This window comes from Xyrauchen texanus, chromosome 7 (assembly GCF_025860055.1).
Source record: "Xyrauchen texanus isolate HMW12.3.18 chromosome 7, RBS_HiC_50CHRs, whole genome shotgun sequence".
NCBI classification, from domain to species: domain Eukaryota; kingdom Metazoa; phylum Chordata; class Actinopteri; order Cypriniformes; family Catostomidae; genus Xyrauchen; species Xyrauchen texanus.
The window spans coordinates 17694495-17766583 of NC_068282.1; the positions used below are offsets into that span (position 1 = coordinate 17694495).

Consider the following 72089-nt stretch of genomic DNA (forward strand, 5'->3'; position numbering starts at 1 on the left):
GAAAAGAATCAATTGTTATTTTATGAGTTAGTGGTATTGCAGCAACTGTAAGGATACATTTGTTAAGACTGTTTTATAGAGTTCATATGAACAGCTCATTCCTAGATCAGAGACTATTTGCATTTGAGGCTTGCGATATGTAATACTGTTCCCTCTCTCTCTCCAATAATTTCCTGTCCCTTCATTACTGTGTCTGCTTAATGAAGAGGTAAAAGCCCTAAAATAAAAGACATGTGTTTAACTAACATCATGCTAGCACCAGTTTGTCCACTGGAGTGTCAAATCCTTAAGTCATGGGAAACCATTTGAAGCTCTGCTTTAGAAACAGTGAGATTTACAGAATGTAAAGCATTTTTTTAGCGCTAACACGGTCCATGTTATGATACTTTATCTTAAATGTTTGGAACGCAACTCCGGGAAAATACTGATGCTTCACTCAAGTGGGTCTTGAGAATGTGGCTTATCACAAGTCCCATCTGGGTTTCTTGTGTACAAAAAGTTATGGTTAAGAGGCCATTTGCACAGTGCAAAGTTTCCGTCCTATTCCAACCAGTGCTCAGCACTCACATGAAGCATAAAAATACATTTTAGAATCTAATGTGAAAATGTGTAAATGTTTTAATCGCAGTTAAGATACGTAACACGTTAAACATTTAAATGAATCGTATGCATTAAAAGTGAACACATTCATTTCGACAGCTCTAATTTGTACATCTGAATATTTTGCAGTAAACTTAAAATATATTGATTCTATACTTATAATCCATCCATCCATCCATCCATCCATCCATCCATCCATCCATCCATCGTCAACCGCTTATCCTGTGTACAGGGTCGCGGGATACTTATAATCAACAACCTAAAATCAATAGTTTTAAATATTTCCATCGATTTTTATTCAATTACGTAATTTGCTATGCTTCATGGGATTGTATTTTGTGCCCTCGTGAAAGACGGTAAATACATTCTTCTACCTTTGTCTTTTTTTCAAATACTTTTTAGATAAAATCAAGGATTGTAATGTTGTGATTTACCTCAGAGCTTATTGGTTTGGTTCATGGCTTAGAACTCTTTTATAAAGGATTTTATGAAAAGCCTATGGAAAAAATAAATGACAAAAATAGTTCCACGATCCTAAAAACATGGGCAAGCACTGTGGCGCTCTATTGAGTAGACAAGTGCAGGTAATTAAACAATGAAACTTGCCTCGATTATATCCAAAATTACCATTAAGTATTGATAGTTAAAAAAAAACTGTAGGGTAACAATAAGGAATTGTAATTTGGCGCTTCTCTCTTTTTTTTATCTTAAAAACTTCAAACAAAGAAACAAACATAGAGACAAAGAAACAAGCAAAAAAAAAAAAAAAACAAACAAATAAAAAAACACGAGAAACACCACATTTAGGATTACACTTAGGATTTCACCATTGTACATTTATACATTAATGCATTTGTGTGATGATTCTTGGTGCATATTAAATCACAGAAATAAATTATTTGTATCAGATTCTTTCTTAAAGTCGATGAAGGGATTCCATACCTTTCAGGTTTTCCTTTAATAATATACGTAAGTTTCTCCATGGCTAAACAATGGGACAGTTCTTGTAACCATTGTTTAAGATTTGGGCCTTCTATATCTTCCCAGTGATGGGTGAAAAATCAACAGTTTCTTGCATGAGCTTGATAATGTACAGGTCAAAGGGAAAATATCAAGTATACACAGTTTTGGGCAGCTAGGGACCCTTTGTTGCACCACTTTTGTCAAAAAGTTCAAGACCTTTACCCCAAAAGAGTTGAATTACAGGACAATCCCATAGACAATGAAATAAGGTTACTTTTTCAGTTACATTTTAAACATTGATCAGGAATTTTGGGATTAAATTTTTGTAACAATTCAGGCGTTATATTGACTCTCATGGTCCATTTGTTCTGTAAAAGTAAAAATTTTTTTGACATGAGATTTACAGAATGTAAAGCATTTTTTTTAGCGCTAACACGGTCCATGTTATGATACTTTATCTTAAATGTTTGGAACGCGACTCCGGGAAAATACTGATGCTTCACTCAAGTGGGTCTTGAGAATGTGACTTATCACAAGTCCCATCTGGGTTTCTTGTGTACAAAAAGTTATGGTACAGTTGGTACACATACCAGGCTAACAACATTCAACGATCGACACCGACTGAACAAACAGACAGGGTTTAAATACACGGACATGGGAAGACAGGAACCAATGAACAAACAGAACTCAAACAAGATAACAAGGGGATAAACAGAAACCAGTGGCAAATTAACGAGGGCAGGAGAAAACAATGAATGAGAACACGAACGCTAACAGGGAGACTGTGGATTTAAACAAGGGACAAAAGTGAAAACTACGGAATACAAAAGTGACAAAAATGACAACCAAAGGGTAACAGTGAGAACAAGACGAGGTAACCCTAACAATTATTATCATATAAGTCTACCACCTTACTGAGGCCCTTTTGTGCCCACATTTTAAAACCAGCATCATGCATTCCTGGTATAAAATGTGTATTTCCCCAAATAGGGGAATATTGTGATAGTTGTGGGCTCTCTCCAAGATGCTTTAAAACTTAATACCATATCAATATTGTGTGTTTAATAAAGGGATTAGAAGTGATCTTTTTCAGTTTGTGCAGTGGTGCTGAGTACAAATATACATTTAATGGTAGCTGTCCAACAGTGTTTGCTTCAATCTGTAACCAAGTGGTAGAGTTTTCATCTGCAAATCAGAACATAGCTGTTCTAAGCTGAGCTGCCCAGTAATACCATATATGATTCAGGCATTGTAGCCCTCCTCTTTCATATGGAAGGTACAGAATGGAAAGCCTTAACCTAGGCCTTCTATTTGCCCAGATAAAGTTGGTGAAGTTTTTCCTCATATTACAAAAAAAATTGTTTGGTGGGGAGGTGGTATAGATAAGTATAAGTATAAGAATTTAGGAAGAACATTTATTTTTAGTATATTAATGCTTCCAATCTGAGAAATCGGTAAAGATATCGTTTGTTAATATTGACTCAGTGATAGATTTAGTCACATAGCTGTAATTACTGGGGATCAAGTCACTCAGGGCTGGCATAATATTAATACCTAAATACTTAAAACCTTGTTGTGCGTTGTTGAATGAAGTCTGGATAGGGGGTGTAAGACGCTCTGATTCTTTAAGAAATAAAATCATAGATTTGGTCTCATTCACTTTATAGCCCGAAAAGGTTCCATACTTATTAATAAGGCTCACCATTGCAGGTACTGATGTTTTCAAGTTGGACAAAAATAATATAACTGAAATACAATTGAAATCCCCAGCAATTATTAAGCTTCCCTGAAGAGAGGCCAAAGTCAGGAAAAAATTATGAAAAATGTTGGCTCATCTGAATTATGTCCATTGTAAGAATATATATGCAGAAGAATTCCACCAACATGTGAAACGAGAAAAAAAACAGCCTTTCAGTTTGGAATGTTTCAACGTCATAATTCACAAGAACCCCCACCCCACACCAGGCTGTTTCTGTGTAAGGTTACAGGGACCATTAGATTTGCATAACTCTAAGACATTTCATCTTAATATAGCCTTGCTAGATAATACTGAAAATCACTTTGAACTGTGGTAAAATTTGTACCTGACAAATTAATGATTATAGACTGATGGAACTCTTTAACATGTGTGTAGCGATGTGCAATCACCTATAACTGATAAATATAATCTTTAATTCTGTATGATTTATCTCATTTTACTAAGAATGGTAACTATAAGGTTTAACTTGATAAAATGCAATGATGTGTAAAACCAATATGATTTTGTAACCAGAGATTTTCATGTTTTATTACCTACACATATAACATCCATAAAAACATGTCATGTTTAGTATGTAAACATTTGTTTGTGTATGAATAAAAATCTGATGACAATGAATATCATGCCTCTTGTACCATTCTCAAGATAGAAAAGCTCATGATTAAATATACACTATTTTTGAGCGGGAAATTCTAACGAGTCTGAAAGAAAGGACCATAACTCAACTGTCAGAAAAGACAGCCCAGTTGACCATGTGACTCTGAAGTCACTTCTGATTGCCGCAGGACACCTTTGGGGGATTCGGCCAATCTGTTCAAATAGTTACAAACAGGAAGAACTCTCTCTTCAGCTGCTCTTGTGCTCTTGCTCTCTCTTGCTCTTCTGCTCTCCTCGCTTGCTCTTCTTCGGCCTGCACATGCTTCGTCTCGTCGCTCCGCTGATGGCCAGGTCCTCCCATGTGAGAGCCAAGGGAACTCGGGACTCCACGTCCCATGAAGGAGTGAGAAGGCCTCGCATCACAGCTAACCTCACCATTCATAGAGACATTAAAGTCGGTCACAATGAGATAAAAATATCGACGGAATGAACTTTCGACCAAGTGCCAAGAACCTTTCCGAACCTTTCAAAGAATGCAAAGAAACACCACAAAGACAAGCAAGTACATCTCCAATATTGTGCTCAAAGTGCTGGTGTATTAATCAAATAATTTGGGTAATCCGATAGCAAATCGATGTAGACTCAAAAAAGGTTGAAATGGTTCTTAAGGTATTGTCAACACACTCCATAAAGTTAATCTTCACTGTACTGATCTGTTATTTCACATTCTGTCACTTTTCACCAACCTGTCTCATGTATATGTGTTAGATTAGATTTATGTTTAGAATAATGTAATAGATATTTTATTTCATTACTTGCAAATGCCAGAAGATAAATCACACAACCACCCAGACTATTTCACAAAGACAGTTTACTTTATTAAACATCATCAGATTAAAAAGTCCAAGCTGCAATACAAATACTGGGATGGAAGCAGCAGAGAGTCTGCGATGCACAGCACACGTTATAAAAACACACAAGTGAACTCAAGTCCTATTCAATTAATTCATGATTTACCCAATTGACCACAACACTATAATCACTGCACACCAATAGGACACAACCTATTGTGCTCAAAGACAACTTGACTGTGGTATATTTTGATAAATAATCTCATCCCTGTTTCTGAAAGATTTCACTTCAAAGCTGTACCTAAATACATGTGATATTATTTTTAATAAGCCATGAGAATAATATTACTCCAATAAGTAAATTAATCATAATTCACTTATTAAAACTAATTCCTTACAGTAGAAATTGTGAGCTGATAGAATTAGACATTGTATATTGTTTTCAATGGTGGAGAATCGATTAAGACAAATAATCTAGTTATTTGTCATTTATCTAATTTATAATGGTTGTCGAACGCGACTAATTTCATTATACATTTCCTTACCTAATAAGGACAGTTTAATTTAGTTCATAGTTCATATTTCGAGACACTAAATTCCCTCCTAAATTAAGCATGCATGCAAATTACTTTACATATTATGATGGTAAAATGCGTGCAAAATAACCATTTTAACTGATTGAGTCCACACCTCTAAATTATATATGTAATACCCTACACCATATATCCTTATCAAATTACAGTGCTCATTAAGCATCTTACCACAAACAATAACATATCTACCCTGAGGGTCACATATAAATTTCAACAGGCGAAATGGAACTGATTTGTGTTTAAGAATAGCTACCCATCTGGAGTGCGAGCCATATGATGCTGCTATAACCTGGCCTGCCCATCTCCTCTAGGGTCTTATAATTTCAGCAGACAGTAGATGTGTTTCTTGTAATAATAACATTTTTGAGTGAAGATAACTGACCCTATTGAACCATTTTTTTCAATTTAATAGGAATAATAAGTCCCTGAACATTCCATGAAGGTAATAGGGTACTGAGGTCAGATGTCATAGAAAGTAGAACAAAATTAAAAAAAAACCTTTGGTGATCCAACTATTAAGGTAACTATTAAAGCAACCCATTGTCGCGCTGTTCTGCACCAATGTTGAAGCTAATTCACAATCACTCTCATACCCTTTAAGTGTGATGTCCATCAAACAGATGCTTAAGTACACTGAGTAACCACAGTACTCCATCAACTGATGTGGAATCCATAAGAAAAGGAAGATAGACCCAGAATTTGTATATTCAAGCAGCTGCTTCTATATTTGGCCATATCTAAATCAGAGGTGAGATCCGATGCTTTTTTTTCTAGTGTGGCCACCCTTCCTTGAAGATTGCTGATTGTCACGAACCCCGCTCCTCTGCCCCATCCCCGCTTCGTCACACACACACTCACTCCCTCGACCTCACTCCCTCGCTCCGCCCCCTCGAGCTTTTCACGCTCTTTTTGCTTGCTCGAGCCCTCACGCCCACTTTTGCTCCTACTCGCTCACATGCTCGTAGGTTATCTCCCTTCCTCGAGTTTCTCACGCGTTTCCAATCCCCCAGAACATTATGACCACCTGCACTCGTGTCATCTGCACTCCTGCACATTAGTTTCACCTGCACTCGTCTCATCACCCATCATTGTTGACACCTGCACCTTCCCCTATAAATACCACAGCACATCCGTTTCACGGGGGTTGGTTATTGTATTTAGTTTCCCGTGTCTTTGCCCCCCGCTAGTCTCGTCTAGTTTTGACCTCCTCTCGTTCACCTCTTAGCTTGCCAGCTCCCCTTGTTCCCCTGTCTTTTGCTCCCACTAGTCTCGTCATTTTCCTCTTGATTCCCCGGCTTTCGACCTCACGCTCCCTTTGACTACTCTTCACTGGATTTGCCCTTTTTCTGTACTTTTGCCTGCCTGCAATAAAATGCAGTTTTTGACTTACATTGTGACTGTCTCTTCTTGTGCGGGTTACACTGATGTCATCCTTGGCTTGTGTACTACTAAGCAACCACCAAATCAATATGTCAATAAATGTTGAAGAATTTTAAGAAGTGATCTTGATTTTTCAAGCTCAATATGAGAGAGAGAGAGAGAGAGAGAGAGAGAGAGCGAGAGAGAGAGAGAGAGAGATCAAAGAGTCCTCTAAGGTCAAAATAAGAAGGCCCAATGAGTTTGGCTGACTTATTTATACAACATTTATAAACGCCTAAAAATAATGAAGAAATGGGTTTTTAAAGAGATTAAAACATTACCATGAACACAGCATGCCACAGAAGTAACCTCATAACAGTTTTCAATGGATAAAAGCATTCTGTGCTTAATAAAGGCTGCATATTGTATTGCATGAAAAGACAGATAGGATTCTTAAGAACAGACAAACTTAGATATTGGTCATGGTTACTCAGAAGAGGCAAATGGTGCCATCCTGAAACATCTCACATACTGCTGCATTATAGATTATACTTTAATAATTCAGGACATCAGTGTGTGGTTTGTGTGCCTCCTTGAATCCAAAACCCAGATTTTCACTTTTCCTTTACCGTTGAAAAAATGCATATTTTTGAACCCAGCAAACACCATTTGGCAATCACAAATAACAAACCAATCACTATCACAAATGCTTGGCAAATACATTCCAGGAGGGAGAGAAATTGATTTTTACTTGTAATTAACAAGAATGCAATAGCAGAAAAATATGGATGTATTTTGATAGACCCATAATGACAAAGCATGTGTATTTTATTTGAAACTCTCAGAGAAATCTATTGCCTTTAATATCTGATACAGACATCTTGGCACACATACAGTCACAGAGATCCAGACGGCCAGATCCATTATGCACATTAGCTGTGCAGTATTGAAAGCAGTTGGGTCTTCAGAATTCCCACTAATGGATTGGACAGCCTTTTGTCTGTTGTCTTGTGCTGTGGTGGCTATTTTAGGGAACATATTGACCTTTTGATTCCTGTAAGATTCCTCTTCCCCCATTTAGAAATATAAATAATTTTGAAAGCATTTAGAAATACAACTACACAAGGGAAATGATACAAAATAATGAAAACATTATTTGAATGGCATTCAACATTTTATACTTTATATAAAATCCAAATAATTCAAGAAAGACTGGAAGGTATTGGAGGCATGAATAAAAATTACTCAAATATATTTATTAAAACAACCCATGAGAGCCCTCATTAATCTCATTAAATCTAATTTAATTTTAGATTGAAATTAGGTGTCTTTGACCTCTGAACAATTAAACGACTGGTCACTCATAACTGAATGTGAAGACAACCAGAGGGCATGTTATCATAGCGACTTTTGTTAATAACAGAGGAAATGGGAAACTCATTAACACCAAAAATAAAAGAGAAAGCTGATAACAGGTCTGAAATTAATGCAAAGAATTGCTATCAGCAAAAATGTAACCAATTAAAAAGAAAACAATGGAACAAGACATAATCGACAACATGAGAGCCTTTTAGAAATGTGTGAACTGATGAGTCAAAACAATAAATTGCAATAATTAAATAATTTGTTACTCAAACAGAAGCCTTACCTGATTGAGAACCCCTCAACATGTTACTGGGAACAAATAAAAAAAGAGCTCAGTGACCATTCTGAAACCAGTTTAAGAGATTTAAATATAAACACAACTTAAATTAAAAGTCCTATTTGTGCATTTACATCATGTCGGAATCACCGTAATCAGGAGATTTCGACTTGTAATTACAAATTGTACACTCTGAATTTTATGAAAGCTCCAATCTGCAAGTCGTACTGGCATGTTAAAAGAACCCAGATAGCACACGTGCGTCATCCAGATGTCTATTTGATTTGTGTGTTAACATCTGGAAAATGAAAGTTTTACCTTGTTTGCTTATCTGCAACACATCTACAAGACTTATGTCAATAAGTATGTCTCAGATGTCAATAAGACATTCTGCAGATGTCTTTGAGAAGTTTATGATTTAGTGTTTGTAAATCTAATCTTTTGAAGAGGTTGAGCAGATGTTAATTAGATTGTGATGCTTTCCAGATGAAAAGATCTAAAACAGACATCTTGGACATGTACATGTGCCATCGGTAAACCAATATAGCCGCTGCCTCAACAGTTAAAGGTAGTTTACATATATTTCTGTTTGAAATGCCATGTTATGCAGTTGTTACCTGGATTGATTTTTTTGCTCTAAAACATTTAACAAGAACACATGTGAATGAATGAATTAATGCAGTGATATATATTTTGCTGGTAACATAGAAACAAATAACTTCCAGAGAACATGGACAGCTTTGAGCAGAATCTCCGTGTTGTCATCTCGTAATTCCGACACAATATAAACAAAGCTTAAATACAATGGCAACAGTCCTAAATACAATGGTGACAGGCTTAAATACAATGGTTTTCAGGTAAACATTTATAAAAGTGTACTAAAATTAATAGTCCTACAAAAATCATTAGAAGTCATTACCCTTATGTAATTGAATTTTTGAGAGTTTTTACATGCAATTTCTTTCATTCAAATTAAGTCTGTTCCATTTGGCCAACATAATTTAATTGGATAAGGTCAAATCAATGTACTAAAATTGTTGCAACTCAACTTTGTTAGTTTTGTCAAACTAAATTTATGAATGTTTAATTTAATTAATTTTCTAATGTTGGTCCAACTTAATTTATTTGTATTAATCATTAGTATATGCCAGTGGGGCAAGTGTAAGGTCAGTGAAACTGTTGCACAGTCAATTTGATAGCAACTGTTTACAGATCTCAGGAGCACTCGAAAAAACATCACTTGAAAGACTCTTGTTTCCACCTGGTATTAAGATGCGTTATGGGTAATCCGATCACATGTGGTCAGCCCTAAATACAGGTCTAAATGGGGTCGATTGTGATCGGACCACAAAAACCACATACAAATTTGGTCAAAAACACATGTGACCACATCACATTTGAGGTGTAAACGCAAATCCGTACTGTATGTCAATCAACAGCTGCACTAAAACATGAGTTTAAACTTTGCCGTTCATAAGCAGCTTTAAAAAGAAATAGAAGAAGAAAAGCGTATACATAATCACGAGAGCTTTATGGATCTTCTTTAGTGTGTCTGATATCAACACAGATGACAAGCTCAAACACTTGAAGCTATTTTAACACAGTTAATCCTCTAAAATAATGGATACTTTTGCTTGACATGTTGCGTTTGAGCTTAGACTACATTTTGAACAAAACAAACAAATGAATGATAAACATCATATAAAGATAGGGCTATTAAACATCAGACCTATTTCTACCAAAGCACTAATTGTAAATGAAATTATTACAAATCATAGTATGGATGCACTCTGTTTGACTGAAACCTGGCTTAAACCGGGTAAATATATTAGTTTAAATGAAGCTACTCCCCCAGGTTATTGTTATAAACACGAGCCTCATCTGAAGGATCGAGGAGGAGGTGTTGCTACAATTTACATTTAAGTTTTTGAACTAATAATGCTTAATGTGACACCGTTAGATATAAATAAAAAACTCTGTCATCTTTTACCCTTTCTACAGTATATAGATCACCGGGCCTCATTCTGATTTCCTTGGTGAATTTGCACATTTATTATAATATTTTGTAGTTAATGTAGATAGAGCTTTAATTGTTGGTGAGTTCAACATTCACATAGGGATTGGGATTAGCATTTATCGATATTCTCAACTCTCTTGGAGTCAGAATGTATCAAGACCAATTCATCACCATAATCATATGCTAGATTTAATTCTGTCTTATGGAGTTAATGTTGATAATACAGAAATTCTGCAGCAGAGCGATGACATCTCGGATCATTACCTCATCTCTTGTATCCTGTGATCAGCTAATGTTACTCAATCTACACCACGCAATCGTTCAGGTAGAACTATTCTTTCGACCCCTAAAGATAGCTTCACTAATAATCTTCCAGATCTATCTCATAATACACTCAGTAAACACCAAATCCTAGAATAACTTGATGAAATAACAAAAAATTTAAATACAGTCATCTCTAGCTCTCTTGATATTGTCACCCCCCTTTGATTAAAGAAAATTAAAGAAATAAGCCCTGCACAATGGTACAGTGATCACACTCATGCTCTCAAGAGAGCAGCTCGAAAAATGGAGCGCAAGTGGAAGAATACAAAATTAGAAGCATTTCATGATGCATGGAAGGATAGTGTCTGTAGCTACAGACAGGCACTAAAAGCTGCCAGATCAGCATATTTTATTAAACTCATAGAAAATAACCACAACAATCCTAGGTGTTTATTCAGTACTGCGGCTTAATTGGTTAGGAATAAAGCCTCAACAGAACCAGATATTACGTCGCAGCAGAAAAATAATGACTTCATGAATTTCTTTACTGATTAATTGGAATTATGCAATCATCTGCCATAACACCTCAGAAAACTGTGTCTCATAATTTTCCTCACGTGCAACTTCAATCCTTTGCTGTCATAGTTCATGAAGAGCTAACAAAATTTAGCGAAACATCAAAAGCCTCAACATGTTTGTTAGATTCAATACCAACTAAGCTCTTAAAAGAGGGATTTCCTGTAATTTCAGAACCTTTTCTTAATATTATTAACTACTCGTTATCTTCAGGACATGTTCCAAGAAAATTAAAAATGGCAGTCATTAAACTACTTATTAAGAAGCCACAACTTGATCTTGGAGAACTGGCTAATTACAGACTGATTTAAAATCTCCTGTTTATGTCGAAAATGCTAAAAAAGGTAGTATAAGTATCCTCCCAAATATTTTCTACAGAGAAATAGTATATATGAACAATTTAAGTCAGGATTTAGGCCTCAACACAGTACAGAGGCTGCACTTATCAGAGTTACAAATGACTTGCTCTTATCATCTGATCGCGGCTGCATTTCAGTTCTAGTGCTTTTAGATCTTAGTGCTGCATTCTACATGACCTGAAAATCTGTGCAGACCAGCTGGCCCCCATCTTCACACAGATCTTTAACAGATCACTGGAGCTGTGTGAAGTTCCCTCTTGCTTCAAATGCTCCACAATCATCCCGGTCCCCAAAAAAACCTCCATCTCTGGAATAAATGACTACAGGCCTGTCGCCCTGACATCTGTAGTCATGAAATCCTTTGAAAGACTGGTTTTGTTCCACCTGAAGGACATTACAGGTCCCTTACTGGACCCCATGCAGTTTGCCTACAGGGCTAACAGGTCAGTAGATGATGCAGTCAACTTGGGACTGCATTACATCCTGCAACACCTCGACGCTCCAGGGATATATGCATTCAGCTCGGCGTTCAACACCATCATCCCAGACATCCTCAGCACCAAACTCACCCAGCTCACTGTGCCAGCCTCCACATGTCAGTGGATCACAAACTTCCTGACTGACAGGAGTCAGCAGGTGAGACTGCGGAACATCACATCCAGCACCTGGACTAGCAGCACTGGCGCCCCCCAGGGGTGTGTGCTCTCCCCACTGCTCTTCTCCCTCTACACCAACGACTGCACCTTAGGAGACCCATCTGGCAAACTCCTGAAGTTTGCTGATGACACAACGTCATCGGCCTCATCGGACGGTGATGAGTCAGCCTTCAGACGGGAGGTTGATCAGCTGGCTCTCTGGTGCAGTCAAAACAACCTGGAGCTTAACATGCTCAAAACTGTGGCGATGACCGTGGACTTCAGGAGGAGCCCCCCCACTCTGCCCCCCATCACCATACTCAACAGCCCTTTGTCTGCTGTGGAATCCTTCAGATTTCTGGGTTCCACTATATCCCAGGACCTGAAGTGGGAGCCCAACACTGACACCATAATCAAGAAGGCCCAGCAGAGGATGTACATCCTGCTCCAGCTTAGGAAGCTCAACCTACCTAAGGAGCTGCTGATCCACTTTTACACAGTCATCATCCAGTCTGTTCTCTGCACCTCCATCACTGTCTGGTTTGGACCTGCCACTAAAAAGGACAGGAGAAAACTACAACGGACAGTCAGGACTGCAGAAAAGATCACTGGTGCCAACCTGCCCTCCATTCAGGACTTATACATTTCCAGAGTCAGGAAACGGGCAGGAAACATCACTGCAGATCCATCTCACCTCGGACACAAACTGTTCCAGCTTCTCCCCTCTGGTAGGCACTACAGAGCAATGACACAGAAACAGTTTCTTCCCACAAACCATCACTCTGATGAACAGCTGATTTCTGACTCACAGTGTCAGGAACAATTCCTGTGCAATAACCCAGTAACTCTGTCTCTAATCAGCCACCTGTTTACTGGTTACTACTTATTATGTATTCACCATTCTCTATTTCAGAGCAGTTCATACTGTTCATATTGTTATATTGTCATATTGTATATACTGTATACCAATCCACCTACCTCAAGTCACAACTCCTGCAAAAAATACTTATACTATTTATTCCAGCATCCTTTGCACTATGCTTCATCACACTGTGTACATGTATGCATGTATGTGTACCTGTATTTCACATCCACCTCCGACATGTACATAATAATGATAATAATAATTTTACTCCTGCATCCTTTGCACTCTGATCACTGCACTATTTGTCAATATGTCTATATTGTTTTTGATCATAGTGTGTATATTTGTGTTGTCTACACTGTAGCCTGTGTCTGATTTTATTTTATTATTGTGTTATTGTATTTTTATACTGTTATGAATGGAGGCAGCAAAGTAGACGAGGAGATGCGGATCCAAAAGCAGTTTAAACTTTATTAGAAAAATAAACAAGGCGGGTACACAAAACACGGGAACAAAGGAAAAACCCTCAATGGGGAAATAAAACATAAAACTAGAAAACACGGACAGGGAACACATACCAGGCTAACAACAACATTCAACGAACGACAAGGAGTGAACAAAAAGCAGGGCTTAAATACACAGTGAGTGATGACAGAATGAGACACAGGTGAAAACAATGAACAAAATGGCAGTGATGATGGCAGGTGGATTCTGGGAAGTGTAGTTCTAAACAATGACAAGTGAGACAGTGGAGCTAAACAAGGGACAAAAGTGAAAACTATGGAATGCAAAGGTGACAAAAATGGCAGACAGAGGGCAACAGTGAAACAAGACAAGGAATTCCTAACATATACGAGTAAGCACACCATGAACAATGTACAATCCTGAGTCAAATTCCTCGTATGAGTACACATACCTGGCAATAAAGCTGATTCTGATTCTGATAGATCACAACATTTTCTTGAATAGGCTAGATAATTATGTTGGCATTTGTGAACTAGAATTGTCATGGTTTAGGTCCTATTTAGCAGACTGCCACCACTTTGTCTATGTAAATGAGGAATTGTCAAACCAAACAAAAGTAAAGTATGGAGTGCCACAGGGATCAGTTTTAGGGCCTCTGCTTTTACCTTGTATATGCTTCCCCTGGGAGATATTATCGGGAATCGTGGGATAAGTTTCCATTGTTATACCGACAATACGCAACTTTATATTTCTTCAAAACCTGATGAGATTTCACAATTCTCCAAATTAGCAAGAAAAGAAATAAAAGATTGGATGGCCAGAAATTTCCTTCTACTCAATTCCGACAAAACAGAGGAACTAATTATTGGAACAAAAAACATCTAAAAAGAAGCTGCTAAAATATATTTTGACTCACAATGGATGTGCTGTTACATCATCTTCAACAGCAAAGAATTAGGTGTTATATTTGATACCAATCTGTCCTTTGAAAATCAAATTACCAATGTTTGTAGAACAGCTTTCTTCCACCTAAGAAATATTGCTAATTTATGGAACATGCACTCTGTTGCTGATGCCGAAAATCAAATTCATGCATTCATGACCTCAAGACTAGATTATTGTAATGCATTACTGGGAGAATGTCCATCAAGATCAATAAATAAACTTCAATTGGTTCAAAATGTAGCAGCCAGAGGGCTGATGAGAACCAAGAAATATGATTATATTAGCCCCATTTTATCATCGTTACATTGGCTACCTGTTAAATAGTCTCCCTAACAATGTTCGAGATGCAGACACAATCCCTCAGTTTAAGTCTAGACTAAAGACTCTTCTATTTAGCAAGGCATACACCTAATTTATACTTCAATTCACAATTAGGCTGCTTTAGTTAGGTTTGCCGGAACCAGAAATAGTGATCCTGATCTATAACTCTGCAATAAATTGAATGGCATCTATGCTAATATTATTTAAATTGTTTCCCTATCTCAACCTCGGGACTCCTATCCTGAGGTCACCAAAACTGGCTGGATACAGCTCAATTCCTGCTTGGTGTGACTCCAGTGCTACGTGTCCCTGTGTGATGATGGATAATAGGAACCGGTGCCAGCCAAACATCACTTCAGTCTATTACAATGGACTTCAGATGATGAACTGATGCCAACTCCAACCATAAGACATGGGATACTTCATATGCCATTGCCTGAACCTTGGACTTAGGATAGACCTCACCGAAATTACCAGCCAGGTTGAACTGCGATGCACCTCACTGATCTCTACCTTCACCTCTGTCTAATGATGGACTACCCTCTTGAAATGTAATACATCGACTATCAATTAATTGCCAACAAAACCCTTCATCAGCCAATTATCAAGGACAATTGCATCTATGTGAACTTCTGCAGTTAATACAGGATGGACTTGGAAGTCATTAATCTTACATTTCATAAAAAATATTTGTTTAAACACTGTCCCTTAACATTTACTTAGTTTAATAATTTTAAACCATGACTTGCACTATACTTGCTCGTCCTCAAGACTCATCGCAACCGGTTGGTCATATACATGGCACAGTTGGGCGGGGGAACTGTGTTCGCGGGGCCCTGGCTGGGAGTGTTCAGTGTCTGGTCGCCGTGACAACGGCGGTCATGAACACCAATTATGTGACCCAAGGAGTCAGAAAACTTGGGGGTGAACAAGGGGCACTCAGGAGCCTTCCATTTACATTTACATTTATGCATTTGGCAGACGCTTTTATCCAAAGCAACATACAGTGCATTTAATACAGGGACAATCCCACCGGAGCAACCTGGAGTTAAGTGCCTTGCTCAAGGACACAATGGTAGTGGCTGTGGGGATCGAGCCAGCAAACTTCTGATTAGCCCACTATGCCACCACCACTCCAGATTCCTTCCGGGTCCTCGTGCCGGCCCGTGAAATGGGGAGCTCTACACTGGATCCGAGAGCTGGGCTTTCGCTGCCACAGGGGGATTCCATCGGCGAGCAGAAGGGGTGCGGGATCTTAAGCCGTGCTGGGGCAAGATGTGCTGGATGGCCTCCGTCTGCTTCTTCACCACCAAGAACTGCTGGGCGAAGTCCTCAATGGCGTCACGGAAAAGTCAAATCTGGGAGATGGGCGTTGTGCCAGGGTGGAGGGCGGGGCCTGGTCGTGATTCTACACACCCGGTCCCTTATCAGGCTAATCAAGCCTCCGAGAAGGATAAAGGCCGACTGCGGAGGATTGTGCAGGAGAGAGAGATAGTTTACGGACATGTCGGTCATGTGTGTGTTTGTGTCTTTTGTTTAAGTTATTCATTAAAATATTATTTATATTGTCAAGCCGGTTCTCGCCTCCTCCTTTCCATTAAATTACGTTAAACTGGTGCCGAAATCCGGAAAGGAGGAGAGATACGCTATAGTAGAGTCCTCGCCACTACCATCCACCCCAACGGAGCAGCTGCGGCCATCTGTCGGGGGACGAGGAGCCCGGCCGCCTGGAAGCGGAGGATGGCTGCTGACCGCGAGGGGAGAAGGGGCTCCTTACCGACTGCCTGGAGTGGTCAGGGCTGCTGCCAGGGACGGAGGAGTCCCCTACCAGCTGCTGAAACACGGCAGGTTTGAGACCGCCGACCGCGTGCAGGAAGGGGCTCACTGCCGTCCGCCTGGAGCAGGAGAACCGCTGCCAGGGGTGGGGGATACCCCTTCTGTTCCCCAAGAATCTGGCGGGGCTTTCCGTCCGCCAGGGGCTGGAGGACTGCCTCTGATCTGCCCAGAGAGGCGTGGCTGTCGTCCGTTAGAGGGTGGAGGAGTGGCCGAGGAACAAGCTACGGCGTATCGGAGAACTGGCGAGTAAGTGTTTTTTTTCATCTCTCTCTCCTCTCTCTCTCACTGCCGCTCCGTGTTGGCCTTTTCCCTCACATTTAAATTTTACAGTGTTTTTTGGGGGGTACTACACTGTTACAGGAAGTACCCCCCATTTTTATTATTTCTGTTTCCGTCCCCTTGTCCCATCCCTCATCCAGGTGGACGGGGATGACCTGACGGCAGATGGGGCTTCGGGCACGGGAGAGAGAGATCGTTTACGGACATGTCCCTCTTGTGTGTTTGTGTCTTTTGTTTAAGTTATTCATAAAAATATTATTTATATTGACAAGCTGGTTCTCGCCTCCTCATTTCCATCTAAATTACGTTAGAGGCGCGTTGAGAAAGCTTGCTTTGTCGGCGTCCCTCATCTCGACTAGATTCAGCCACAGGTGGCGCTCCTGGACCAACATGTTGGACATTGCCTGCCTGAGTGCTCACGCCGTGACCTTTGTCGCCCGGAGGGTGGTCTCATTTCGGAACCGGATAGGAGCAAACGAGCATGCTGGGGAACAGGAGGTCTACGGGGAATTACTTGGCAAGACCACGCCCATTGAACTCCCCAAATCGCCTCCAGCGCCAGCCAGGCTGGCCTCATACCCGTTGGTAGAAGGCGCAGCAAGTGGGGCGGCTAAAGTGGCTTTCCCCGCTTCGGAAGACGGAAAGACGCAACCGCAACTTTACCAGGGTCATATTCTTGCAATGAGAACATGAACCATCCACAAACACTGCCTCAGTGTGATTGCTGCCGAGACATGTGAAGCAGTGTCCGTGGGTGTCGGAGGAGTAGAGATAACGACCGCATCCAGGAATCACACAAAGACGGTAAGGCATTTTTATAAAGATGCAACTTTCAAAAGATGTTCAATGTCAATGTGTGTGTTCTAATAGAGAAAATATACTCTTTAGCAGGAATATACACTCTTTTAGCACTGTCGAATCTCCCATGGGCAAAATCTGCACTCGTCATGCAGAAGGAGAGAAAGCTGCTTGAAATGCACTGTATATCCAACAGCAAATGCTTCTTAAGAGGTGAATGGAACAGCAGTAGTATTCAGCTCGCTGATAGTACAACCGCTCAGCTCCGAAAACAAAAATCTGAATGAGAGTGGGCATTCCTTCTCCTTTTATACACGTATATCCGGGGAAATGGCATGCGAATACCACTCGCCTTTTCTCAAAAGAATAGAGGTGTCCAGGGCTCTCAATAGCGACCCCTAGTGTCACTACATCAATACAACATCAAGTGAGTGACAGAAGGGGAACTTCAGTTTTACAAATTTAATTAGATAGAACACATTTAAATCAAGTTGTGACAAAATGTCTAGAATTGTGTTGCTTTAGTTCATTTTAATTAAGTAAACTGAAAATAATGATAATAATTAAGTGTAAATATAATAATTAAAGTGGAAGAAAACATGCAAGCCAATTCTAATGAGTTTTTTTTTATTTTGCCTGGAAATTTGTACATAATGGAGACAATGTATTTCCATGTTAATATACACCGATCAGCCACAATATTAAAACAACCTGCCTAATATTGTGTATAAAGTGCCAGCCTGTCTGGCACCAACAATCATGCCATAGTCCAAATCGCTGAGATCAAAATTTTTCCCCATTCTGATGGTTGATTTGAATATTAACTGAAGCTCCTGACCGTATCTGCAGGATTTATGCAGTGCACTGCTGCCACACAATTGGCTGATTAGATAATAGCATGGATGATTGTTGGTGCCAGACGGGCTGTTTTGAGTATTTCTGCATCTGCTTATATCCTGGGATTTTCACTCGCAACAGTCACTAGAATTTACTCCAAATGGTGCCAAAAACAAATAACATCCAGTGAGCGGCAGTTCTGTGGACAGAAATGCCTTGTTGATGAGAGAGTTCAACAGTAAATGGCCAGACTGGTTTGAAATGACAAAGTGTTCGGTAAATCAGATAACCACTCTGTACAAGTGTGATGAGAAGTATAGCATCTCAGAATGCTATTCTGAGATGCGGGTTGGCGCTGATTCGGTGGCACTAGGGGGATCTACACAATATTAGGCAGGTGGTTTTAATGTTGTTGCTGACTGGTATAGTTGAATCCAAAATGAGACAGCATTCTCATATACAATATCAATTAGCAATGAGAGATTGGTATCAGTAACAGGTTACATCATAAGAATACAAGTATTTTAACATAAGCAAGAAATTATACACACAACTTTTCCCTTGTCACAATGAATTTGATAAATCAATCGAAATAAACCCTAAATAACACAATTTAGGCGAAACTGGTAACCACCTCATACAACCAATGATTATGGTGCAAAATGTGGATGGGGTGCTAACAATAACTGAAGCACTTTAGTGTACCCCAACCCATTCCCCAATCCAATTATCACAATGACACAAAACACAGTCCATTCTGGTGGATGGACAACACAGCATCAAATAATGATACACTTTAGAAGCACCATTACATGACAAGCACATTGCTGCTCAGTGCAGTTAGCAGACATGTCAAAGAGGCGCAAGCATTTGCAAACATTTCCTATCAAAAACACACAAGCAAAGCCATTACCATCTGTTGATACAAGCTTAATGACAACCTTGGCCGTGAACTGAGTCCAGGAGCTTACTGTAGATGACATAAATAAATGTAAAACTCATAAAACATTCACGAGACCCTGAAGTTTACAATGCCAGCTTGCCACATTGTGGCATTTTTTATTTGGCATCTGGCATTAAAGGGATAGTTCACCAATATGAAGATTCTGTCATTATTTATTCGCACTTATGTTGTTCCAGTTTTCACTTTCTATCTTCCATGAAACACAAAATATGTTTTAGCATTAATCACCATTCACTTTTATTACATCTTTTGTCCATACATTTAAAGTGAATGGTGACTGAGGCAGTTAGCGTCTAACAGAAATGTGTTCTATGGAGGGCTGATACTGCATGAGGGTGAGTAAATGATGACAGAATTTTAATTTCTGTGTGAACTATCCCTATAAGACATTCACTGGTGGATATGATCCAAAATAGGATTTGCTGGTGGCTTTTCATGCAAGCATTACCTGACGGATCTTATTGCATGCACATATACAATAAATTATGAATTAGAGACAAATCAGTGGTTAATCTTAATCAATTAATCAGCTTTGGTCATGTCATGTAGTTCCATTTATATGAAAATGCTCTTTAACATAGGTATTGACAACAGCTTGAAAAAAATGCAGGTTTGTTTTGAATTTGCTGACTCAGTCTTGACTTCAATTCTATTATATCACCCAAAGGAATTATAAACTTTTCTATATAAAAGAAAATCAGATAAAATGCATTTGGCAACATAAATACAATGTCATGAACAGCTGTTTGAGTAGATTTGATAAGAATTCAGGAAACAATCACAGTCACATTCATACAGCACATAGAAAGCACTGAATGGTCACAAGGTAGACCTTTTTTATTAGCTCCATGCATGGACAAGCTGAAAGCAGGCTGGGTTTGTGCTCATGGATACATCAGGACTACTCATTTTGCAATAAAATATTATGCAATCATCCTACTTTCCATTGTTTTGTTCACAGTGTAAGCAGCTACCCAAGTGGACATCAGCAAGTCAAGCATAACAAGGTATCTTACAGTGCAGCCTGAGCTCTATCACACGTTATTTTCATTATTTCTTAATTTTATTGCATGTCTGACTCATTAGGGCCATCTTCATTTTAATTTATCTCAAATTTGCAAACAATATTCTGTTTTCCACATAAAGCCATTTATGTTTGCAATTAACATTTCCTGTGCAATCAGAATTCTCATTCTAGGGTTTTCTCTGATTTTATACTTCCTTTTCGGTGGAAATATAAAACAGGCAAGTTTTTAACCCCTTAAATAAAATGTTCATGTTTGTATTTCCTGCACACACCACCTTTTCACATCTACCAATTTTATAGAGCTTACATTGCCTCTACCTCTTGTCCAAACACTGCTTGTGCATATTCCTTGATTATTTTCTTTTATTTGCCATAAAGTGAAGTTACTTGTAAGAACATTTTCAGTGTCCTGAAAGGGAGTTCAGCAGGTTTCAAAGAGCTGGGTACAGAAAAGATTTTTGGTTTTGTTATATTTTGTTAGGCCAGAGTTTTATAAAAACAATTCTCCCATTCTCAATTTGGAATGCCCAATTCCCAATGCACTCCAAGTCCTTGTGGTGGCGTAGTGACTCCGGGTGGCGGAGGACGAATCTCAGTCTGAGACCTTCAATCCACACATCTTATCACATGGCTTGTTGAGCAGTGTGTGGAGATTTCATGCACAACTTACCATGTGCCCCACCTAGAGTGAGAACCACATTATAGCGACTGTCCCTAGCAACCAGGCCAATTTGGTTGCTTAGGAGACCTGGCTGGAGTCACTCAGCACACCCTGGATTTGAACTCGTGGATCCTAGGGGTGATAGTCAGCATCAATACTCGCTGAGCTACCCAGACCCCCTGAGTTTTATGCATTTTAAATTATACTGATCAAGTAAAAAACAAAAGGTATATCATATTTCATGTAAAACATTTCAGGCCAAATATTCCTTTGAATGCTGGTTTCAAATATGCATTTGGATGAAACATGTTAGATCCCCGTAAATCTACCTTTCTGGTATCATATAGTACACCAACTGAGCACTTTATTAGGAACATCTGGACACCTACTTATTCATGCAATTATCTAAGCAGCCAATCCTGTGGCAGCAGGGCAATACATAAAATCATGCAGATACAGGTCAAGAGCTAAAGTTAATGTTCTCATCAACCATCAGAATGGGGGAAAATTTGATCTCAGTAATTAGGACCATGCCATGATAGTTGGTGCCAGAAGGGCTGGTTTGAGTATTTCTGTAACTGTTGATATCCTGGGATTTACATGCACAACAGTCTCAAGAATGTATTCAGAATGCTGCCAAAAAACAAAAAACATCCAGTGGGTAGCTGTTCTGCTGATGGAAACATCCTGTTGATGACAGAGGTCAACGGAGAATGGCCAAATTGGTTCGAGCTGACAGAAAGACTACGATTTCTCAGATAACCGCTCTGTTTATTATAGTGAGCAGAATAGCATCTCTGAATGCACAACATGTCGCACCTTGTGGCAGGTGGGCTACAACAGCAAAAGACCACATCAGGCACATTATTAAGGCCATAGTGTTCCTAATAAAGTGTATGCTGCTCATTTACTCACTGTTACTCACTGTTAGTACTATAATGTGCTATTTAGCATGTTGATCCAAGGGCCCTCTCATCACAAATAAACAAATGCACAGTGCGACCATATATAATATACTAAGATAATGTTTAGTCACATTTAATAAGATGTATAAATACAGCTGTGCAAATGAAGGGGCCAATTAAATTCACAGCTTCAACTGCAACCTCCTTGGTGATAATTAATGCATGTCCAATTAAAGGTGCTGTAAGAGATTTTTTTAATGGAATGGTATGCAGAAAATTGTACTTCTCCCTGAAAGATTTCCATTAAATAAAAGAGATATCTCACCAGTCTCTGTGACAGTACTACATGGTGTAAACAGTAAAAAATTTGACCATGGGCCACGGACACCTTCTTTGACTAGCCAATCAGAAGACATCGATGTGCTTTCTGTCTGTCAATTTTTTACATTCTTATAGTGTACTAGTTGTAGTGGTTTGATTAGGTTAAATGTCATATTCAGATTCATAACAGTTGTCAACTGAGGGGGCTATATTGCTACTGATGTATTTGACAATTGTGAGAAGGAGAGGGACTCAAGATATCTCTAAAGGGTGGTGTTGTGGAAGAGGAGGCATGTCTAATTCAACGGCTCAGTCTCTGGAAGTTCCAGAACGGCTACAATTGCTTACAGCACCTTTCAGTGAAATTTACCAAACAAAAATTAGACCTTTTACTTCAAGAACAATAATTTTTAGCAGGAGTAATAAGAAACGTCTGCACCAGTAAAAGCACTCATTAAATATTTTTTGCAAAGTAAAACTACCTTAAATATTACATAATTTACCATTAAGAGGATTTTAAATAACAAAATCTTTAATGGCCTCCTGACAACAATGAGACAACAAAGTGTGAAAAAACCAACTTCCATGAATGTCTTATAATCTCAATAAGACAAAATTGCTTTCCATTTGACTTTTAGAGGCCTTGGGTTTATTATTAAAACCCATTATAAATTTTATATTATCAAAAATATTGCAAATACAAAAATGCAGTACCTTGGGGCACTTTATAATTTAAATTTGAATTTTGGTGTGTCAAAGTGTGGCTAGAAATGAGAATTGGCTATTAAAATTGGCATCCTGAAAGGAGCTGTTCCAATGTCAAAAATCCTTTTACCAAAATGTTACATTAGAGCCATTAATTGTTGTATTAACTCAGGAATTCAGCTCCAAAAACTCAAGCAAAGAATTCAAACAATTAAGCATTACAATCAGTCCCTAAAAATGCTTTGCAGACTTGACATTGAGAAGTGCATTAAAAAAAGAAATACATGTTTAGAGTTTAGTCTCTAAAGCGAGCCATGAGCTCTTCAGCTGAATGTACACAGCAGTAGTTTGGAGAAGGGAATTTGAGACCATTCAGCGCTTTACTGCAAGCGCAAAATAAACCACTCTGACATTTAACAGACCACAAATTAAAATCAACGCCCCTTCTTTTTTCTTGTTGTTGGCATGTGATTAACTACATAGGTATTTTCTATATCATGCTGACTTCACCATACATTCATAAATATAACAATTCACAGATTTCCAGATCATCATTTTTCTGACTTTGGATGATTATGCCAACTGAACAACTGAACCCATTTTTTAGGTAGTGTAAATTAGTATCACTGTTCCTCATTTTCTCCATTTAAGTTGCTGTTCTCCACATTCAGGCACTGTTTCTGAACATTGTCATTCTGAATGGCCTTTTTATTTAGGGCACCCATAGGGCAATGAGCTTCCTTCGGCCTCTCCAATGAGCATTTGGATACTGCACTGGCCACTTGGCAGAACTTCCTTAGGAGAATCTCCCTCAGAAGCAGGTAAACCCATGGATCTAGAATCTGATTAAGTGAAGCCAGACGAATGGCTGTGAGAAAGAAGTTGCAGTCCATTGGTATGTCCTGGCTGGATGGGAGAGTTAAACCAGCAGACTTGCAGTAATGTGAGGATGTGTGAGTCGAGATCATTTTCAACATAAAGAACTGTAGAAAGGAAGGAGATACCAAAATTGGCCAAATTATATGGATGACTGATTAATAATACTCACTCATTTCAAAGAGCCATTATTTTTCATTCAAAAATGAAGAGAAAAAGCAGCCTTTAAAACTCCTTGATATCTGTGGCCACATAATTCCAAATTTCTTTTTTTTTTTACACGTCATGAATAGCGTTGTACATGTCACATACTCCTTGTAATTAAATATTTTGGTAAATAAGTTCCATTTCACACATTTTGCCATATTAAAACACATTTTGTAGAATTCTGCAGATTTTCATCTACAATCAGTGCAGAGAAAATATGGGGAAAAAGTTTATAGATTCAGTGTGGGCCTAGTTATGAAAAATGTGGGTCATGAAATTTTTATTTATTTTTTGGCCAGACGTATTGTTATTCAAAAATACTTTAAAAATGCAATTCAAACATAACAATTATTTGAACACACCTCTTCTATAATGATGATTTTAATTATTAAGTTTGAATACATTTTGATATTTTTTTCTGGGTCTTAAAGTAAAAAAATTAATGTGGTGTAAGTGTCTGGAGAGAGTAAAAAAAAAAAAACATTTGTATTCTTGTATATAGTTTTATTATAAAATATTATTAATATTTGAAAATTATGTAGGTTGTAATTTTGTTGTAATGTGACAATAAAAAGCATAAAAAAGGACCCCTTGAGACCCTTATGACTTTGTGTGAGGTAAAAAAACCTTGTAACCTTGAAAAACTTCTTAGTATTCTTGACTAAAACAATCGTGACATTTGTAAAAATCAGTTTGAAACAGTTTTTGAAATTAAATAATTAAGTTGCATACACTCTGATGCATTCAGGGTGCAATACATTTATTTTAACTTAATAACCTTTTACTTCATGGTTACACTACATGACATTTTTAAAGTTGTTAAATCAGTTTTTTGGTAGAAAATGCCATCAATGCTTTTCAAAAATGTATGAAACAAACATGGACACAAATATTACATTTCTATTTTTAAAGGAGATTTCATTTGAAAAATAAGCAGTAAATATTAACTAATTTAGGATTAAATACTAACTAATTTGGGTAACTTCACATGATTTAATTAAGGAGATTTCGTATTAAAAAACAAGGATTGAAAAGTTCTTAAAAATATTACGTGTAATATTGTTACCATACTTTTTTTTAGTAGTTATCACATAATTTTTTTTACAGTGTACGAATTTGACACAGGTGTTTTAAACTATACATTTAAAAGATTAAAAAAAATTATAATCTCTAAAAAACTTATTTTCAATGACCTATTTACTTAAACTGGAAAAAAAATATTTGCGTGTAATGTCAAATCATATCAGCAACACCTAGATTGACAAAAGGTCACATTCTTTTTTCCTTCTATCTCTAAAGACAAATCACCTCTTCTATGACAATGCTTTCAATTATTGAGTTTTAAGTCATTTAGAATTTTTTTTCTTAGTCTTAAAGTAAAACTTGTCAACTGTCCAGAGACTGTGGGCTAAAAAAAAAACATTTTATTCTTCTCTTTTTAAAAAAGAAGTGAAACCGTTTTATTCTAAAATAGTATTACTATTTGAAAAACAATGTCGTTTGTAAAAATGATGCCTGAAATGCGACTGCCTAGCAGATGTAAGGGACAGTCTGGAAATTCCACCAAATACGCTAAAACATAGGAGATGCACATGAAACATGAAATAAATAAATAAAAAATAAAAACAGTAAAATACATTTTAACATTCAGAATGCTGTAGTAACTTCCCAGAGGATAGACAGACATACTACATGTGAGCTTATTATAGTATGATCAATTGTATGAGTACAGTAATCAATGATTTTAGAAAACAATTAACTAAAATTCACCAAAATTATATTTTTTCATTCTAAAGGTTGTAGTAACTTCTCAGAGGATAGATGGATTTACTACATATGAGATTATTACAGATTATCCTCTGGGAAGTTACTACAACATTCTGAATGTGTAAAATGTATAACTTGCACGTCAATTGAATGAATGAGTGGACACCTCCTATGTTTTAGCGTAGTGGGTGGAGTTTTCAGACAGTCCCTTACATCTGCTAGGCAGTCGAAGCGCCTCAGAGCATTTCAGGCATAATTTTGCCGCCGAGCCACACCAAGCGTTGACTGTTCTGGGTCCAATTGTTATGCCATATAGTATAGCTATACTCCCTTTAAACCAATCTTTACATCTTTGTAAAATTGTCGATTGAAGAGTGCGCGGGTAAGAGAAATCGAATATCCAACGAATGTCGAACTTAAAACTAACTTTACCCTGATATGCATGCTTACATGAGATAACTACAGTAAGTGTATCTGGGAAAAGCTGATATAATACGTACCAGTAGAGGTGACCAACATGTCAACAAAACACACATAATGCCCATCAACTGAATAACAGTCTCAGTCGTTAATCTCTCCCATTGCTTGGATGGCTGGGTCGAGCTTGATTTCGTTTTGCAACGTATAACCAATGCACGGATGGTCACAACATTACAGGACAATGTGACAAGCAAAGAAAATATCCCCAACAGAGCAAAAGTCGTGGCAAAAAACGTATTTCCCGTTACGTCCTTGTCCCCAGTACTTATGAAGCACCATGTGCCTGGCCACTGCAAAGTGTATTTCCCAACCCCAGCAACAGGCAATAAGGCAAAGAGCAAAACCAGACACCAGATAATGACCAGAACCTGCTTGGTCACGGTTGTTTTCATGTTATTTGAGTACCAGTGAGGAGCAGTGATGGCTAAGGCCCTCTCAATGGCCATGGCACTGGCTAGAAAGAGAGAACACAACCCAAAAGTGGTCAGGCACACCCCAAAGAAGGCGCAAAGGGTTCCCGAAGAGTCCACACGGTCCCATTTCAGACCTGCTCTGTAGACCGAAATGACTATAGGGCTTGTGAGCAGTTGGCCGAAAAGGTCACCTAACGCCAACGACCCAATGCAAAGTAGAAAGGATTGCTTTCTTTTATTTTCCTTTCTTCTGTACGCATTATAAACGAGCAGCATAGCAAGGGAGTTCCCGACCATTCCGGTGACCATCATAGTGATGGGAAAAAACACGGACACGGATCCACAGCCGCCACTTTTGCCGGTGCTGTCCTGTAAAGATCTGGAGACGTTAGACTCCAGCATCATGGTTCCAGCAGAGAGGTTTCGCAGCAGGATGTCCGAAGACTGACATTTCGATGTCATCCTTTTTCAGGGAGCGTGTTCATGGCCCCAGCAGCCCTTTGAAGCAGGTAAAGTGCCCCATAGTGAAGTCTTCTTCGCTACTGTCTCACTTTCTGCGCTCTGTTGCTGGAGCGCGCGCTGAACGGGTGCGCGTTATAAACACAGAGGCGGGACCCTTCTGAAAATGTAAAAAAATGCCTAGAAAGACAACACATAAAATAACACACATCCACAAAAATATTTGGACAAAAACACAAAGGGAAAAAGATTGTTTTAATTTGAGTCAAAAACATTACACGTATTGTTCTGTTTTGTATGCGCATTCAAAATAGAACGCGTTATTGCGCTAAAAACAAAGAAAAGAAGCGACAAATAGGCTTGAACAAAATGCGTTTTCAAAAGTTAAAGTTCTGACACAATTTGACACGACGACGCTCCTGCACGACACGTTAAAAACAACGAAACGCTGCGCAACAGTCAAAAGATGTCAGTCTAGCGCATGTTTACACAGGGAATCAATTTGTAAACACGCAAACTAAAACGTGTTCGGTGTGAACTGGCATTTAGTGTGCTTTTTGTAGGCTATACCAACAGTTGCTTTCAGGGGCGTTGGACTGGGGGGGTAAAGGGTACCGAGTACCCAGGGCCCGAGGCAGGGGGGGCCCCTTAGAAGTCAGTTTTCTATAGCCTACATACATATTTGGTACGGGGGCCCAGCAAGATGGTTTGTACCCAGGGCCCAAAATTTGGTGCTACGCCCCTGCCTGCTTTACCAGTGTATATTCTCCTCAAATACAGTAGGAATATTACCTTCCAGCGGCACGCTAAGGGAACATGAATTTCTATATAACAGAAGGGATGTTTAATAAGACACGTCAAACCAAATGTTGTAGCAAGAAAACTGCCCCGTTAGTTTTCACGGAGTCTCAGTCATTCTGCTGCAACATAGGCTCACAGCTGATTTGGAACGCAACAAGTGCCACCTAGAGCACGAGAAAGGACTCTCTTGAAATATTCATAATCATGTCAGTCACCGCAGTGCAGGTGTACTTATACCAATTGTAGTGGCTGTGTGGCAATACGGAGCGCTGTTATCGAATTTCAGGCAATTCATGCACGAAAAACTATCCTATCCGGCAGACAGGAGAAACAAAACACTTAACACTTAATAAGGCAGTTCAACGCAAGCAGCAGTCTCCGACAATGTCATTGCATGGTACCATAAATGCAAAAAACTGCCCATTATAGCCTATAAATGCTACGTGTTGCTTGCTGTAGGCCAAATTCTGTGAAATTCTTTGATAGTATCATTTAAAACACACACACACAAAAAAAAAAAAAAAAAAAAAGGTGCATTAGGGCCTATATTGAACCGAACTTTTTTCTTTTTCGCCAATAGGTTCTACATAAAAACAAACTTTTGGGCATTAAAGGGATGGTTCACCCAAAAATCTCATCATTTACAACCCTCGTGCCATCCCAGATGTGTATGACTTTCTTCTGCTCAGCACAAATGAAGATTTATAGAGCTCTGTAGGTCCATTCAATGCAAGTGAATGGTGGCCAGAACTTTGAAGGGCCAAAAAGCATATAAAAAGGCATTTTTTATTTTGCAGAAGAAAGTCATACACATTTGGTATGGCATTAAGGGTGAGTAAATTATGAGAGCATTTTCATTTAGGTGTGAACAATCCCTTTCAGGGTTATTTGGGCAAATATTGAACTATTTGTTGGTAGCACATAGTTCTTTTATTTTATTTCACGCATTCCTCTAGATTAAGTTATGCTAAGGTGACCCTTTGGTAATGATTAGGCCAATCGCTTCTTGAATGGACATGGACACAGATTTGTGTTAAGCTACAGTTCAAACACATATTGACCTCATACTAAGTGACCAGTTGTCACAATGGAAAATCTTTATTTAGTTGCCCCTAAATTTATACCAGGGTGGTTTATTTGTTTACACTACAGCTATTACTGGTTTCTGATAAGGTGTATGAAACCAAATTCAGCTCTGGTTATAACCAGAGTGGGTGTACACCTACACACTAGCACAAAACAGTTCTTATAAAGTTCACATGGAATCAAATGAGTACGCAAAAGCTTCAGATTAACAAGTGTTTATTCATGTTGATTACATATGCTATTTCAATGAACAATAAACATTCTTTATGTATCAAATGATACTTGTTGTCAGGAAGGGCAAGGGGGATGTTTCATGTTCGAATGTTCCTAATTTGCAGACCACATCAAAGAGATAACCATACTACCAATTTAGGTTAGCGGTAATTTGTACAGTATGATCATTAATCATCAAATTAAAGATTACTCAGTTCAGACCAAAAAAAAAAAAAAAAGAGTTACATTAAAAAAAGGGCACTGAAAAACATTGCACATCATTTCATCTGTCTGGTCAAGAGAAAATAATCTTTACAATTAAATAATAATAAAAAAAAAAACCCAACTTACTTACCTTTAACGCACAATTAGAAGAGGCAATGTTACACCTCATAGGAAAAGCTCTCTATTCCCTAAAAAATGCCCAGCTTTGTTAAGTAATGTTTAAACCAACAAAGTTTCTTAAGAGCTGTCCCACATCACAGAAAACTATAAAACAAGCATCTGTAATTAGCCTTAAATCAACATGGTTTCATTAATAAACTGGATATTCTGACTGTAATGTATAGACAATGGAACTACTTCTGCATTATATTTTGCATAATTTGCCCATCAAAAATAGTGATGTCCAGAAGATGATGTGCCATTTACGGTCATAAACCTGAATGTTGTTGCTCTATAAACCTACCGACAAATACAGATTTGACACCTTAGTTATACTGTTAAGGGATTGGCTATTTGTTAAAAAAAAAGGCAGAAAACTTTTGAGAAGAGGTTACTTGAACAAGTGTTTTGATGGAAATTATTATATGAGAATTCAAACAGTTGGGCAGTTGAAATAGCACAAAAGATCTGGAGTTAGATCAACATGCATTTTAAGAAAGGTGTTTCTTTTGTTAATCATTTCTGTTTTGAGCTTGAGTCAGAGTGGGGAGATCCAGATGAGCTTCTACACCTACAAAGAAATAGACAGAGACAAAGAGAAAGACCATGACCAATTTAGTGATTTGGTTCACAAACTCTTAAAACAGGTGAAACATTTTTTTACTGTACAGTTTAGGAAATAATCTGGCTTGCTGCATTGATTCAGACATGTTCTGTTTTATCACTCTCTGAGAGCCCAGTGAAAAATGCAGAAGGACGCATGGTTTCCAGGACACCCCCACCTTTTTTTTTTTTTTTTACACCACAGAAACCCAAACCTTTCAGACGAGTGTGATTCAGTGCGTCTTTTTTTGCGGTCACCAGAGGACGACCTGGAGCGACTCCTCTTCTGGCCTTTCTCAGGCGATGATGACGGGGAACGAGACCTCTTCTTCGAGGAAGTAGATCCCTTGCCAGATCTGGAGCTGGATCTTCAAAGGGGATAAGGTAAGCATTCACATGAGGTCAACAAATATCTCTGCACTGACTGCTATAATAACTAGTGATGCACCGAATACATTTTTGGCCGAACCCGAAAAGCCTGGAGACACCGGGCTGAAAACCGAAAATGCTTTATATTCAGTATATTATACGTTCATTAGACTTTGGAATATCTAATATATATATATATATATATATATATATATATATATATATACACAGTGAGGAAAATAAGTATTTGAACACCCTGCTATTTTGCAAGTTCTCCCACTTAGAAATCATGGAGGGGTCTGAAATTGTCATCGTAGGTGCATGTCCACTGTGAGAGACATAATCTAAAAAAAAAATCCAGAAATCACAATGTATGATTTTTTAACTATTTATTTGTATGATACAGCTACAAACAAGTATTTGAACACCTGAGAAAATCAATGTTAATATTTGGTACAGTAGCCTTTGTTTGCAATTAAACGTTTCCTGTAGTTTTTCACCAGGTTTGCACACACTGCAGGAGGGATTTTGGCCCACTCCACCACACAGATCTTCTATAGATCAGTCAGGTTTCTGGGCTGTCGCTGAGAAACACGGAGTTTGAGCTCCCTCCAAAGATTCTCTATTGGGTTTAGGTCTGGAGACTGGCTTGGCCACGCCAGAACCTTGATATGCTTCTTACAGAGCCACTCCTTGGTTATCCTGGCTGTGTGCTTCGGGTCATTCTCATGTTGGAAGCCCCAGCCTCGACCCATCTTCAATGCTCTAACTGAGGGAAGGAGGTTGTTCCCCAAAATCTCGCAATACATGGCCCCGGTCATCCTCTCCTTAATACAGTGCAGTCGCCCTGTCCCATGTGCAGAAAAACACCCCCAAAGCATGATGCTACCACCCCCATGCTTCACAGTAGGGATGGTGTTCTTGGGATGGTACTCATCATTCTTCTTCCTCCAAACACAGTTAGTGGAATTATGACCAAAAGGTCTCATCTGACCACATGACTTTCTCCCATGACTCCTCTGGATCATCCAAATGGTCATTGGCAAACTTAAGACGGGCCTTGACATGTGCTGGTTTAAGCAGGGGAACCTTCCGTGCCATGCATGATTTCAAACCGTGACGTCTTAAGTGTATTACCAACAGTAACCTTGGAAACGGTGGTCCCAGCTCTTTTCAGGTCATTGACCAGCTCCTCCCATGTAGTTCTGGGATGATTTTTCACCTTTCTTAGGATCATTGAGACCCCACGAGGTGAGATCTTGCACGGAGCCCCAGTCCGAGGGAGATTGACAGTCATGTTTAGCTTCTTCCATTTTCTAATGATTGCTCCAACAGTGGACCTTTTTTCACCAAGCTGCTTGGCGATTTCCCTGTAGCCCTTTCCAGCCTTGTGGAGGTGTACAATTTTGTCTCTAGTGTCTTTGGACAGCTCTTTGGTCTTGGCCATGTTAGTAGTTGGATTCTTACTGATTGTATGGGGTGGACAAGTGTCTTTATGCAGCTAACGACCTCAAACAGGTGCAACTAATTTAGGATAATAAATGTAGTGGAGGTGGACATTTTAAAGGCAGACTAACAGGTCTTCGAGGGTCAGAATTCTAGCTGATAGACAGGTGTTCAAATACTTATTTGCAGCTGTATCATACAAATAAATAGTTAAAGAATCATACATTGTGATTTCTGGATTTTTTTTTTAGATTATGTCTCTCACAGTGGACATGCACCTACGATGACAATTTCAGACCCCTCCATGATTTCTAAGTGGGAGAACTTGCAAAATAGCAGGGTGTTCAAATACTTATTTTCCTCACTGTGTATATATATATATACTGACTTTTGCCTAACAATCAAATATTTACCCTACAAAATACTTCTGAACAAAGGACAAAAGCATACCTTCCTGTTCAAAGTTTTTCTTGTACCGGTCCATCATCCATATTTTCAATATTGTTGTGAGTGGAGAAAAATAAACTGAGTTTATCTGTGACCGTGTCACTCACTGGTTCAGTTTCAGATTAAAAACTATTGAGTTTGCGCGAGAACACGAGCGGCGGATGCAAAGCAGTTTGAATTGGACTTATGTTTGACACCACTGATTTAGAATGTGAACTGTAGGTGGGGATATTTTAAAATGAAATGTGATGGTGGCACAAGCTAATTGGCCTCACAGCATCTAAATACGAATGGAAAAGCACTCTTTATTAATGCGCTGATATCAAAGAGTGCGATAGCTTCATTACTTTTGGGAATGTAGACTTTAGGCAACTAGGTAAAGCAAATACCACCAGAATGTGACTTTGCATTTTAAATCTCACCACAGTGTGCGTTCATAAACTTCCGAGTGTTTTTGTGCTGTGGCGCTCGTTCGTCTGGACACACACACATACACACTGTACAATGCACTTTTCAATTATAATCTTGATACCATCAATATATACACACCAATCAGCCACAACATTAAAACCACCTGAATAATATTGTGTAAGTCCCCCTCGTGCTGCCAAAACAGCACCAACCCACATCTCAGAATAGCATTCTGAGATGCTATTCTACTCACCACTGCTGTGAGGCCAATTGTACACTGCAGTTATCAGAGTTACCGTAGGCTTTGTCAGTTCGAACCAGTCTGACCATTCTCCATTGACATCTCTCATCAACAAGGCATTTACGTCCGCAGCACTGCCACTCACTAGATGTATTTTTGTTTTGGAGTAAATTCTAGAGACCTTTGTGCATGAAAATCCCAGGAGATCAGCAGTTACAGAAATACTCAAACCAGCCCGTCTGTCACCAACAATCATGCCATAGACCAAATCAACGAGATCAAAATTCTTCACCATTCTGAAGCTCCTGACCCGTATCTGCATCATTTATGCACTGCTGCCACACGATTGGCTGAATAGATAATCCAAACCAGTTCTGTGGATGTAAATGCCTTGTTGATGAGAGAGGTCAACAGAGAATGGCCAGACTGGTTCAAAATGACAGTCTATGGTATCTCAGATAACAGCTCTGTACAATTGTGGTGAGAAAAATATAATCTCAGAATACTACTCTGAGATGCGGGTTGGCGCCGTTTTGGCGGCACGAGAGGGACCTATACAAATTTAAGCAAGTGGTTTTAATGTTGTGGCTGGTCTGTGTATTTTTAAAAATTAGCTGCTGTTTACATATTTTCACATAAAATGCTGCATTTTCTTTATGTCAGTGTCTCCGTTTCTTGATTTTAAGGTAACAGTTTTTGTTCCAATTTTCAGCTTTTTTTTCTCCTTCGGCCGAAAACCGAAATTAGCATTTTCAGTGGCAAGATTTCGGTGCATCTATAACAATAACATGCTACAGGAACCGAATGGAAGGAAAATCCATCCACCCATCCAAGTAAATGTTTACATTTTTTTAATAAGACTGCAGTCGTCTGACCAACAACCTTTCAAAAAATGAAGCGAAAACTGTCAGAGGTTTGGTAAAACTTAAGGCTCTAATTGCCTGCTAGATGTCACAGTGTGGGAAGATAAATTGAGATTTTTGTGACACTGAATAATCAACAGCTTTTAAATAACACGTCTTATAAAAGAAAGCTCTCAACACCTACACACAAAATAAAAATCCTGCTTAAACATCAACATATATATAAAGCTACATCTCAGAGCTAGAATTTTATGGTAATAAAAAGTCAACTTCTGTTAAGAAGCAGAAGGACAAAGAGTTCACTAAACCCACTGCCATTTCACACACACTCTCTCCCCTGGAGAGTGCATGTCACCTCATTCACCTGGAGTTGGACCTGGAACGAGAGCGAGATCTGGAACTGGATGAGCTCCTGGACCGGGATCTGCAAAACACAGACATCAACAAAAAACAAAACATTTCAAATTTTTCCAAAAAATTTAAGACACTCTGATAACAACTCAAGAAAAACTGTCAGACAACAACCAAATACAAGTATTCCAAGGTTTAATTACTAAAACTATTTACATTGCAATCTAGCTCTCTTCTATAAATCACATTAAAATATTGTCATTAAATCTTTTAGAAACCAAGTAAATTTAACTGTAGTAATTGTACATAAACAGAGTGTAGGGGTGTAAAAATGCATCAATCCAACAAAGAAAATTAGATGCATCGTTTACGGAAATTAAGAATAGATTATAATCACTATATTAATAATACCCAATGTGTTACAGATGCGGTCTCAGATTACATGAAGATTCCCACCACAGGGGTGGATCATGCAAGCTTGAAGTGAAAAAGTGCACTCTGAAAGTAAGAAATGATCCGAAAATGAATAGGGAATTCGCAGTTACCAAATCCCATGTTAACCCGCCTTTGAACACTACTAATAGATCGTTTTTAATCTGTGACCCTGCTCCATTACAACATGGATCTTACCTGCCTGCACATGACATATTTCATTTGTAATTTTTGGTATAAATAATAAATGATAAAATTCAAAACTATTATGCTTATTCCACGGTTTACCAACTGTTTTTTTGCATGAAGTCATTATGTTGCATCAGACATTGTTATCCTTTATTCGTATCGGATATCTATAATGGATACAACAAATCTATATGTATCATGTCTATATGCAACATAAATCATATCAACAATGCATGTAACATTATTTTTGGTTTACATATGTAGCCACTAATAAGTTTAGGAGACCTGGCTGGAGTCACTCAGCATGCCCTGGATTCGAAGGGGTGATAGTCAGCGTATTTACTCGCTGAGCTAAAACAATTTTTTTTATATAAATAATGGTGAATCGTTCCAAAATACTGAATGGGATAAAATTTAATCGTGACTATATTTGAGATTTCACGATGCATCGTAACCGCTAGGTAACAATTGGAATTTATATGATGTCAGAGCAAATGTTTACACCTCTACAAGTGTATATTTAACACTTTCATGTCAAAATTAGAATACAATAAAAAAAATTATATATATATATAAAATAAGTACTACAAGGAAGCAAACATGGAAAGAAAGAGAAATTACACATTGAAACAGATTAATGCGATGAGATTTGAATAAAGATTTGAGCTGATACTGACATTTTGCTTGGAGTTACCCTTGACCAGTACCCTTTTACCTGGACCTAGACCGGGAGCTTGAACTAGATGAACGAGAGGATGTGCGCGAAGAGCCTGACTGACTCCCTTTCTTTTCATCATTAGCATCCAAATCGTACTTGGACAAATCTGCATCTTCTTCATCATCATCATCATCATCCTAATGGGGTAAAAAGAAATAAGTGCAGAAATCACATAGAAATCATAAAATAAAGAAGCTCTATCTAAAGCCTAGCTCACATACACGACTCAAAACTCATCATCTGTGGTGATTTCAGATAGAGACTAATATGACCCATGCCCAAATCTCCCACCTGCAGTCTCATTAATATTTTTCAGCTCTTTTTCATATTTTTGACCATTCCCATCACATTAGTGCAAAAAACTACCAGAAGCCCTACCTACTTCTTGTTTGTTGATACGTAATCACAAATAAACTTCCTCATTGCTATGTGCGAGAGTTTGGGTGAGAATTCATTTCAGATCGTAGGTTCAGGAATGGACATGTAATTGACAACCAGTCCAACGATCTGTTATGTAGTGTGCGCACAAACACAACAGAAGTCTTTCCTTGCATCTCACTGTGCACACTATCCGCCCTAAAAAGTGAGATAAGAATGAGTATTTCTCAAATGGTAGTATGTTTAGAATAAGGGTTCCCAAGTAGCCTGGTTGGTCTACTATTTCCGGTCGATTTGCGAAGTGTGGATCCGTGCACCATTTTTCGGCTAATATAATAATAATAATAGTTAATGATTGGCTGCTCATTTACACAATTAACAAAAATGGGTTTGAGAGATTAATAATCAATCTAACCTGCATGCTTTTTTTGTCTACTGTATTTATATTGCAAATGGTTGTTCTAATGTTTTTGCTTGGATAGGATTAAAAATCTCAAACAGAAACATTAATCAAATTAACAATTGTATGTTAATATTTAATTTTTGCAATTTATTGGATCACACTGAAATACGGCAGAGATAAGATTTCCTTTCAATGGATTGTTCAAAAACAATAAATAATGTGATGCAGCACTGTGTCATGATTAACATTCAAGATAGATAAAACTTTAGTTGATTATGAATCACAAGATCACATTGTTCATATATTTATTTCATGTTTTACATATTAGATTTGTCTGCAACACATTGCTAACTTCATACATTCAGTGTGCAGATAATGATAGATACATAATTTTGTATTGTATTAAATACACATTACACGCATCCTGTTCTGTAAAACATCAGCGGATCTCCGCACGAAAGACCCGTGATCTTTAACGCCACGCTGCTGCTTCTCTCCAACAAAGTAGGAATCATTGTGGGGTAACTTAAATTAAATAATGAATGAATGATAGAATAAATTAGTTAAGGAACGTGAATGTCATTACAACTGTAAGAGGATGATTGACAGGTTAGTGTGGTCAAAGGATGTACTTGACTTTGTGACCAACTGGTCTGTGGTTTCAAGATGCAATTTTATGAAAACACTCACATATTTAATACTTGACAAATACTCACATATTCAATACTTACACTTTTGACTTTTCAATTCCCCCAAAAAATCAGATATTTAAAGGCGTAGTACAAGTAGGTGAATCCAGATGCAGCCTTTAAGTGTGCATTTAAAAAATATTGTTTTAACGCAGCAGTTAATTAACAGGTAGAATATTCGCCCTAGAAATTCTTAAGTTTTACAACACTCGTTTGGGAGTCAAAACTGTATTCTATATAACCCTGTGCCGTTATCTTAGAGGAAGCAAGGTAGGCAGTGCCTCCTCAAAAATTTGGATGACAAAATTAAATGACTGCATAAATTAAACAAAGAAACTATTACCTCACATTATGTTTGTAGCAGTCATATTTATAGAGTAGCTGTCAAACAGTGACACCAGCAGATAAAGTTTCAAAAGGTAGGCAGTGCTCATTACAAGCTATGTCATTAAGGTTCGGCGTGACGTCAATGTGTTGGTGGGTAACCACAAAATACAGGCGAAAAGTCACGCAAGGGAAGAAAAAAAAGCCCTCCAGATTGGTAAAAATGCGCTGTCAATCAATAGTGCCTGCTTCTCATGCACCGCACTGGGTCTCCGCAGATCGATATGAATGGGATGAAATGATGGAAGTGAGGAGACAATTTACAACGTAAACAACTAGCCAAACAAACACAAATTTTGGTCACATCCAAATTGAACTGTACTTAAAATTATTGAAATATCATAAGCCGGTTTTTAGTGAGCCCACAATATGTTTACAGAGATGATGACTAATGATCCAAAAATAAGGAGAGTATAAAAAATAAAAGGCAAACAGATTGAATTAAATATGCTTGTTGCTGTATTGTTGCATGTATTATTTTTGAAGCAATGTAAAAAAATATATAATTATAAGCATTAAGAGTCTTTGATTTGATTCAATATATAGTCACTAAAGATGAAGATATAAATATTTAAGAATTGTATGCTTGTTAACAGTGTAGGATAAAAGGTTTTTCATGTGCCTTCCCATAAGAAATCTGATGATATAGTCTATATATTAGGGCATATTGATAGACTACATAGCTTATTCACATTACACTTCGATTAACAAAAATATGTTATGTATATGAAAACCGCCATTTTTAATATTTAGAAACATATTTTGTTGCATATGTGCGCAAGTAGGAGAATTTTTTATTTCATATACACTGCCTAGCCAAAAAAAATGCTGAATACTCTATTTCGTTTGACCGCCTTTAGCTTTAATTACGGCGCACATTTGTTGTGCCATTGTTTCGCAACAGCACATATATTTCCGTCCAGAGTTGCATACATTTTTGGCCAAAATTTACAACTCAGACCAGAGTGACTGATAAAGATTTTTACTAGCGCAACCTCTGGGTACTACTATGTGCGCTGACTCAAAGAAATTTCCAAAAATGGTTAATCAGTACCACCACAAATACTATAGAAAAAAACATCTTACATCAAGTTTATATTTTGAAAGGTCTCCATCTTCATCATCATCTTCATCCTCTTCATCATCCTCTTCATCATCATCCTTTTTACAATCCTTCTTAGGCTCCTCTTTCTTTTCATTCTCATTTTTGCTTTTGCCCCGAAACTTCTTCTTAATGCGCCCAAACTGTGCAGAAGACCAACAGCACAAGTCTTTTTTACTTAGAAGTAAAAGATTCTTCTCACTGATCTTCATGTTAACATTGTAAAGTTTGTGCACTGAGAAAACACTGACCTCATCGTACTCTCCATCAGACTCCTCTCGCTCAATGTACACCAAGTTTTCCCTCTCATTAAACCCTCCACCATATCCTGTTAAAAGCATATGAACGTTAAACAAGAATTCATATTCTAGTCAAAATAACAGTATACTAGCCTAAAAAAGTAAAAGCTGTTACATCACAAATAATCAATGCGCCAAGTATCCAATTGTAGGATTTTTGAGTGCACAGAATACCGAAATGACATTTATTTGCTAAAATATGCATTTTAAATGCAAAGAACACTGCAACCCACAATAGCAAATGTAACTTCCATTCCTATAAGCTTATATGAACGAATTGCCAAAAGTTTGAAAAAAATACAAAAAGCAACAGTGGCATTATATAAACAAACTGGTATTTAAAGGTTTACAATCCTGAAAATTAATGAATAGTTGGTAGTTATAATCATGACCGATGTTGGGTAAAACAAAATGTACTAATTGAAAGTGGAAAATAATATTAATATATAATATTATTGCAGTTTTTTGATGTGGACATTTTTGTCCTCTAAGGAACCCTGAGTTACTTTTTTTTATTGACACACAAGGGTTACATTTATAATAACATACTGTCCATTGTTTCTAAAAAAAAATTTTAAACCAGCATGGTAGGGCAGGGTTTGTAGCATAGTCTTTCTCACTTTAATGAAAATGGTATATTCAGACTTTTACATTTTGTAAATATTCTCTCAGGGGATAATCCTTAACCCCAATACAGTCTCATTCCTCAGTCACAAGGGTTTCTATGCCCTCATACTTGCTATCTGAATTAAATGGAATTTAAAATTATTTTAAGTAAAAATGTTATAATGTCATTATGCTTCAAAATGAACAGATGATCTTTTAACATTCATATCCATCTGCACTCAATTGATAAACTCAATAAAAATATTTCAATATTTTGGTAAAAGATCCCTCAGACACCATTGCTTTGGCTGTCTCTGGGCCCCCAACCCAGTTTTGTACAGATTATTTTGACTGCTGAGGATTTTGTTCCAGTTTTTCTTCTGCCAACTTGGAAATTAAAAGTGCAATGTAATGTATATTGTGATAAATATCAAACAATATGAAAAAGACAATGACATACCTGTTCTTTCCTCCAGTTTGGCATATTTAGGCGTGTTACACATGTTGCACTCTGATCTTCTGGCCCAGTTTACATTGCCACATCTAGATTCGTAGAATCAAGGAGAGTGTAGTTATAAATAACTTTTGCTATGTTAGAACAGTTTCAACCTATTAAGTATGGAAGGCAGTCTCTTTATAAACAAATAACTAGTTATTTATTAACTGACCAAGGGCCTGATGTATAAATGTTGGATACACACAAAATGGGCATTGAAATGTGTGTAAGCAATTCCCACAAACATCTTGTGATTTAAAAAAAATAAACGTGTCGTAAATGTGCACGCACCATCCAGACATTCTTGACTGCATATGCACTCTTTTACTAGTGTGTGTGAATTGGCAACTCCAGCTGAACAAATAATGCACTGAACAGACTGATTGTAAACTCTGATTTTCATTTATTTCACATTTAGAATAAAAAAAATTTAGTTAAGCGCTTGAAATAGTAGTAATCGTTATCAAGCCAATAGTAGACTATATTATTTTTATGTAACTAATTGAAAAAGCATTTAAATATAAGCTGTAAAAGGGAAATATTGGTTTGGGATACACTGCATTTGGAGAACTTTCCTGTGTCATCATAGAGAAGGAACATACAGTAACTAAAAATGACAGTGAAGACTTCTTATTTTGAGATATTTTCTGTTCTATTACAATCATGTACTGAGATAAGTACAGTCTTTGAATAAAGATGATCTGTAATGCGATGCGCACTTGACTCTGACCGACATGAAATGGCTCGGTAAAATGGACAGTAGCTATAAGACATTCAACATTCAGTAGTCAAACGGACCATCGGAGAGACATGTCTCATCAGAAACAGTATTGTACAGCTGCAAACAGGTACAGCAATGCACATAAAATGTGCATCAAACGTGCTGCCTGCTCCACTTCATTCGGAACCTCATCGCAATAAAACACCCGTTCTAGTCTAATAAAAACATTATGAAAAGTACATTTGCCATTAAACTGTTTTTTTTTTTTATACCAGTCAAATATAAAATCTTCATAATCCAATGATATCAGATAATTTTATACAAATAATTGTTTTAAATTTTCATTTTGTTTCCAGTACTAAATATTTAACTTCAATAAAAACACCCTTTTTCTGAGAAAATTAGGTTAGATTTATGTCTGCAAAGATAAAAAAACATTTTGCCAAGGGATATTCAAGATATATTCTTTGTAATTAATGTTTCTTCATGGTGCAGCATCTAACCTTTGGGCACATGTGGCATTTACAGTCTTATCTCTTAGAATACAGTTTCTCATACACATTTAGGAAGACATTTAAGCAGAGTTTTATACATGAGGCCCCAGCTCTCATTAACTGATTGAAACACAGGGTATCAAAAACAGTACACCGAGACAAAGAAGTCTATATTCTGAATCTTTTCGCATACATAGGAAAATAATCAAGCCAGTGCCACCAGTTTCTCCTCTAGATGAGCTTTTTGGCTCAACTTTAAAGTCCTAAAAGTTTGAGTCTAACAATGTTTTTTTCTATTCATTGCAAAAGATGCATTAGAGTATTACCTGAACATTTCTACTGCTAGGAGAGAAGTTCATATTTTCTGTCTTTGAAATAGTTGAGCATTAGAAACAAGAAATCTATAGGATGTTCTGTCCTTGTCTTAAAATAATTTTTTGTGGAACATTTCTTTGACTTCTCTCCTTTTCTTTTTTAAAAAAAGTAAAGATCTTGGTTCCAGTAAGGCACTTTGATGGAAGTGAATGGGGTAGGGCTGCACCCTAATAGTCAACCAAACGTTAATCCATGAGAAGAGGGTTGGTCGACCAAATTTTAATTAGTGGATTGGTTGAAGAAAAAAAAAACCTTTAGAGGAAGTGGCGAAGTCACATAGTCCAGACAGTTAACACAGCTGGTCCATGTGGTTATGTCTGGCAGGAAATGCCCCACCCCATATATATTTAAGTAATTCAATTAATATCATAAAATTTTATTAAATAAATAATCACAAATATTATAATTTCTGAGGGCAAGAGTGATTATTAATTATGAATATTTTATAAGGCACAATGACGTTGTAAATTTACTGGCCCACTAGATTAAAAATGTCACCATTATACCCACGTTTTGCACTGCCAGTCATTTGCACTGAAGAGACCTTTGCTCTTCTCAGCCAGGGTCTTTCCAATCTCGGTTCCCCCTGCTTTCATCATCTTTGCTTCAGTTGTTTTTTCTGTTAAAACAATCCAAAGTAGTGACAATTTATGCTTACTAACTTGAAACGTCCAATACAGAGCATTAAAAGGCACACAGTATAGTGATTGCCCTTGATGTACCCCTTTGACTACACACACAACTGCATATTACTTACCCCTGCCACATCTGTTACAGCTCGTTCTTCTAGCAAAGTTTACATTTCCACACCTTAGATAAAACAAACAACAGGACAGGTTAGGTCTCTAGTTATTATTAGCATCAGTCTACATTCGTGCTCAAAATGCAAAGGCCACCTCACTCCCACTTTCCAATAATGGTGAAAAGCTACATTTATGTACACAGTAAAACTCATTTTAGTGCATTTACCATACAAGTTTAACAAAAAAGAAACGTTTGATTAATGGTCCCAAAACAATACACTTACTAAAAAGGACGAAATAATGGCAATTAGAATAGACGCACACAGCTGCTGACTGGCTAACATAAGAAATATGAGTGGGTAACAATCAAAGTACCTGTATCTACTCGAACATTTACCAGATTTGGTCGGTTAAAATTGGGATTTGAAAGAAATTAATTTAATGACAGTTAAAGGCCCTTTCACACGCACTATAAACGTGTGCTAAAGCTAGCATATAGCGATGCTAACAGTAGCATGCGAGCTTCTCTCAGCCAACGTTCATTTTTCCACACGTTTCAGAACTACCAATATACTCATATATCCACAATTTTGTATCTTTATAAATCACTAATCAACATCTCTTACTTTTTATCTGGACAAATCCAGTCTCCGTCGCTGACGCGAAAACTCTTTCCAGACATATTCGTCCTCCCAGTTGCCTGCAACAATCCACCTTCAGAGCAAAGAACAAGACCTTGTTAATAATAATATGTGTCTGACACCAAAACTACTACGTTTGAACCTAACAACTATTGTAAAAAATAAAACAAAACAAAGAGAGAAACCGCGTAACACATTGGCTATCGTAGCAAGCGAGACACACGGGCTTTGTTTCAACACCTAGAAAGGTCCCTACTTAGACAGCATCTTTGAATGTGAAAAGCGCCGGGGTTTTGGTGTCTAGATAGGCAACTTACTAGCTTTTGTACCATATTCACAAACTTTTAGGCGCTTGAGGAACACCAATAGGACCTCTTGTTATATTTATTAGATGTATTTCTTAAAATAAATGTTTTTGTCTAAGCTACGTGAGACAGGAAAACGTTTTAATGTGCTAACTGTGTAAAATAAGCCTTGCGAATGAGTTTGTCAGGCTTGGCACGGATCATAATTCATTTTGAGCATTTCATTTTTGGTTTTGTGTCACTTTTTTCTAACACTCATATTCAGAAGATGTAGATAAGACCATTCAATTACAAATATAACTAGATAGTTACCACAGATTAAGAACTAACACAATAATGGATTAATATTCGCTACACGTGCTCGGTAAACTGATAAATTTGCAGTTTTATGACTGATAATTAAAACGACGACATACATATAGGACTAACAAACAAAGTAAACAGACAATTAAAAGCTAAATCTTCAGATAGGTATGCCATTTTCTGCGCTTTCACGTTTGCACTTATTTCTTGTGCTCTAAATATGACCACTAGATGGCAGATTGTCTGCACTACAGAACAGCCAGGAGAACTAGCTGACTGAATTTGGCAGCAAATTTATCTTTACACTTTGCAGCATTGCTCCCAGTGTTAACATTTATACATGCATTTCAGAAAAGAGTAAATTCCACAGACCTTCATGCCACTGCCATATGTTTGGAAAATACAGATATCCACAAACATGCTTACAGATCTCTGATTCTTGTATTGCAGATGCTAGTTTTAAGAAATGCCTCACACGTTGTGCCAACGTTTTGCAGACCTTGGTTTGGTTCAGCATGAAGGGACACACATTGCTGGGCCAGATGGAGTTGAGACATCCCTCCCACTGTGAGTTCTCAGTCCTGCAGGGACTTAGATAGGACCCATCCTTGCTGGTGCTCACCAAGCTAAGCCTGTCCTCAGTTCTATGCCAAAATCACACTGTTTCAGAAGTCTCTCTCACAGCTGGTGCATTGCTTATGAGTCAGAGTGCCCACATAGTTTTTCAAGTGGGGTTGTTAAAAAATATCAGATGCACACATCTTCATATACAGTAAATTATTTACTGGACAGACCATTCTTGTCCAGGGAGTGAGGATGAGATGAATTAGATAATATTACATATTAATATCAAATGAATTCATGGTAAATAAATAATGGTCAATGACAAATACTTAAAGAGACAGTTCACCCAAAATGATAATTATCTCATAATTTTCTCACTCTCATGCCTTCTCAAACTCGTATGATTTTCTTCTGTGGAACACAAAGATATTTTGAAGCATATATGATTGTTTTTGTCCATACAGTGTAAGCCAATGGGGTACAAAACGTTCTAGCTCAAAAAAGGACATAAAGGCAAAATAAAAGTAATTCATACAACTTGAGAGGTTTAACCCTCCTATGGTCTTGTAATGTTTGACAGAAATACATATATAACATTTAATAAAAATGGTTTCCTTTATCTGAGCAGTACAAGACTTGGTGACTTTCCCTCTATTTGCCATCTGAACATACAAAAAAAGAAAAAAGAAAAAAAAATTGATAAGTCTGAGGCCTTCTACAGACAGCCACAAAAAATCTGTTTTTTTGCATATCCAGATTGTATCCAGTTGAGTTTTTGATAATCTGGACAGCAAAAAAAAACACATGAAATCTGATTTTCCCGAATCTGATTGAAACCGCATTGGTTTCAAATGTGATTTAAATCAGATTTTGTTCAGATGCGTCTCAGTCCGGTCTCAGTCCGCTCTGGCTGCTCCATTCGGATTTCGGAAAAGGTCTTTTGCATCACTCTTAACGTGACACACAACGATGACGTAAAAAATTGGTGACTGCAGCACAGAACATCACAATATTTACCAGTCTCCTCCGTCACTGAGTTTTTCTTGTGTGATGGATATTTACATTTACATTTACATTTATGCATTTGGCAGACTCTTTTATCCAAAGCGACTTACAGTGCACTTATTACAGGGACAATCCCCCCGGAGCAACCTGGAGTTGAGTGCCTTGCTCAATGACACAATGGTGGTGGCCGTGGGGATCGAACCAGCAACCTTCTGATTACTAGTTATGTGCTTTAGCCCACTACGCCACCACCACTCACTCACCACTATTTGGAGAGCAAGATGATGCACCTCCATTTTTCCTGCATCTGTTTTGAAAGCATCTTCACGTACGCCTACGTTGTTACCAAAGTAACCCATGCAGATAGGTTAGATATGTCTGAACACGCAAATCTGATTTGATCACTTGCAATTAATAGTGCGGACAGTCTGCCTGAAAAGATCTGTTTTGGGAAAAAAAACAGACACGACACCTTTGGTATTCACGGTCAACACCATAACACCATGGTCAGGTTTGATGACAAGCACAATGACATAAACTACAAAAACTGACACTTTAAATAAATAATAAAATGCTAAACTATGACAAATAATAGTTGAAGTAATTATTTGATAAAGCCATCAAATTAGACAGTAAGCTGACATTAGACATTATTGGCTGTTACTGGCATGACATGGTTTTCAAGTCATGTTATTTATATATTTTTTTCACCAGATGTCAGCAATCTGCCTCCAATTTATACCACATTCTTATATTTTCTTCATGCCTTAACTTTAACGAAGAAAGGTGTAATTTTTTAATGCCACAAGAGGGTTAATCCATGTCTTTTGTAGATATCCAAAACGTTTGGGTAAGAAACATATGCCTTATTCACTATAAATCTTGACAAGAATTGAAGAGAACAATTTATTTAGCATTTACCTTTTATAGCTCCCAGACTTGTATCAAATTTTCTTTGATAAAACAGCCAAGAAAAGATATGCAAATGCATTAAAATTAGCCTGTCATCCTACTGTTTGTGCGTGTGTATGTGCAAGAAATTTTTCAGCAGGAGCTCATTGAAATTAAAACACTTGAACTTGAATAATTCATTTCTTTATCAGTAGAATCATGAGAGATTCTATTCTGAGAAGTGGCTTCTTCTAAAAGTGATTCTGCTATACTCCCAATGACTATTCAACATCTTCACGCCTCTCTTCCCCTCACCTTGTAGTTCTACACAATCAATGATAATGTGTTGTCAACACAACTAATGGCCGTAATCGGTCATGGGTGCAAATGAGTCTTTGGGCTGGCAAATACCAACGTCCAGTCCAGTGCTTGGTCATCCATGAATGTTCCACTCTGGTGGAAATTATTTCCCTCCTCATGCAATTTAAGTGAGTTCTACCTGTTGCTTGTCTTTTTGAATCAAATACAAGTCAGCATCAGTCCACACCAAGGACAGGGATTTAAAAACAGAGGTATTTTGGCTTAGATGAGTAGACAGTGAGGTGCTATCTGCTTGCTGGGCTGTTATGTAAGAGGTTAGGAGTAGTTTAGGAAAGCTAGCCGCCAGCTGTGCTCAAGTTTGGATGAGAGCTGCTGTCTTGTCACCTCATTGTAATCTCTCTAATACATATTCATTGTCAATGCATGGGAGCACATCTCATTCAGAAGGTCACCCGTAATGGGGCTCCATTTCAATGGGTTTTTGTGCATTGAATATTTCAAAGAGAGGACAGAGGCACTGGGCAAATATTCTAATCGAGATTAGTGCTATCATGTCTTTATTTCTATTTTCATAGTTGACCTCATGCATGGATGCTAAACCAATAATAATGTACAGTGTCATGTAACGTAGAGGAACATTGCACAACATAGAGTACTTGTGATGAGGAGGAGGGCGTGGCCGGGCAGTGAGTATTCATGGCCAGCACGGAGTTGCCCAATCAGCGGGAGAGAGATAAAAAGAGGAGCTGGGGAGGGAGAGAGAGAGAGACGCACGCAGCAGTGTTTGGTGTGCGCGCTTTTGTTATGTTTCAGTTCAGTGTTTTCAGTGTTCCTGATGAAAAAGAGGCTTGTCTGCCACACTGGTGCCAAAACCTGGGAAGACGTGCCATCAGAAAACCCTCGTCTCTGATGGAGGATCATGACGCCAAGGAAAGGAGTGTTTCAATGGTACTGGAGCGGTCCATCAGGAGACAGAGGAGTGACAGGAAGTGGAGGAGCTGTTGCTGTCTGCCAGGGGTCGGAGTAACTGTTGACGTCCACCAGGGGTCGGAGTAGCTGTTGCCGTCCGCCAGGGGATGGAGGAGCTGCTGCCGGCCACCAGGAGGAAGAATCCAGTGCCATTGCCCAGTGTCACAGAGGATTGCTGGACAGCTGGCTGAGGACCGAATTGCGGTGTGGTCGGGAACCAGAGTTTTATTTTAATATTTTAATTCTCCCTCCCTCTCTCTCCCTCCCCTCCCCTCATATTAGTCATGTAACCAGGAGGTGGGAAAGACCAGCCGGCAGCGGAATGGCCAAAGGGGCAACTCCAGGAAGGGGATGGGAGGGAGTACGTCAGACTGTTGGTTCCCCCAGCCTGAATCAGGCGGTGGGGATATGTGACGAGGAAGAGGGCGTGGCCGGGCTGAGAGGATTCATGCCTGGCGCTGAGTTGCCCAATCAGCGGGAGAGAGATAAAAGGAGGAGCCAGGGACGCCAGAGCGGGTGAGAGACATGCACGCAGCAGTGTTTTGTGTGTTTGCTTTTGTTATGTTACAGTTCAGTGTTTTATGTTGAATTAAAGTCTTTTTGATTGTTAATCCAGTTCCTGCTTCCTCCTTTCCTGATGAACGAGAGGCTTGTCTGCCACAGTACTGTCTAATATTTTTACATAATGTTGGTGAGGTGACAAAATTGCATGCCACTTGTGATAGTACATTACCACAAGTCAGAGAGGAAAGGTAAAAAAAAATAGAGGTGAGTGCCATTTATAAATGTAACATGGCCTAATATAATATTTCGATCGGATGTGATCATTAGAGGTAATATATGTAACAACCATTGTTGGGTGTAATTTGATTACAAAGTGCCTAACCCTAAACCCCTATCCCTGACTTTCAATTAAGGTAATTACTTTTAAGGACATTAATTTGGTCACACATATTTCTAATATAGTATTATTTTTATACAATACATTTAAAATATGAATTCATAAGTATGTTCATATGTACCTCTGTTTGTGTTTTTAAGATATCTGAAGGGCTTGCGACAACGAACAGGTGGAAATGTAGACCTTTGAATAAGTTGAGTGGAAAAACAAAAGCATTCCTTTGAAAGGTGCTTTTGAAAGTTACGTAAAAGTAATTAGTAATGTGATTATTTTTCAGTCAAGTAATCAGTAAGTATTTTGATTACAATTTTAGAGAAATAATTAGTCATTTGTAGTGGATTGATTTTTTTGTGTAACTGCTAACAACACATATGCATGAAACGTTAAAATTGTACATTGACATTGCATAATGGCATAAATCTCCAAACTTGACTTACTGCTGTGAATAGTGATATTTTAATTTCTCAGTTAAGGCACTCTTTTGAGAGAAAAACATCAATGTCAAATAAATTTATTCCTGGCACAAAATATCTAAAATAGTTTTATAGTAATATGGAACTAAAAACAACAGTGTGTGTATGTAAGACAAATTTTTGATAACACCATAACATCAAACCCATGCCCATTTGATGGCTAGAAAAATATAATGTGAAGCGAATGCTCCCACCTGTGAAAAGCCAATGTTCTACACTCAAATCTGGTGATGCACAGATAAAGCGTTTACAGATTTAAGGGCAATCTCTTTTGACAACATGCGCCCTATGCTGGTGAGACTGAGCAAAAATGCAATATCCAAACTGCTCACTCCCAAACAAGGCCAATGGATCAACTGGTCATAATTCATATGTTTCTGTCAAGCCTGTCACACAAGTTCTTGTGTAATTGGAATGATTCACTTTTGGGAGCCACTTCAGAAAGAAGTGGAAATCGATATGGTGGAAAATGAATCATCTGTACTTAGACAACTTGGGGAACACACAGACTCATCACATCCTCCTCACTTCATTTGTTGCTTTTCTGGTTCAACATATAATTGTTGAGTTCTTCTATTTTAATCGATGGCCAGTTCAATAATTCAGTTAATGAATTTGAATGATGTTATTGCATGTCACATACTGTACACTGATAGCCACATTTCCTCACAAGCTTTAATGCCAATATTACAATGATTGCTCTGACACTAATCCCATTTTAACAGTAGTAGTTTCAAATTAATTTATGGTATGAAAGATTAAATCTTCCAGCCCTGCCTGCCAGCAGGCTTTTCCCCACCTCTCTAGGGCTGGGAAGGGGGATGAGGGGAGGGGGAAAAAAAAAGAAAAGAGGGCAAGGCGGAGCGACAGTGAGAAAGAGAGAAGAGAGAGAGAAAAAAAAACTTGCTTGCTGGTTCCCAGACATGCAGTCGCCTGGTCCTTGATCACTCCTCCACCCTCTGCCGGACAACAGACACTCTCTCCCCAGGCGGACCGGAGCCATACCTATGAACCCTGGTGGATGGAACAACCATTTTGCCGGCCGGTAGAAAACTCCTCCACCCCTGGCAGCGGCTCCACTGCTCCAGGCGGCTGGCAGTGAGCCCCTCCTCCCCTTGCAGATGGCAGCCGTTCCTCTGCATCCAGGCAGTCGGCAGCAACTCCTCTGTCCCCGGCGGATGGCCGCGGCTGCTCCTTTGGGTGGATGGCAGTGGCGATGACTCCACGATAGCGCATCCCTCCCCCTTCGGCACCAATGTAACAGGGTTCAAATGGGAGAGGAGGAGGTGGGAACCGGCTGAACAATCAAAGTCATATTTTAAAAAGAACTTAAACAAAAAGACACAAAAACATAAACGCACACATGGCAGCTGCATGTGGCTCTCTCTGTCCTGAACTGCCGCATTCTGCTGCACTTATTCCTTTCTCAGCCTGATTGGGGGCCTGAATGGGGGCCAGGTGTGCATAATCACGCTGGCAGTGTGTCCCTCCTCCTCGTCACAAGCACATTTAGTGAATAATATTTTGTACTGTACATTTCTGTTGAACAATCTGTTCAGTATACAGTATGGACCCTCATTCATTATTTAAACCATACATAAAATCCTTGGCTCTATTTAATCAAATATGACTAAATAGAATCTGTGGCAGATTCTAAAAACAAACTAAAACAATGTGATTGTTATTTCAAAATTAAAAATTCGGAGTGACTTGCCACACAGTTCGATTATATGCACTCAGATAGTCAAGTGGGAGCAGAAATTAAAGACAAACAGCACCCCAAGTGTTGCTGTAATGGTGTAGTGCATAAAGATTGTGTGGATGTGCTTTTTTTCATGCGAACGACCCGGGTTAGAATCCAATTTTGGCCACCTTTTGTCCATCCTGTTTCCTCTCTATATATTTTCTTCACTACTTATAATAATAAATAAAAATGAATATAAAGGTTGATTGCCTCGCAGTGGTTTGGTCATGGTGATGATCGGGGTGTTAGTTTGATCCGAGTAAAATTAAAGCTGGGTTTTCTATTGAAATATTGCAATAACCATTGGTTTTAATGTAATTAACCATTGTGTTGCTACAGTAATATGGTGTTAATATAGTAACCATGTTTTATTTTGTGGTTGCTATGATTTTACTACAAAATATGATGGTGATACTATTGTTACTGAAGTAAAACCAAGGTAAATTTGTGTAAGTTAAGGGTTAGGTTTAGGGGTAGAGGTAGAGGTTGGTTTAGGGTGTCTGTGGGAATCTACATAAACACAATAAACACACTGCACTAAAATATTAATAAAATCTCATAAAAAGAAAAAGAAAAAAGAAACAACGCATAAAAAAACTACACACTCGCTTGAGGTAGATACATTTTTATTCGATAAGAAGAAATGTGCATAAACTATTGAATACAAGATGCGCATCAAAAAATTATAACTGAATAAATCATACATAACTAACCAGAGGACCAATAATCGCTTCTGAAATATTGCTTGGGTCATCATGAAATAACAATGTCTAGAAAGTTCAAAACCTGCATAAAGTTTTCAGAGCAAATACATCAAATACAAATGTGAACTGAGTCGAAGAGCAGGTTTATTGTCACTTTTGAAAAACATTTTAATGCTCCCAGGATTGTTTGACTCTCCCAGACATGAGTTCTTTACAGTGTTTTGTCTGTCTGATCTAAAACGCAAGTATTTTATTATTAAAAGTATCACACTGCCTACAATTTCTCCAGAAGTGACAATTTGGTTCTTTTGAACACAAGGGATTGAAACGCGGCTTTGTTCGCACATTGCTTTTACGACATTATGGTTTTTCGCATAAATAAAATGTTCAACTTGGATGGATACATAGCCAGTGATACTATATGAATTAGGAGAGCAAATAATATCTGCCACTATTTGCACCAGGGTGCAAAGAAGATGCTTTTTGTTGCTATTTACACTTATCTTAAATAGCATATTTCGCTATGTACACGTGCAAATACGTACACGTGCACCTTTAAAATTGGTCATTTTGGATAGGTAAGTAAGAGATTATTGAAGGTATTTTCCTGATTGGATCATCATCTAGATCTAACAGGGTTCATTTTGTCAGTGATAAACGTGACAGGTGGGAATTCATCCCATTACACTGACAACACTTGATAAATGCCTTGTAAACAACAAGTCACAGCTGTTAATGTATCATAATAATCCTAGATTAGGAAGAGCTGGCCAGGCCAATCAATGCAATTAAGACCTGACAGAGCCAGCTTGTCCACATGGTGCTTGTGTTTAAATGCAAATAATCACAATTCTAAATTATTTGCACATTATTTAAATTTACAGCAACAGAATAGCACAAAACAACCTCATATTTCAAGGAATAGTTCATCCCGAAATAAAATATTTTCCAAATCCATATGATTATCTTTAGGCTGAATTTTAGTCTTAGTCACCATTCACTTTCATTGCAACTGTTTTCCAAACAATTTCCTGTATGCTGTCCTTTCAAATCACAGTTGACATTTCAGGGTGTTTGACCATCAGGTCACTGAGGTGGCCCTTAGCTTCATTACCTCTCTGCATAGTCATGCCCCATTGAAAACCATCAAAAGTGTCTCCTTCAGTTCCCATCCAAATCTTATTTTTAGCTCTCAGGACATTTAACTGATGTTTTCTGGAGGAATATCTAAACTCCCCTGCAGTCTGGCCCTGCCATTACCAGAGAGATGGTCAATTGAGATGATCAATTTGCATAATGAGGCGTTAAATTGGAGACAGTTTAGCCACCTTCCCCCTATCTTGCAGCTTTTACCCTGTGGAAGGGGCACAGAGACAGACAGTACTCCAGTTCTGAAATTCAGCACTGGCGCCAGTCAGTCTCCTTGTACACTATTTGAACTGAAGACCAAATGACCACTTTAACATATTAACATGATGCATTAAACTGGCAGCAAATTGGTTCCTCTGTGTCTGCCCTACTGAAAAGACCAGCTTATACCAGCATGAATTTACATGCTGGTTCAGACTAGTTAATTCGAGTTTGTGGCTTTTAGTCCATGTTTACCTTGATGTCATCTATATGCTAGTGTATTCCAAAACTTTTAGCAGATATACACTTTTAAAATGTATGGTCTTTCTCTTCAGGGAAAATAGACTAAAAATATTGATGACACATGTTGTCAGATTTCTGTCCAATCAAATTCTCTCTAGACCAAGTCCCTCCCCCTAATACCACCTGTAAAAGACTACCAACTAGAAAATCATGGTTTTAAACTGGTAACTAAAGCCTATTGGGAATAGGAACAAAATAAAACTGAGCACAAAATAATTTATTTTGTGTCAGCACAAAATAAAACTGCTTGTCAAGTGAATTCACTGGGTCTTAAATTCGGGTTTTGTACTGGTCTAGTTGGTAAATGTATAGCCATTAGAAGCTTAGCTGGTTAAGCTGGCCAACTCGCATGGCAGATAATAGACCAAGGAATTCTTGCTCATCAGGCTAGTTAAGAATCCTGGTGGGGACCAACATGATCACACAAAAGTTGCTTTTTCTATCTAATATTAGCTTTTTACCCCACTGATGGTTAGGTTTAGGGTTGGGGTTAGGGAGTTAAAATAATAAAATATGCATTCATGTTGCCTGACATTACACCCTTGTGACAACCATATGCTTTTTATTTTTTATTTATTTTAAATGTAATTTTTTTTATTTTCTCCCCAATTTGGCCTGCCCAATTCCCAATGTGCTCTAAATCCTCTTGGTGGCGTAGTGACTCGCCTCTATCCGGGTGGTGGAGGACGAACCTCTGTTGCCTCTACGTCTGAGACAGTCAATCTGCGTATCTTATCACATGGCTTGTTGAGCGCATTACCGAGGAGACCTAGTGCGTGTGGAGGCTCACGCTATTTTCCACGGCATTCACGCAAAACTCACCACGTGCCCCACCGAGTGCGAGAACCATATTATAGCGGCCACAAGGAGGTTAACCCAACTTGACACTACCCACCCTAGCAACCCAGCCAATAGGTTGCTTAGGAAGACTGACTGGAGTCACTCAGCACGCCCTGGATTTGAACTTGTGACTCCAGGTGTGGTAGTCAGCATCTTTACTTGCTGAGCTACCCAGGCCCCAACCCATATGCTTTTTTAACATTTTAACAACTTTCCTGTTCTAGTTGCTGCTGGCATGCTGCATGAGTCTGTTTGTTTGTAGCTTGCTAGCCTGCTTAGCATTGCATATTCCTCTGCGCTCATCATTTTATTTTACCACAAACACCTGTTTTCTTTCTTTTCTTTTCTTCCGTTTGTCTACATCTCATATTTCGACTGCATGCATTCATTTTCTACTCTGTGTTTTACACAGATTATTACATCAATCTCAAACATCTGCTGATCTGGAACTAACACAACAACAGCAAACAATTGCATGAAGGATTCACATCGATCTCAATCCCTCACCACTCAAGAACAACCATAACAAAACAACGACAACAAAAAACAATTGCGTTAAGTCATGGCATCCGCTCATATTATTGCTTCCTGCACTGCATTCCATATGATCCAATATGGCGGCACGGTAGCATGCAGCTACTAAAGTGGTGCTTTTTTGTTACTTAGCCCGACCTTTACGGCACATGGACATCGGAGCAACCGGTGTTCATATTTACCATCACCAGACACTGCTCAAATATAAGATCCATGCAACAACCAAGCTGCATGATGATCTGCAGGAGAAGCTACGTGACCTTGGCTTGCTGCGGAGACCAGGTCTCCAGTCCTTGGCATCGCCTGATGCCAGTGGCCGGGGGAGGGGACGTCGTAAGCGGTGTGCAAGGATGGGGGTCCATGCTAGGCTAAAAACAAACCCTAGCTGGCCAGCTCTCCCGTCTATCCTGCTCTCAAATGTTTGCTCCCTGAACTAAATCACTCTCCAGCAGACTACGCAGCGTGAGTTTAGAGATTGCTGCATCTTTGTTTTCAAGGAGACGTGGCTCAGCGACAGAGTTCCCGGGCGCCTCCATTCAGCTAGGCGGCTCGCCTCGTTTCATGCTGACAGAAATGCAGCTTTGTGCGGTAAGACTCGCGGTGGTGGCTTGTGTGTTTACATCAACACGGAATGGTGCAAGAACTCTATGCTAGTCTCCAGCTACTGCTCATCGCTGGTGGAGCTTGTGACTGTTAGATAAAAACGACACATATGTTTGAATGCTGTTCATAGACTTCAGCTCAGCATTCAACCCACTCATTCCTCAGCACCTGATTGGAAAGCTGAACCTGCTGGGCCTGGACACCTCCCTCTGCAACTGGATCCTGGACTTCCTGACTGGGAGACCTCAGTCAGTCCGGATCGGGAACAGCATCTCCACCACCACCACACTGAGCACTGGGGCCCCCCCAGGGCTGTGTGCTCAGTTCACTGCTGTTCATTGTATATTTCAGTTAACTTGCATTGGGACCTAATGCGTCTCCACAAGTGTTTAACATGCTCATGGTTGCCAGATAAGAGACGCAACACCCCCAGTTTGAGATTTATACTTGCGCAAATTGGAAATATTCCGCCTAATGTTATACTTATTTTTTGGAATTTGGCAACCATGCATGCGAGTGCACTATTTCTGTCTCTCGCTTTCGTCTGTGAACAAACTTAGCGATCTGTAGTGCAGTATTCTGCTCAAGGAAAAGTGTTATACAGGGTATATAATTATTTATCATAGTCATGCAGTCTGAGTTATTCAGTTGTGTGCTGAAAGTCAAACGTTGACATCAACAACAAAAATAATGTCACTTGATGCATGTCCTTGTACTGGAAAACCATGAACAAAACTATGCAACATAATAGGAAATGTAACCCAGGATACATTAAATACAGGTTATGTTTAATCTATGGCTGGTCACCACTTGATGTCCAATGTAAAATCTGTTCTGGAGCAAAACCAGTTGAGAAGCACTAAGTTAAAGATACAGACAGGAGCAGTCTGGCTGTGCTGTCGTGCACCTACCTGTTAATAATCATAGGACATTACTTCAAAAGCTCACACAGCTGATGTTATTTTTCATTTAGTAGTTCATTTAACATGTAAACTAACATGCTTTAGTTATATAACATGTTATATTTACATGTCATTTTTATCATGTTTATAATTAGATTTATTATAATAATTCTGTTAGTTTCTTATTTTTTCTATTTATTTTATTTTCAAAAGGGAGACTTTTTTTTTACACATACTTCAATAAAATAAATGGTTTCAAGTTTCAATTATAATAAAGTGTTTGCTCAAAAATAAAGAAATAAATAATAAAATAGCCCTTCTGTTTTCACTGATAATAGTAATTGTGTAATACTGAATACCGTGATACCGTGAAACCATGATATTTTCTGAGACGGTTATCGTACCGTGAAAATCTCATACCATTGTAACCATAGCAGTAATGCACAGCTCCAACCACATCATCAAGTTTGCCGATGACACAACCCTGGTGGGTCTCACCAGCAAGAATGACAAGTCAGCATACAGAGAGGAGGTGCAGTGGCTAACAGACTGGTGTAGAACCAACAACCTGTCTCTAAATGTGGACAAAACAAAAGAGATGGTTGCTGACTTTAAGAGAGCACAGAGTGACCACTCTCCGATCACTCTGATGGCTCCTCTGTGAAGATCATCAACAGCACCAAATTCCTTGGTGTTTACCTGGCGGAGAACCTCACCTGCTCCCTCAATACCAGCTATGTTACCAAGAAAGCCCAGCAGCATCTCTACTTTCTTCGAAGGCTGAGAAAAGCACATCTCCCACCCCCCATCCTCACTACATTCTATAGAGGGACTATTGAGAGCATCCTGAGCAGCTGCATCACTGCCTGGTTTGGGACTTGCACCGTTTCGGACTGCAAAGCCCAGCAGAGAATAGTGAGGACAGCTGAGAAGATCATTGGGGTCTCTCTTCCCTCCATCAAAGACATTTACATAAAATGCTGCATCCGCAAAGCAACCAGCATTGTGGATGACCCCATACACCCCTCACACAAACTCATCACCCTCCTGCCGTCTGGGAAGAGGTACTGAAGCAAAGCAACACCACTCTTCTGTTACTGTTAGGCTTTCCAATCAATTCTACCCACTCAGTGATGCACACACTGAGAATCATTTTGAAAGAGCCTTGGTCATAAATGATTCTACTTTAAGGAACGTGGAAATCCAGGCACCATCGTTAAATGCATTTCTGGTACTAGAGCATCTGACATCAGATCAAATTTACAAGTGATGACTGATGCTATACATAGACTTTCTAAAATTGTTATTCATGTTGGCACTAATGATGTCTGGCTTTGCCAGTTGGGTATCACTGACGATAATGCTAAAGAGGTGTGTGAACTTGCAAAAACTATGTCAGACACTGTAATATGCTCTGATTCCCTCCCTGCTCATTATGGTGACAAGGTTTATAGTATATTAGTGTTACTGAATGGCTGGATGTCTGAGTGGTGGTTGGAGAATAGCATAGGATTTATAGACAATTAGAAGCATTTTTGGGGTAGACCTGATCTGCTTAAGAGAGACAGATTCCATCCCTTCAGGGAAGGTGCCACTCTCCTCTCTAGTAATTTGGCGCATAGTCTTATTAGTGATAGTATTTGACTAACTGGGGCCCAGGTCAGGAAGCAGACAAACTGGCTTATCCAAATGTCTTCCCCAAGGCCTCCTCCCAGCTGGACATGCCTGAAACACCTCCCTAGGGAGGCGGCCAGATGGGCATCCTTACCAGATGCCCAATCCACCTCAACTGATTCATTTCGACGCAAAGGAGCAGCGGCTCTACTCTGAGCTCCTCACGGCCACCCTTCTGAGGAAGCCCATTTCGGCCGCTTGTGCTCGCGACCTAGTTCTTCCGGTCATGACCCAGCCTTCATGACCATAGGTGAGGGTAGGAACAAAAATTGACCGGTAGATCGAGAGCTTTGCCTTCCGGCTCAGCTCTCTTTTGTGATAGAGCGAGTGCAATACCGCCCCTGCTACCCCGATTCTCCGGCCAACCTCCTGCTCCATTGTCCCCTCACTCGTGAACAAGACCCGGAGATACTTGAACTCCTTCACTTGGGGCAATACCTCCTTTCCTACCTGGAGTACGCACTCCATCGGTTTCCTGCTGAGAACCATGCCCTCAGATTTAGAGGTGCTATTCCTCATCCCAGCCGCTTCACACTCGACTGCCAAGCGATCCAGTGAGAGCTGAAGGTCACGGACCGATGATGACATGAAGACAACATCATCTGCAAAAAGCAGCGATGAGATCCCCAGCCCACCGAACCGCACACCTTCCCCACCCTGACTACGCCTCGATATCCTGTCCATGAATATCACAAACAGGATTGATGACAAAGCGCAGCCTTGGCAGAGACCAACCCCCACATGGAATGAACTCAACTTCGTGCCGAGGACCCGGACACAGCTCTCGCTTTGGACGTACAGGGATTGGATCACCCTAAGAAGGGAACCCTTACTCCCACAGCACCTCCCACAGTCTCTCCCAGGGGACCCAGACATACGCCTTCTCCAGATCCACAAAACACATGTAGACTGAATGGGCATACTCCCAGGCCCCCTCCAGGATCCTTGTGAGAGTAAAGATCTGGTCCGTCATTCCACGGCCAGGACGAAAACCGCATTGTTCCTCTTCAATCCGAGGTTCAACAATCGGCCGAACCCTCCTCTCCAGCACCTTGGAGTAAACTTTACCATGGAGGCTGAGAAGTGTGATACCCCTGTAGTTGGCACACACTCTCTGATCCCCCTTTTCAAAGAGGGGAACCACCACCCCGTTCTGCACCTAAAACCTTGAGGCCGCAGCTCTCCACCGCGGCTTCGGCAATGGAAGCTTTGAACAACCTCCTCACTGAGCTCCTCACGGATGACTGAGCTCCTCACCCTATCTCTAAGGGAGAAGCCTGCGACCCTTCTGAGGAAGCCCATTTCGGCCGCTTGTGCTTGTGACCTAGTTTTTTCGGTCATGACCCAGCCTTCATGACCATAGGTGAGGGTAGGAACAAAAATTGACCAGTAGATCGAGAGCTTTGTCTTCCGGCTTAGCTCTCTTTTCGTGACAACGGTGCGATAGAGCGAGTGCAATACCGCCCCTGCTGCCCCGATTCTCCGGCCAACCTCCTGCTCCATTGTCCCCTCACTCGTGAACAAGACCACGAGGTACTTGAACTCCTTCACTTGGGGAAATACCTCCTTTCCTACCTAAAGTACGCACTCCATCGGTTTCCTGCTGAGAACCATGCCCTCAGATTTAGAGGTGCTATTCCTCATCCCAGCTGCTTCACACTCGACTGCCAAGCAATCCAGTGAGAGATGAAGGTCATGGACCGATGATGACATGAAGACAACATCATCTGCAAAAAGCAGCGATGAGATCCCCAGCCCACCGAACCGCACACCTTCCCCACCCTGACTACGCCTTGATATCCTGTCCATGAATATCACAAACAGGATTGATGACAAAGCGCAGCCTTGGCAGAGACCAACCCCCACATGGAATTAACTCGACTTCGTGCTGAGGACCCGGACACAGCTCTCGCTTTGGACGTACAGGGATTGGATCGCTCTAAGAAGGGAACCCTTACTCCCACAGCACCTCCCACAGTCTCTCCCGGGGGACCCGGTCATATGCCTTCTCCAGATCCACAAAACACATGTAGACCGAATGGGCATACTCCCAGGCCCCCTCCAGGATCCTTGCGAGAATAAAGATCTGGTCCGTCATTCCAAGGCCAGGACGAAAACCGCATTGTTCCTCTTCAATCCGAGGTTCAACAATCGGCCGAACCCTTCTCTCCAGCACCTTGGAGACTTTACCAGGGAGGCTGAGAAGTGTGATATGCCTGTAGTTGGCACACACTCTCTGATCCCCCTTTTCGAAGAGGGGAACCACTACCCCGTTCTGCACCTAAAACCTTGAGGCCACAGCTCTCCACCGCGGCTTCGGCAATGGAAGCTTTGAACAACCTCTGCAGGGATGCCTGAAAAGCTCCGCCAGGGGTGTGAGTTGAATATCTCGTGGACAGGGACCTCCTCCAAACGTTCCCAGTTCACCCGCACTACTCGCTTGGGCTTCCCAGGTCTGTCCAGAGTCTTTCCCCACCCCCTAACCCAACTCACCACCAGATGGTGATCGGTTGACAGGTCTGCCCCTCTCTTCACCCGAGTGTCCAAAACATATGGCCTCAGATCCGACGACACGATTACAAAATCGATCATCGACCTTCGGCCTAGGGTGCTCTGGTGCCATGTACACTTAAGAGCATCCTTATGTTCGAACATGGTGTTTGTTATAGATAATCCATGACTAGCACAGAAGTCTAATAACAAACATCCACTTGAGTTCAGATCGGGGAGGCCGTTCCTCCCAATCACGCCTTTCAGGTGTCCTTGTCATTTCCCACTTTGAAGTCACCCAGCATCACTATGGGACTCCATTCAAGACTCCATTCAGGGTCTCCAAGAAGGTTGAATACTCTGAACTGCTGTTCGGTGCATATGCACAGAGAACAGTCGGAGTCCCCCCCCCACAACCTGTAGGCATAGGGAGGCGACCCTCTCGTCCACCGGGTTAAACTCCAAAGTAGCGGCGCTCAGCCGGGGGCTCGTGAGTATCCCCACACCTCCCTGTCGCCTCACACCCTGGGAATCTCCAGAGAAGAACAGAGTCCATCCCCTATCCAGTAGTACGGATCCAGAGCCAAAACTGTACATCGAAGTAAGCCCCACCAGATCCAACTGGTAATGCTCCACCTCCCTCACCAGTTCCGGCTCCTTCCCCCCCAGTGAGGTGACATTCCACGTCCCTAGAGCTAGCCTTTGCTGCCCGGGTCTGGTCCGTCGAGGCCCACGGCCTTCACTGCCACCCATATGGCAATGAATAATATTCATTTATTAAATCATTTAGAACTAATTTTGTTATGGTAAAACTTGAAAATAACACAATAAAATTAATAAAATTATAAAAATAGAAGCTAAACTTCATATAAAGGCAGGGCTATGAAACATTAGATCTCTTTCAACCAAAGCACTAATTGTAAATTTAATTATTACAGATCATAGTTTGTATGCACTATGTATGACCAAAACCTGACTTAAACCAGATAAATATATTCATTTAATTTAATCTACTTCCCCAGGTTATTTTTATAAACATGAGCCTCGCCTGAAGGGTCGAGGAGGAGGTATTGCTGAAATTTACATTTAATTTTTTGGTGTTACTCAGAGGACAGGATATAAGTTTAAGTCTTTTGAACTAATAATGCTTAATGTGACACCACCAGATACAATAAAAAAATCTCCGTTATCTTTTCCGCTTGCTACAGTATATAGATCACCCGGGCCATATTCTGATTTCGGATCAGATCTAGTAGTTACAGTGGATAGAGCTTTAATTGTTGGTGACTTCAACATTCACATAGATAATGAAAATGACGCATTGGGATTAGCATTTATCGATATTCTAAACTCTCTTGGAGTCAGACAAAATGTGACAGGACCAACTTATCGCCATACTCATATGCTACATTTAATTTTGTCATATGGAGCAGATATTGATACTATAGAAATTCTGCCGCAGAGCGATAACAGATCATTATCTCGTCTCTTGTATGCTGCGATAAGCTAATGTCACTAAATCTACACAATGATCACACTCATGCTCTCAAGAAAGCAGCTCGGAAAATGGAGTGCAAGTGGAAGAATACAAAATTGGAGGTATTTCGCAGTGCATGGAATGATAGTGTCTGTCAGAGGCATTTCCAGCATTGAAGGACATCCGGGGCTTAGCCCAGACAATTTTATTTTCACACTAGCAACCACTTCTCTGTAGTCCAAAGCTGGCGAGAGGGTATTCTTTGAGTTTTGCTCTGGCTGGGCCTGTTTCTACAGTTCCTAAATCTTCCACTTTAGTACTATCCTCGACTAACTCATCCTCTCTCCTCCTTGAATCATCTGTGATGCAAAAGAACAGATACAGCACATAACTTATTGCAAATCAGCTTCAAACAACTAATTCATCAAGTGCTACATATTTCAAATTGTAGACCAATACCACTGAAGTAAATGTATTGGGAAGAGCAGATCAGTGGGATTGCCCTAAGATCTATCACGATTCTTGAAATTTCATGTATATTACCATAAAGTCATCACAAGTGAGTAAAGTGAGGTAAAAAAAAATATTTAATATAAATAATTTATATATTTTTTGACATAAATAGTCAAAATGATGTATAAGGTCCTAAGTTAAAGCAATACATGAATGACTTTAGTCTAAGTTCATTGACACACCATGGCATTGAACTGTATATAATTATCCATGTTCATCTGTCAAAATCCTTTCATTAGGATCATTGGGATATACAATGTTTCACTTTTAAATTTCTCTAAAGTAAAGTGACTGATTAATTGTTACCAGTTTCCATGCCTGATTCTGGCACAACTGCTGCTGCTGGCTCCTTAATCTGTAGCTCATCTTTGCTACTCTCTACAAAACCATTTAATCAAATCAAAGTGTATATTTATAATAAACTAATATCACAAAACAAGTCACACATACATTTTATGTTAATGCTTATTGGTTATCCTTAGAGAAAACAACACCTGATAAACAAGAAAAGTACACTCTGAACGGGACTCGAACCGACGTCTCCGGCGTGAGAGGTGTATGCGCTAACAAGGAGGCTAAAGGCTACAGCCTATAGTGTCAGTCGCTAGTGCACAGCTATCTACCTGCTGGCTCTCGTTACAAGTGCAGTGTGATAAAACTAGCGTTCCTGGCTACCCACTGACTTCTTTCGGAAAAATCCCCATAGCCTCATTTGCTTCATTTTTGCTGTCTTTCCTGCTAACTGCTGTTAACTCGCCAATAAGTTAAGTTAGTTGATGTCAACTCCTCCCCTACCTGCTGCATATTCAACAGAGATGAAGAAACGGAGTAGCCCATAGGCTACCGACAGCAAATAAACTTATTCTATAGGCTAGATTATTTTTAAGACCTATGTCTATTTTTACAGGCTGTATGCAATATGTGCAAAGCCAAAGCACAATGAAATAAGGCAACTTATGATTACGGGGGTTTACATAGGCTATTGTCCGGTTTCATATTTGTCAGTCAACATTTCAAAATACATTCGGGGCTACACTCAAAACATTTGGGGCTGAAGCCCTGGCAAAATTGGCTGACGCCGCGTCGCATCTGGTGTCTGTAGCTACAGACAGGCACTAAAAGCTGCCAGGTCAGTATACTTTTGCAAACTCTTAAAATATAACCACAACAATCCTAGGTGTTTTTTCATTACTGTGGCTAAATTGGTTAGGAATAAAGCGTTGACTGAACCAGATATTCCATCACAGCACAATAGTAATGACTTCATGAATTTCTTTATGGATAAAATTGAAATAATCAGAAATTAAAATTGGAATTATTCAATTGTCTGTTACAGTACCACAGAAAACAGTGTCTCATGATTTTCCTCACCTGTAATCCTTCACTGTCATAGGTCTGTAACCAGGACACACACACATAAGACGAGACAGTCACAATGTAAGTCAAAATACTGCTTTTATTAGTTAAAAAGCAGGCGAAGGTACAGTAGGGAAAATCCAGAGGGAGAATGGTCGAGGAATGCGTAGGGTCAAAGCCGGGGAATCAAGAGAGTAAAGGGGGGCAAATCCGGGAGAGTAGTCGAGGGGAGCGAGGGTCAAAGCCGGGGTAAACAGGATGTATACAAGAGGGGACTAGAGAGAGCAAAAGACAGGGGAAGAAGAGGAATAGAGGGCTGGCAAGCTAAGAGGGAATCAAAGAGGAGTACAAAACTAGGCGAGACTAGCGAGGGGCAAAACACGGGAATCTAAATACAATAACCAACCTCCAACAAACGAAAGGATAGTGAGTTATATAGGGGCGAGTGCAGGTGTGAACAATGACAGGTGATGAGACGAGTGCAGGTGAAACTAATGTGTGGAGACAGGAAGCGTGTGAGTGCAAGTGGTCATAATGTTCAGGCTGATGAGCGGGAAGCGAGCACGCTCGCGGAGTGCATGTGTGTCAGGGGGATAGTTTACGAGCGAGAGCTCGTAATAGAAAAACCGGGCGTGGAAGCCTGAGGGAGGAAAAAGAGCATACGAGCTCAAGGGGGCCGAGCGAGGAAGCCGGAAGCGAGCACGCTCGCGGAGTGTATGTGTGCGTGCTCGAGGAAGCGGAGATGGGGCAGAGGAAAGGGGTTCGTGACAAGGTCATGAAGTGCTAGCAAAACCTATCGAAACACCAAAAGCCACAACATGTATGTTAGATCCAATACCAACTAAGCTTTTAAAATAGATATTTCCTATAATTTTAGAACCTCTTCTAAACATGATTAACTCCTCGCTATCCTTAGGACATGTTCCAAGAAACTTTACAATGGAAGTTATCAAACCGCTTATTAAGAAGCCACAGCTTGATCCTGGAAAATTGGCTAATTATAGACCAATTTCAAATCTCCCATTTATGTCGAAAATACTAGAAAATGTAGTGTCCTCCCAATTATGTTCATTTCTACTGAAAAATAGAATATATGAACGATTCAGGATTTAGGATTTAGGCCCCATCACAGTACAGAGACTGCACTTGAGTCACTTGACTTGCTCTTGTCACCTGAACACGGCTGCAATTCTTTTCTAGTAATTTTAGATCTTAGAGCTGCCTTCGACACATAGATCATGACATTCTCTTCAATAGGCTTAAGAATTATGTGTGCGGGGCGGGTTTACAATTTCTGAGGTCCCATGCAAGCTGGGGCCTCATTTCGAAATGTATTGCTTAAAGAATTACATAAAAAGCATTTTAAATTATAATTTTACATTAATCCTACCAACCATTGTAGCCAAATACATTCAAAATGTTTAATTAAATACAAATCTAGTTAAATACACGTTTTCCAGTTTTTCCACATTACAGTGATAAAAAAAAATCGTTGTTTCGCTGAGTAGACACTAGGGGTCACTCCTGCAGAGCCCGGACATCTCTGATTTTGAGAAAAGGCCAATATGGATTGGCGTGTGGAATTTGAACTTTGAATTTGAACTCCCTCTGACATACGGGTATTAAAGGAGTGACGCTGCAAATACACATCAGGTATCGCACTGAGGAGCCGAGCCAAAGACCTGCCGCTTTCAGCTGATGGTTCAGTATTGTGGCTTGCGGGGACACAACTTCTCGTTCCCTCCATCAGGGAACGGAGGTTACGTCAGTAACCGAGACGTTCCCCGTCTGTCAATCAGTCGACGTTGTGTCGCTGAGTTGACACTAGGGGTCCCCATGGAAAACGCCACAGAGCTGAACCGAGTTACGCAGACTGGCGGTGTGAGACGGGCAAACCTCTGTGTGCCTTGTAGCCAGCGCAGCAAGCCGTCGCATAACTACGCCCAACACACTGGCAGGCATGAAGCGGTCCCCTGCACCTAGGGGAATGGCTAACTGCTCAGGAGTATAAGGACTGGCTGGCCCAGCCGGGGCCTTCTCTCTATTATTACACGCAAGGCAGCGGCGTTCTCGCCTCTCACCGTGGTGGGGCGGACGCCATTGAACCTGGGCAGGCGTCTGGCGAACTGAATCGCATAGCCGAGTCGGACGGTCCTGATCAACCAACGCGACGGGTTGGGGAGCACGAGCCACGCCCCCAAGCTCCGAGCGAGAGGGACCAAGGGGACTATAGCATCGGACGTACCAGCAGGCGGGGCCTCGCGTGGGGGCGGAGGGGCGGAACACCTCCGCCAGGTGGAGGCGTTTTGCGGGCATAAGTGCACCGCTACCGTTTGGTCCACCTGGGGAATCGGCGCATAGCCCCTTGCCGCCCCGCCGTCGAGGGTAGTGAGAGCAGAGGAGCTTACCCCTCGCGTGCAGGCAGTAAAAGGTGCCTGCCACGAGCGTGTAAGCTCCTCATGCACTTCCGGGAAGAAAGGAACGGGGGCGGAGCGTGGCCGTAAGCGGCGCTCTGGCCTCAGGAACCAATCGTAGAGCCGCGAGGGTTTGGGGGGGGGCGGAGGATTCCACTCCAGCCCGACACTCGTGGCTGCCCGGGCAAGCATGGCTGTCAGCTCCGTGTCAGCCTGCGCCGCACCCGAGGGTGGGAGTTCAGCTGAGTCTTCAGCGTCAGACATGACGAACCCGCTCTCCGATGCTGCGATCGAGATCTCATCGTCGTCAGGCACTCCGAACGAGATCGCGGGTCCGCTATGAAGCGAACCGGCAACCGCGCCCCAGCGCTCGGTTGGAGCATACGGGTCCGTGGTTTGTACCCGGCAGAGAGGCTCCCACTGAGGTCCCCATATCGCCCCCAGCGCTAGCTGACACCGCCTCATACCCGAAGGTAGAAGGACTGAGTCGGGGAGCGGCTGGGGTGGCTCGCGCTCTTACGAGAGCGACCGCAACGTAGCCATGGCCATGCTCTCGCAGTGAGAGCATGAACCATCCATGAACGCTGACTCTGCGTGGGTAGCACCCAGACACAAGAGGCAGTGATCGTGGCCATCAGACGGGGAGAGAGAACGACCGCAACCAGGAAACACACACAAACGGAAGACATCTTGAAAAAGACGCTTCACCGTTTGTGCCAGTCTTTTAGAGAAATATACTCTTTTAATGGTGTTTTTATATATATATATGAGAATATAAATATATATATAAACAAAGTTATTCACTCCGTAAGCTCTTTTATCAGCTGCTGAAGCGTCCAGGGGTGTGTGCTCAGCACAACGTAGTATGCGAGGGGGAGGACTGCTGGAAAGCGCCGTAAAACCAACAGCTTGTAGAGATGAGTGAAACAGCAGAGGAATTCAGCTCTGTGACTTCTCTCACGGCTCCGAAGAAGATATCTGATGTGTATTTGCAGCGTCACTCCTTTTATACCCGTATGTCCGGGGGAGTGGCATGCAAATTCCACACGGCAATTCTCATTGGCCTTTTCTCAAAATCAGAGATGTCCGGGCTCCGCAGGAGCGACCCCTAGTGTCAACTCAGCGACACAACGTCGACTGAGTGGCAGACGGGGAAAGATATTTACCTACATGTATTTTTACAAAACAATGTTTTTTTCTTTTTTTTTTTATAATTCTTTTTATTATAACCCAACAATTATTTATTGTTGTCCAGTGTGTCATTATAATATGATTTAGTTTGAGGATTTGTTGTATACAATAGTAATATATTCCTGTCTTATTTACTTCCACCTGGAGCTTACATTCTGATGCTGAGGCTTTATTTTGTGTAAGCATTGTAAGCAAAATTCATATTGTAACAATAAACATACAAGGCACGGCGGCCCCTCAGCACACTAGAGCAGAAAGGGAAAAAAAACATTGCCGTTTATCAAGTGCTGAAACTTTGCTTGTTGCAGAATAGGGTTGCAACAGTATGAGATTTTCACAGTATGATAACTGTCTCAGAAAATATCACGGTTTCATGGTATCACGGTATACGGTATTACACAATTACTATTATTAGTGAAAACAGAAGGGTTATTTATTTATTTTTGAGCAAACACTTTATTATAATTGAAACTTGAAACCATTTATATTATTGAAGTATGTGTAAAAAAAGTCTCACTTCTGAAAATAAAATAAATAGTAAAAAATAAGAAAGCTAAAAGAATTATAATAAACAGAATATAAACATGATAAAAAATAGCATGTAACTATAACATGTTATAGAACTAAAGCATGTTAGTTTACATGTTAGCATAGCATGTTAAATTAAATGCTAAATGAAAAATAACATTAGCTGTGTGAGCTTCTGAAGTAATGTCCTATGATTATTAACAGTTAACATATACTATTGGTGCACGACAGCACAGCCAGACTGCTTCTGTCTGTACCTTTAACTCAGTGCTTCACAACTGGTTTTGCTCCAGGACAGATTTTACATTGGAAATCAAGTGTCGACCTGCCATAGATTAAACATAACCTGTATTTAATGTATCCTGGGTTACATTTACTTTTATGTTGCATAGTTTTGTTTTCAAGGACAAGGACATGTATCAAGTGACATTATTTTTGACAAAATCTACAGGAAGTTGTCTCTCTCTCTTTTAAAAATGTAAGAACATATTTACATATATGAGCCCATTATTATCCTGTTTGTTACCTAATATAACATATTTATACACATATTACACAGAAGGAAAGGCTCCTCATTACCATGGTTAGGTCAGTGTGCTAGTCTTAAATAATAGTAATAATAATAATAATAAATCAATGCATTTATGAAAAATAAATACTAGCTGAAACACATCTTGAAACTTTAACTACAGCTGCCACTGTTGATATAAAATGAGGTCTAATAGATTCTACCTTTAGATTATTTCATATGAAATGTAAAAATGTTGTCAAAATATAACAGTAACTTTTACTTTCTAAAGGTGATGGTGTGTAATTATTAATATTTTTAACTATTTTGTTTAAGGGGCCACATCGGGCTGTAAGTATTGCATGGGGGGCCACATTGTATTACTTTTGCGATACAATGTTCTGCATTGATTTGGTTTTTGTAACTTTTAAGCCCAATAATAGTTGTGTACTCAATTTTCTGAAGTGTATCTGTGACTAGTGAGACTATTCTGCAATTGCCTAAAGTATTATATTGCTCAACAAAGGGAAATACTTTTCTATCAGGCATTAAAAAACTGAATAAAGCTTATAAAAAAATAGAGCTTATAAATGTATTTTACCATCTCTACTTCCCTGTTAATTTATTATTCAATTTAACACTCTCATCAGGGGTCTGTTTTAATAAAAAAAAAAAAGAAGAAATTTATAGAAAGTGTCATGATGCGGGTCTCCTGGATGGTTTCACATGTCAATGATTACCCCTCCGTGTGTCAATGATGCCGAGATCTACTTCTATATTTAATCACTGAGAAGGTATACCTGCAAAATTAGTAGCACTAAACATCACAAGCGGAGTAGCCATATAACACTTTTCCTTGAGCAGAATATTGCACTACAGCTCGCTAAATTTGTTCAAAGGGGAAAGCGAGAGACAGAAAAAGACTTGCATGCATGGTTGCCAGATTGCACAAAATAAGTATAACATTAGGCGGAATATTTCCAATTTGCGCAAGTATAATTCTCAAACTGGGAATGTAGCGTCTCTTATCTGGCAACCCTGCTCAAGTTAACTGAAATATCCAATGAAAAAAAAATGCTTTTACGATTACGCAGGCCGTAAATGGCCCATGTCTGCTTTAGCTGTTTGCGAGATTATCATTAATCTGCCTCGGCAGTCCTAAATAGTCTATCACTTGAGCGGCCACCGAAATATCTTCAATGGGAGAACCATGGCATTGTTAGGTTCCCTGCTGTCCACGACCCAGTCCAAATAGACCAGTTGAGAAACGCTGCTTTAACTCACACACACACTCATGTCAGACCCCCTTGCCTCGCTTCTCTCTGACATTTTCTCCGCTGCATGTGTGCGTGTGTGTGTGTGTCACAAGTTGACGAGTCTGACAGGCAGACAGGGAGGAAAGGAGATGCGCACACGTATTTTTTCTCAATACCGCAGATAAGCAAGTGTACATGGTATGATATCTGTCAATTTTCAAACCGTGGTATACCGTGAAACCGGTATACCGCTGCAACCCTATTGCAGAACAATCTGGAATAATGTTAAACATTGTAACAGTCACCTCTTTGAAACATGACACCTGTGGTAAAAAATGATCTAGACACAGTTCAACGACTGATACATAACGCAAGTGTCTCGGCATGCATTTTTGAAACCTGAAGATCTTATTAACTTGATACAGTGTCTAAAAATGTGCCAATCCTCCATGAGACACTGAAGAAACTGTGAGAAGCGGTGCAGCTTGTATGGACATTCAACCAGTGCATTTAAATAGAAAACAATGGAAAAACAGAAGCAGACGTAGGCAAAAAAGTTCGGTGTGAACGGTCGCTAACTCATCCGTTCGCGTATATCTGTGAGTGAGAGTGCGTGCGCGAAACAAATTCGGATGGCCTATATATATTTTTTTTTCATAATTTACAAACATGAACCCTACATAAAAAACTCAGAGATTTGCACATGTTTGCACATGTACCAGAACATCATGTCACTCCTCAAGCATTTTTTTGCGGAGCTTTCCTACCGGGGCACCACGCAATTGCGTGGTTTGCGTGGTGGTTAAAACCACTACTGTATGTTGGCATTTGTGGACTTGCATTAGCATGGTTTAGTTCCTATTTAGCTGACCGCTATCACTTTTTCTGTGTAAATGAGGAATTGTCAAATCAAACAAAAGTTAAGTATGGAGTGCCACAAGTATCAGTTTAGGGCCTCAGCTTTTCTCTGTATATATGCTTCCCCGGTGAGATATTATCATGAATCGTGGAATAAGTTTCCTCTGTTATGTCGTCAATACCCAACTTTATATTTCCCCTCAACCCAAAATGTCACAATTCTCCAAATTAGCCCAGTGAATCAATGAAATCAAAGATTGTATGGCCAGAAATTTCCTTCTACTAAATTCTGACAAAACAGGGGTGCTAATTATTGGACTAAAAATCTCTAAAAATAAACTGCTAAAATATAGTTTGACTCTCGATGAATGTACTGTTACATCATCTTCTACAGCTAAGAACTTAGGTGTTATATTTGCTACCAATCTGTCCTTTGAATATCAAATGTCCAATGTTTGTAGAACAGCATTCTTCCACCTAAGAAATATTGCTAAGTTATGATGCTCTCTGTTGCTGATGCCGAAAAACGAATTAATGCGTTCATGACCTCAAGACTAGATTATTGTAATGCATTACTGAGAGGATGTCCAGCAAGTTCAGTAAATAAACTTCAATTGGTTAAAATTGCAGCTGACTGGAACTAAGAAATATGATCATATTAGCCCCATTTTATCATCGTTACATTGGCTACCTGTTAAATTTCGTATTAATTTAAACATTTTGTTAACTACGTACAAAGCTTTGAATGTTCTAGCTTGGCAGTACTTGAGTGACCTTCTACCATGCTATATTTCGTCATGTTCATTACGATTGCAAAATTCTGGCCTGTTAATAGTTCCTAGAATGTCAAAATTCACAAAAGGAGGTACATCATTTTCCTGTTTGGCACCTAAACTATGGATTATTCTCCCTGACACTATTCGGGACGCAGACACACTCACTCAGTTTAAGTGTAGACTAAAGATTCTTCTATTTAGCCAGGCATACACCTAAATTATCCCTCAACTCACAAAAAGGCTGCTTTAGTTAGGTCAGCTGGAACCTGAAACATTTGTCATGATCTATAACTCTGCAAAAAATTTGATGGCATCTATGTTAATATTATTCTATTTGTTTCCTTGTCTCAGTCTTGGGATTCATATCCCAAGGTTACTAGAGCCGGCCAGATCCACCTCCGTTCCTGCTTGGTGTCCGACTCCACTACTATGTGTCTCTGAATAATGATGCAGCTGGTGCTAGCCAGACATCACTTCAATCTATTACGATGGACTTCAGGGGATGAACTGATGCCAATAAGACATGGGATACTTCATTTTCCACTGCTTGAACCTTGGACGTGGGATAAACCTCACCAAAATGACCTGTTGGTTGAACTGCGAAGCATCTCACTCATCTCTGCCTGCATCACCTTGGTCTAATGATGGACTACACTCTTAAAATGGAATACATAGACTTTCAGTTATTTGCCAACAAAAGCCTTCATCAGCCAACTAACAAAGGATAATCAATCTATGTGAACTTCTGCAGTCAATCCATGAACTTCAATCGATGAACTTCAAAGAAATTAGTCATTAATCTTACAGTTCATTCATAATCTTTGTATAAACACCGGCCCTTAACACTTACCTAGTTTACTAATTTTAAACCATGACTTGCACTGCATAAAATAACTAATATTGCATTATATTCATGCTGGTTAGCCAGAAAGGAACTGGCCCCCACAGTTAGCCTGGTTTCCCCCAAGGTTATTTTTCTCTGATGGAGTTTTATGTTCCTTGCCACAGTCACCTTCGGCTTGCTCACTGGGGTTCTAAATACAATTATGAGATATATTCATTTTTTATTTTATTTATTTGTATACACAATTTACAATAAAATGTA

The 72089-nt window shown here is 39.6% G+C and overlaps 2 protein-coding genes across 2 annotated transcripts; both read right to left on the minus strand.

Moving 5' to 3' along the window:
- Window positions 1-23382: 23382 nt before the first annotated feature.
- Window positions 23383-27371, minus strand: ptger3 (prostaglandin E receptor 3 (subtype EP3)). Its single transcript, XM_052131063.1, has 2 exons — window positions 26495-27371; window positions 23383-24127 (listed from the first exon to the last, which is right to left on the minus strand). Exons 1-2 carry the CDS (start codon window positions 27347-27349, stop codon window positions 23768-23770), a joined length of 1215 nt encoding a protein of 404 aa, XP_051987023.1. The 5' UTR covers window positions 27350-27371; the 3' UTR covers window positions 23383-23767.
- Window positions 27372-29438: 2067 nt separating this feature from the next.
- zranb2 (zinc finger, RAN-binding domain containing 2) lies at window positions 29439-43483 on the minus strand. Its single transcript, XM_052130373.1, has 10 exons — window positions 43217-43483; window positions 42605-42657; window positions 42358-42466; window positions 40222-40304; window positions 39108-39184; window positions 38841-38999; window positions 35898-36037; window positions 34575-34634; window positions 30649-30801; window positions 29439-30401 (listed from the first exon to the last, which is right to left on the minus strand). Exons 1-10 carry the CDS (start codon window positions 43270-43272, stop codon window positions 30347-30349), a joined length of 945 nt encoding a protein of 314 aa, XP_051986333.1. The 5' UTR covers window positions 43273-43483; the 3' UTR covers window positions 29439-30346.
- Window positions 43484-72089: the final 28606 nt, after the last annotated feature.

Bases quoted from the DNA above. Each gene is read 5' to 3' on its own strand.
- ptger3 (XM_052131063.1), bottom strand. From the start codon at position 27,349: ATGACATCGAAATGTCAGTCTTCGGACATCCTGCTGCGAAACCTCTCT. The intron at 24,128-26,494 runs GTACGTATTATA...TCCTTTCTACAG, and splicing joins CATGTTGGTCACCTCTACTG to TTCTTTATGTTGAAAATGAT.
- zranb2 (XM_052130373.1), bottom strand. From the start codon at position 43,272: ATGTCTGGAAAGAGTTTTCGCGTCAGCGACGGAGACTGGATTTGTCCA. The intron at 34,635-35,897 runs GTAAAAGGGTAC...TGTGTTTTGCAG, and splicing joins AGCTCCCGGTCTAGGTCCAG to ATCCCGGTCCAGGAGCTCAT. The intron at 30,402-30,648 runs GTTTGGGTTTCT...ATTTCTTTGTAG, and splicing joins GAATCACACTCGTCTGAAAG to GTGTAGAAGCTCATCTGGAT.